Source organism: Fundulus heteroclitus, unplaced genomic scaffold (assembly GCF_011125445.2).
Source record: "Fundulus heteroclitus isolate FHET01 unplaced genomic scaffold, MU-UCD_Fhet_4.1 scaffold_123, whole genome shotgun sequence".
In the NCBI taxonomy this organism is placed as follows: Eukaryota; Metazoa; Chordata; class Actinopteri; order Cyprinodontiformes; family Fundulidae; genus Fundulus; species Fundulus heteroclitus.
The window spans coordinates 307,069-372,115 of NW_023396535.1; the positions used below are offsets into that span (position 1 = coordinate 307,069).

The 65,047-nt window shown below is 41.7% G+C and overlaps 5 protein-coding genes and 3 long non-coding RNA genes across 9 annotated transcripts; 3 read left to right on the forward strand and 5 right to left on the reverse strand.

The window, feature by feature from the left end:
- The first annotated feature begins 11,291 nt into the window (after positions 1–11,291).
- On the forward strand, positions 11,292–11,992 carry LOC105924277 (histone H2A). The gene has a single exon (XM_036128850.1). It carries the CDS (start codon positions 11,316–11,318, stop codon positions 11,700–11,702), a length of 387 nt encoding a protein of 128 aa, XP_035984743.1. The 5' UTR covers positions 11,292–11,315; the 3' UTR covers positions 11,703–11,992.
- Positions 11,993–12,342: 350 nt separating this feature from the next.
- LOC105922639 (histone H4) lies at positions 12,343–12,886 on the forward strand. Its single transcript, XM_012858529.3, has one exon. The coding sequence runs from the start codon at positions 12,498–12,500 to the stop codon at positions 12,807–12,809; it is 312 nt and encodes a 103-aa protein (XP_012713983.1). The 5' UTR covers positions 12,343–12,497; the 3' UTR covers positions 12,810–12,886.
- A 13,921-nt stretch (positions 12,887–26,807) lies between these two features.
- On the reverse strand, positions 26,808–27,639 carry LOC105922638 (histone H1-like). The gene has a single exon (XM_012858528.3). The coding sequence runs from the start codon at positions 27,606–27,608 to the stop codon at positions 27,006–27,008; it is 603 nt and encodes a 200-aa protein (XP_012713982.2). The 5' UTR covers positions 27,609–27,639; the 3' UTR covers positions 26,808–27,005.
- A 1,043-nt stretch (positions 27,640–28,682) lies between these two features.
- On the reverse strand, positions 28,683–30,406 carry LOC105924276 (histone H2B 1/2). The gene has a single exon (XM_012860139.2). It carries the CDS (start codon positions 30,387–30,389, stop codon positions 30,015–30,017), a length of 375 nt encoding a protein of 124 aa, XP_012715593.2. The 5' UTR covers positions 30,390–30,406; the 3' UTR covers positions 28,683–30,014.
- Positions 30,407–34,235: 3,829 nt separating this feature from the next.
- Positions 34,236–34,708, reverse strand: LOC118558332 (histone H2A-like). Its single transcript, XM_036128852.1, has one exon. The coding sequence runs from the start codon at positions 34,686–34,688 to the stop codon at positions 34,302–34,304; it is 387 nt and encodes a 128-aa protein (XP_035984745.1). The 5' UTR covers positions 34,689–34,708; the 3' UTR covers positions 34,236–34,301.
- Positions 34,709–43,768: 9,060 nt separating this feature from the next.
- On the reverse strand, positions 43,769–46,158 carry LOC118558334. Of its 2 annotated transcripts, XR_004928313.1 has the most exons (4): positions 45,912–46,158; positions 45,541–45,771; positions 45,256–45,354; positions 43,769–43,827 (listed from the first exon to the last, which is right to left on the reverse strand). It is a non-coding gene; the product is annotated as an uncharacterized LOC118558334 (long non-coding RNA). The 2 variants fall into 2 exon arrangements; XR_004928312.1 differs by having other exon boundaries at positions 45,541–45,917.
- A 1,290-nt stretch (positions 46,159–47,448) lies between these two features.
- LOC118558335 lies at positions 47,449–59,030 on the forward strand. The gene is made up of 3 exons (XR_004928316.1): positions 47,449–47,461; positions 55,481–55,482; positions 58,953–59,030. It is a non-coding gene; the product is annotated as an uncharacterized LOC118558335 (long non-coding RNA).
- Positions 50,381–52,770, reverse strand: LOC118558333. The gene is made up of 3 exons (XR_004928311.1): positions 52,582–52,770; positions 52,169–52,241; positions 50,381–50,864 (listed from the first exon to the last, which is right to left on the reverse strand). It is a non-coding gene; the product is annotated as an uncharacterized LOC118558333 (long non-coding RNA).
- Positions 59,031–65,047: the final 6,017 nt, after the last annotated feature.

Sequence of the window (65,047 nt, forward strand, 5' to 3'; positions counted from 1 at the left end):
GCAGTCACTCCTGGGGAAGCGTAGAGCCACAGGGAGAGTCGTCTGCATTGTACATGGCTTTGCTGCAATCCCTCATACTGAGCAAGCATGAAGCGACAGTGGGAAGAAAAACCACCCATTAACGGGAAGGAAAAACCTCCGGCAGAACCGGGCTCAGTATGAACGGTCATCTGCCTCGACCGACTGGGGTTACAGAAGACAGAACAGAGACACAACAAGACAGACAAACAAGCACAGAAGCACACATTGATCTAGTAATCTGTTCTACATTAGATGGTAGTAGTGGGTGAGCCGTCTTCTCTGGATGATGTCACAGTTAACAGAACGCCAGACCAGGTGTACCTACTATGAAGAAAAAGAGAGAGAGCAAAAAGTTAAAAGCTGAAATGACGACAGTCATTTCAATGTAATACAATGCAAAACTGGAGAACAGTAGACTGAAGAACAGTAGAAATCAGTAGAGTGAGAAAATTAGACCCTGATGTCCTCCAGCAGCCTAGGCCTATCACAGCACAACTATAGAGATAGCTCAGGGTATGAGCCACTCTAACTATAAGCTTTGTCAAAAAGGAAAGTTTTAACATTAGTCTTAAAAATAGATAGGGTGTCTGCCTCACGGACCAAAACTGGGAGTTGGTTCCACAGGAGAGGAGCCTGATAGCTAAAGGATCTGCCTCCCATTCTACTTTTAGAGACTCTAGGAACCAGCAGCAGACCTGCAGTCTGAGAGCGAAGTGCTCTGTTAGGAACATACGGGGTAATCAGAGCTCTGATATATGGTGGAGCTTGATTATTAAGGGCTTTATACGTTAGAAGGAGAATTTTAAATTCTATTCTTGATTTAACAGGAAGCCAATGAAGGGAAGCTAAAATTGGAGAAATATGATCCCTCTTGTTGATTTTCATCAGAACTCTTGCCGCAGCATTTTGAATCAGCTGAAGACTTCGAACTGCATTTTGTGGACTTCCTGATAGTAAAGAATTACAATAGTCCAGCCTTGAAGTAACAAATGCATGGACTAGTTTTTCAGCATCACTCCTGGACAGAATGTTTCTAATTTTGGCGATATTCCGGAGGTGAAAAAAGGAAACTCTGGAAACCTGTTTAATATGGGATTTAAATGACATGTCTTGGTCGAAAACAACACCAAGATTTTTAACTTTATTACCAGAGGCCAAGTTAATGCCATCCAGATTAAGGGATTGATTAAGAACTTTATTTTTTGAAGACTCTGGCCCAAAGATTACAACTTCTGTCTTGTCAGAATTTAAATGCAGGAAATTTAAAGTCATCCAGCTTTTGATGTCATCAAGACATGACTGCAGTCGAAGTAACTGATTGGATTCATCAGGATTTATGGATAAATATAGCTGAGTGTCATCAGCATAACAGTGGAAATTAATCCCATGCTGTCTGATAATTTTGCCAATCGGAAGCATATATATAGTAAATAGAATTATGAGGGTAGAGATACTCCTCAGAATATTGCCGCTATAGTGAGGTGGTTCTTTTGATATTACCCTCAGCCTACGAGCTGGAAGTTTGTTCAACATGTCTTATTGGAGCCAAATATGTGTATTTTTTGGTTTTTGGTCACTAGACGGGGCTGTCGGCTCCAGTATAAGAACCGACAGGTGACAGGTGTTAAACCCAGGAAGGGCATACAAGTTTTTGATCGCTGTGGCGGAGTCTTTGTTAACAAATGTTGCCGTGTAAGATGGAATAAATGGACAAGAAGAAGAACTTTGGGATTTATTTACACGCGATCAACGGGTACAACGTTAGCCACTCAGCGCGTCATAACTAAGCAGAAATGGATCAACGCTTCACCAGTGCAGTAGTAAACTGGGTAGTATATGTCCAGACCTCTCAACTTTTATCAAACGTTAAGAGTGAGATAATGCTAATTTGGGGCGGGGCTTGTTTGGGGGCGGGGCTAACCGGACCCTGGAAGAGCTGGTGAAGTCAACTCCATCTAATTTTTATCCCACCAGACAATGAAGTAGACATGTATTACTTTTGTTAAAAAGAGAAAGAGACGTATTAATACTTTATTGTTCAGTTAATGGATTAAGACATAAAAAAATACACAATTGTTCCAATAATACTGAATAAAATTAAGTAGTTTTAAGTTATTGACCAAATTATCACACTGTTACACATTCTATGGGTTGTTTATCATTGTAAATCTATAACCTGATTGGTGATTCAGGCTGAGTTTTATCAAATCTTTATGGTCAACAGTTTCCCCTCAGCAGCAACACTGAAGCACACAGAGGTTCCCGCAGCGTCTTTACGCACAATCCAGCTGCTGATGTGTCCCTCCTTTCAGCTCCATGCACTTCTAGACTATTACAGTTTATAACCATTATCATCACCTTTTACAGTGACAGGTTTCTCAGTCAGTCGCCGCGCTGACCAGACGAATCTCTATTGCTCTTGTCAGTGCGCTCTGGTGAGGTGGGCGGATTTTACCCCCGTTGGTGCGCTGCGTGCGAGGGATAAACAGTGGGGAAAATGCATAAATAAAGACTGTAAAGGGCTTCTATAAAGGGAACAGGGGTACTAAGAGGTCTGAGATGAAGCCCCTGATGTTACAAGTTCTTTAAAATGACCCTTAAAAGTGCGCACCTGAATTAAAGCGCGAGGCAGCAGCCCACCGAAGCGCCACTGATTCTATGTTGTTAAAAATGAAAGAGCATGAAACACAGCTAGTAACTCTCCTATTGACTTTAACTGGCACACATTGCTACCGATGTGAGGACATTAAATGTAGTGATTCACGTTTTGAATGGTGAACGGTGATAAAAGCACCTGCTCCCAGGGGAAGGAGGGGGGAGAGGAGCAAGCGCTGAGGCACAGAAATACGGTGCATGTAGTTAAAAAATGCAGAATTAATAAAAACGAAACTTATAAATAATCTTCCTGCTGCTCTGTTAAAAAGAACTGCAGCAGGAATAACTGATGGCCACAAGCTGTGAAAGAAGCCGAAACAGCTCAGCAGAAGGCGGAGTTTTGTAGACCGCAGCCCAGACGGGCTTTGTGATTTTTACGCGTGAGAAATGCCATATGTTGCGTGTGAAGTCAGTGAAATGCGTGAGAGTTGAGAGCCCTGTATATGTCTAATGGATTTAATTTTGTCTGTTGTCTTTCATTCATCCTCCACAGTTCTTATATTTTCTACAAACAGATAATAATTTAAAGGCCACCGGCACTGTAGTCTCGGTGTGCACAAGTTAAAAACCTTGGTAAAAGAATAGACTTGCGCTGCTTTTTCCTACTATGCAACTAAGGAGTGTTTGGCGGTATGGTGCAGCCTTAAATTATGGAAGACAGGCACAACTAATGAAATCAGCACAAAATGGTGGCTGTCATTTCAAAGCCCTATTTCGTGAATGTTCTCCCCAAGAAAAACAACAACCTCAGAACCCATCTCAGCCTGCACAGCCTGATGGATCAGGGTCACTTTGACAGCTTGTCCTGACATTGTCTGGTGAATAGAACGCTCAGCTGATCTCACCGCCTTCACTGTGTCCTCAGAAGGAATCATCAGATCCTTTGTGTTTTAGGGTGAGCAAATTATAGCTCCAGGATAAATGATGCATCTGTCACTAAACACCCACGGCAAACTTCACAGGACAGCTTTTTAAGAAAATAGCGAACAACGAACCCAGAGATTTACACCAGTGCAGTGTCCCCAAGTGCAGCTACGGTCACAAACTAAAGAAGTAATGTTGGCAAAAGGGGGATGGAAGATCTTCAAGTTCTTCTGCTGCTGGAGAAGAGAACATGGTGATAGACGTGTTTAAGGGAAGACAGGAAGAAGATCCAGATGTCAGAGCTCTGTGGATGCCAAGTGTACTTTCAAGTTTTGATATAATGTCTTCCCGATTCTGAAATGAACTCCCGAGTCACTGCAGCTGACTCTTAGAGCTCAGCTGACTCTTAGAGCTCAGCTGCAGTGACCTTCTGCTCATGAAAACACAAACAGAAAACAATAAGCTCAATGGTGCCCTCTTGAGAGAAGATGTGGTACTGCATGCCACACTTTATTTTAATGCATTTTCAAATGTGTGTAGTAGTTTTATTTAGAGGACTTTTCATACACAGCAAAGGCATGGCATGAGGTAAAAACAGAAGATAATAAAAGCCAAACAAGATAAAAATGGGAAAAAGAAAATCCACAAAGAAAGAAGAAATAGTGAGCTGAACGGGCTCATTTAGATCTGAGAGGATCTAGATCAGTGTTTAGTGTTTGATTTTTTTTTTATTATTTTATTGCAACAATATTTAAAATTTAAAGTTATGAATAGGGCTGCATGGTGGAGAAGTTGTTAGCACTGTTGCCTTGCAGCAAAAATGTCCTGAAGTTTAAATCTCAGCATGGGATCCTTCTGCATGGAGTCTCCTCATGCTCTGACTGGTTTCCCTCTGGGTACTCCAGCTTCCTCCCACTGTCCAAAAACATGACTTTTAGGTCAGCTGGTTTGTCTAATTACTCTTAGGTATGAGTGTGTGTGCATCGTTGTTTGTACTCTGTGTCTCTATTTTGCCCTGCGATGGACTGGTGACCTGTCCAAGGTGTGCCCCCTCTCTCACCCAATGGCTGCTGGGAATGGGTGCTTTAAATGAACAACAGAGCTCTGTTGGTCAGCAGAAAAGCTGAAAACAAAAAGCTCTGGGAGGATTAGGAGGTCTGGGTATCTAAATCTGGACCATGAAGGTTCAGGCTAGCATGATGTGAACTTCTCTTTAATAAAGCTGTAACGTTGTGTCTCTGTTTCCAGGCTGGTGGTGATCATGATGCAGTGACCTACAGCACTGTGAGAGCCTGTTCCTCTTCTGCTGCAGCCTCTGATGATCCCAACAGCGTCTACAGTGTTATAACCTCCATCCCCAACTGAAACAACAAACAAGGCCCTACTCCCACTGGTGATAACAGGATAAATCTGAAAAAATATTTTAGCACCAAATTAGCTAAAGGTTTCTGTGTCAAGTGGGAGAGATTAAGCATCGTAATATTGACGGCTTTTATCCTGATGCATCTCAATAACACAGGTAGAAAAAAATTAATTGCATAGGTCCTCTGGACAGGTTCTTCTTTTCGTCCCTTTTCCGAGAGACTTTTAGGCCTTTTGTGTTTGTTTCTGATTTAAACTCATTTTGGGTACTCCTGTGGAGGGTTAATAATTAGCTTAATTGTAGCTAAAGATCGTCAGTTTTCGTAGCAGTGCTTGTAAAAAAAACTTGTAAAGAATAAAACAACCAGATAGATTTTTTGAATATATATATATATATATATATATATATATATATATATATATATATATATATATATATATATATATATATATATATGTATGTATGTGTATATATATATGTATGTATGTGTATATATATATGTATGTATGTATGTATGTGTGTATATATATATATATATATATATATATATATATATATATATATATATATATATATATATATATATAACAGGTCAGAGAATGCTTTTTTATCATTTAATTTTTTATTATATATAGTTTTGTTTACTCTCATCATTTGAAGGTCCCGCTCAATAGTTTTATTTCTTTGAACTTTTGCAAATAAGTTCTTTTTTTTTCTACTTAAACTGTTATTACAAAGTCAAACCACATGGTTAGAGTGGACTGAATGAACTGAAAGCTAAAGTTTTGTTGGGGAAAAAAGGCAAACAATCGTTTTGTCTTTGGTTTATTTTCCCTTGTCATAGCCATGCAATCTAAAGAAAGCCATGTGATTTATATATATTTCAGGTATTGAGAGAGTTAAAAGGTTATAGCAAAGTCAGGTACTCTCTTTACCTGACTCCGCCAGATAGATTTGCTCCGCATATCCATCTGGAAACCTTTGGTTGAAGTAATTTTGGGAAGGGGCGAAAATACTGGTTAGCTAATTGGCCTATGTTGGTGATAGACGGGCCAAATAAACCAATCAGATTCGTCGTCGCTCTGTTACGAGCGACGACGAAAACACAACGACAAGCCAAGCTGCTCTTGCTGCTGCAGGTAAAGGCTCGTTAGCTCAGCAAAGAAATACTCTGTAATTCCGATAAAACTTGCTCCATAGCCACGCTAACGCTAGTTTCATCGGCTGAAGCCGCCATGTTCTTTAGACTGAACTGACGCGCTTCTCGTTGCGTCACACCTCAACCCGCCTCAAAGCCAACGCTGATTGGACGTTCGTTTGGTGAACGGCTCCAAATTTTCTTTAACGGAGAGTAGCCAGACTGATCTGCGAGTGAAACCTTGAAAGCTCGCGAGATCAGGGTGGTCTCACGAGGCTAGTACTCTCTATGAAAAGCAGCGGAAATTTGTTCAGTTAAAGTTCTGTATGTATGGGGCTTAGTTTTTTATTATCTCATGTATAATATGATAATGTTGGCATTTGAGTGTAAATATGAAATTGTTTTACTAGAGGCTCTTGTATATCAACTCACACATATTTATATATAAATAAAATTGAATTGCATTGAAAAATATGTTGAAAATCTTTGTTCATTTATTAGTTTCTATCAAGATGTGCTCTTGAGAGCGACCCATTCTTTCACAGAGATTTGTAGAAACAGTATGTGTGCTTGGTACTTGATTGTATATACCTGTGGCTGTGAAAGTGGTCAGAACACCTGATTTTTGTCCATAATTTCCTCATAATCTTTTATGTGATTATCCTTGTGTGTTGAAAAAAATATTCTAAAAAAGACATTAAAAAAAAGCAGAATAGGTGATCATTACACTTCCTCACAATGCTCTTGACTGAACTATTTCAACATCCATCTATAGTGACTTTGATCAGTCTCTTCTTAGCCACATTCATATGGTTTAAAATTCCGCTGCCTGTCTGCTAACAGGGGGCAAGATGACATTAACATTATCAATGGCGGCTGCAACACTCAATGTGGGGTCTACTCTTTAAATGTCTATATGGTAACAAATAAAATGATAAATGATAGGGCAATGTCAAGATTTTACTGTCTATTAAATACTACAAATAGAATACAGATAACTTAACAGCAACATGAGTGCAACAGCGGCAGGTGGCCTGTGGCTTTTGGATCTAACATTTTGTTTCAATAAATTAAAAATAATCAAAGACTTGTGCAACTGTCATTTTAAGAAATATGCAAAAGCTGTATACATGTTTATCCATAAAACTGCAGACTGTTTACAAGAATGAAAAATAATCAATAAAACCTGCCGACAAGTAAACACTTAAGTTTGTTTGGTGTCTAGTCTAACAGCTGCTGGGAAGAAAATACCAGAATCCACACTCCACTAAATTAGGTTTAATAAAAAAGTGTATTAAAATACTTAATACAGTACCCCATTTTCTTGTGCAAGTATTTATAAGGTTGAGTGTTTGGTAATCTCTTGCTCATATATGACTGGTGTCTGAGTACTTCTGTTTGATATGTGTATTTTATTTTCCTGTGATTATTTTGATTAGAATCATCAAATAATAGAGTAATAACGTACTTGTGTATATTATTATTTTACTTTCTTTCTATAACAATACAGAGATGTAAAATGGAAGAAATCACTCTTTTGTCATTTCTGATGCCGTTTAAATTATTGAACGTTGCTATTTTACTTTGAAGATCTCATCTTCTGGTGAACGGAAGTGATTACGCCAGTGAGAAAACTTGATTACACTATGGTGATTGGACGATGTTGTTTCGGCTGAATTCTGACCAATCAGTGAACAGATGATGCCTATAAAGACGTGTCTCCGGTGAACGGTCGTTGGTTACGTACCGTAACCCAAGATTCTATGAATATAGGCGTAGCCCTTTAAGGCCGTCGCTAGTGGGTTTATCCCTTCGCGCGCGCGAGCACTGAAAACTTTAGTCCACGCCCACCTGCTGTGTGGGCCCCACTCCGGTCAGTATAAATAACGGTCAGACCGGACAATCGGCTCCCAAATAGCTATTTTTCTTCAGCCATTCAGGAACCAGTGAGGCCCAGAACTTAAAGGGCTACGCCTATATTCATAGAATCTTGGGTTACGGTACGTAACCAACGTTCTATTTCATATAGGCTCCGCCCTTTAAGGCCGTCGCTAGTGGGTTTAAAGGCGAAGCAGGATGTGGTCCATGCCTCACTGGGTCCAACTGAACCACAAGCCTAAACCACATGTTCTCACAAGGAACTTCACCTCAGCCTCCAGTGTGCGTAATTACGCACTCAGAAGCGCAATGCGCAGCTGAACCACCGAGAGGAGGAACCTCTCTGTTCAGGACGGAGGCTGAATGACAGACCAGAGTCTGTGAACAGTGATAACGAAGGTTATGAACTGTAACATTAACGCTGCGTAGAACTAGCCAAAGGCTCGCAGAGATAACACTCTTCAGTCATTAAGATGTCATCCTCTCTGTAGTGGTGCACACCACAGCGCAGAGGTCTGGGCAGAGGTTGAAACCAAACCTGCTGCCAATGACGAAGAGGACAAGTTACAAACTGTAACCGTCTAACAATGAACGGAGCAGGCGAACAACCCCTGAGAGGGGCAGGAAACAATTAGCAGCTGAACCATAATGCTGCAACATAAACATGCCTGCTCGTTTTTGTCTTCATCATCTCTGGTAACAGAGAGAGAAGATCAACAGCAAACAGCAGAGGTCGCCAAATGGGACTGGAGAATAAACCTTTCCCACTGAGGTGGGAGGAGGTTGTCCAGGTGAGCGTAATGATCATTCTGTCAGAACTCTGAGAACAGAATGAGTCATGGAGAAAGCTGAGACATCGCGCAGGTAAAACCTGATAAATGAGCACGGAGATGACCAGGAAGCTGCCGTGCAGATGTCTTCCACTGTCATTCCTCCATGCAGTGCTGTGGAGGAGGAGATCCCTCTGGTGGAGTGAGCTCTGAGCTTCTCTGGAGGCTCCAACCCAGAGGAAACATAAGCCTGAGAAATGGCCTCACACAGCCAGTGTGAGAGGCGCTGCGCAGATAAAGGCTGTCCTGCAGAATTGTCTCTGTAATGCACAAACAGGCGCTCTGTGCGGCGCAGTGCAGCCGTGCGCGCCACGTAACACGAGAGCGCGCGCACGGGACAGAGGAGATGGCGCGTGACTTCCTCCTCCGAGCTGTGAGGAGGAGGATAGAAGCCATTCAAAGTTATCACCCTCGATCTGAAAGAGCTTGTAATGCTCTTGGGTGTGAACGCAGGATTAGGACGCAGCACAGCTGAGCTGCCGTCCCCCTGTACGCTGAGACAGGAAGGAGCAACAGAGAGGGCGGACAGATCGCTCACTCTCTTTGCAGACGTCAGCGCTAACAGCAGAGCTGTTTTAAATGACAGCAGTTTCATTGGAGCCTGATCTAAAGGCTCAAAAGGCGCTTTAACCAAAGCGCGCAAAACCAGCGCTAAATCCCACTGAGGAACCAGAGGACGTGACACGGGTCTGTGTCTGCGTACACCTCTCAGGAAGCGCTTAGTCAGAGGATGGTTAAAGACAGTTCTGTCACCAAAACCTTCATGACAAGAGGAAATAGCCGCAGTATAAGTCTTAATTGTGCTGAGGGCTAAATTCCTGTCCATGAGCAGCTGGAGAAACGTCAATATGCAGGCTAGAGGACATGAAATGGGATCCACGCCTTTCTCCGCACACCAGCGCTCAAAAGCTTTCCATTTTGACGCATATAGCGCTGTTGTAGAGGCGGCCCGTGCGCCCTGAATGGTGCGCACGACTTCTTGCGGAAGACCGAGCCTCTCTAAGCGCTCCCGTTCAGCGGCCAGGCCCAGAGACGCTGGCCTATTTCCGGGTAGCTCCTGATCGCTCCTCCTGCCTGGAGGAGCGCATCCTCCCTCCACGGCAGCTGCCACGGGCGGCCTGACAGCAACTGCTGCAGGTTGGGGAACCACGGAGCTCCTGTGCGCTCGGGGGCTATGAGAATCACCCGATGCTGTTCGCCGCGAACCCGGTCCAGGAGCCGCGGTATCAGCGGAACCGGAGGGAAGGCGTAAAGGAGCGTCTGTGGCCACGGATGAGCGAAGGCGTCCACTCCTAGAGGAGGATCCTCCTTCGGGCTCAGGGAGAACCACAGCTGACACTGTGCGTTCTCTCGTGTGGAGAACAGGTCCACTGCTGGCCTGCCGAACCTGCTCCAGATCTGAGAGATCAGGTCGTGGTGGAGGGTCCAGTCTCCGTGACGAGGACCTCCTCTGGACATGATGTCCGCTCCTCTGTTCAGGACACCGGGGATGTAAACTGCTCTGATGGAGAGCAGGTTGGTGCGTGCCCAGCACAGCAGCCGTCTGGCCACGTTCAGCAGCTGAGCTGAGCGCACGCCGCCTTGCCGGTTTATGTACGCCGCTGCGACCCTGTTGTCGGTGTGGATCAGAACATGCTGATCCCGCAGCAGGGGAGCGAAATGCTGAGTCACCTTCAGCACCGTGAGGAGCTCCAGCACGTTTATGTGGAGAGACGTGTGGTCTGGCCACTTGTCTCCCACTACCTGGGACAGACACGTCCCTCCCCAGCCCGACAGCGACGCGTCTGTGAACACCGGGACGTGTGACGTAGGTCTGCTGAGGGGAACTCCCTCTGACAGAGTGGGCGGGTTTCCCCAGTGGGCCAGGTCTGCTGCCACTGACGCAGTTCCGACAGGAGAGCAGCGCTCTGCTCTGGAGAGGCCAGGACCGTCTCCACGATGCCGGTGAACCGTGGAGGGTGAGACAGGAACTGCAGCGTGTAGCCTCTGCTGATCAGCCCGAACCACGGCTTTAACCTGCAGGCCCGCCTCAGGGTTCTGAGGGGCAGCAGGGCCGGGCTGTGAGGAGGTGTTAAAGAACGCGTCCAGCGGGTAGCTGTCCATGGCGGGAAAAGCCTCTTCGGCGGCCGCCGTGAAGCTAGCTACCCTCCTCTGTTTGTCCTCCAGCGGGAGGAGCTCACAGAAGGGGCAGGAGGAACGGGGCGTGAGGGCTCGCCCTGCATGCCGCGGACCGAGGCAGCGCTCGCACACGGCATGGAGGTCGAACCCCATGATGTAGCTGTTCTGGCAGGAGAGGCACAGACGAATGCTGCTGCCTCTGCTGCTGGACATCTTGATCTTGATCAGTGCTCTTCAGTCGCTGAAGAAAAAATGGGAGCCGATTGTCCGGTCTGACCGTTATTTATACTGACCGGAGTGGGGCCCACACAGCAGGTGGGCGTGGACTAAAGTTTTCAGTGCTCGCGCGCGCGAAGGGATAAACCCACTAGCGACGGCCTTAAAGGGCGGAGCCTATATGAAATAGAATGTCATTCTTCTCTCGAAGATAACATTGAAGTGATTAAACATGTCTGGACGTGGAAAGACCGGCGGTAAGGCTAGAGCCAAGGCCAAGACTCGCTCTTCCAGAGCCGGGCTGCAGTTCCCCGTGGGTCGTGTCCACAGGCTGCTGAGGAAAGGCAACTACGCTGAACGCGTCGGTGCCGGAGCCCCGGTGTACCTGGCCGCCGTGCTGGAGTACCTGACGGCTGAGATCCTGGAGCTGGCTGGCAACGCTGCCCGCGACAACAAGAAGACCAGGATCATCCCCCGTCACCTGCAGCTGGCTGTGCGCAACGACGAGGAGCTCAACAAGCTGCTCGGAGGAGTCACCATCGCTCAGGGAGGCGTTCTGCCCAACATCCAGGCTGTGCTGCTGCCCAAGAAGACCGAGAAGCCCGCCAAGGCCAAGTAAACCTGCCTGGAAACAATAAACCCAAAGGCTCTTTTAAGAGCCACCCACATCTACTTAACACGCACGATCCTAATCATATACTATCAGACTGCACGGTGTGCTTCAAGTATTACATTGTCAAATTTGTGTCTCTATACTTCAGAGTGGTCGTTAAATTGACTGTCATCTTGAGGTGTAATCTGTGAAAGACTACACAGAATTTGATGTTGACATTATTATACACAAAGGGATATAAAAGGCGCTAAAATGTAGCGGCTGCTGTGAATATGAAGCACTAGAGAGGTTATTGTCTCATTATTTGACTAATGAAGGACAGCTAGTTTTAGTTTTTAATGTGGAAATTGTTTGTTACAGAGGAGGACTTTAACAGGGAGTAATGCAGGAGGAAATACAAGAAATTCCCCAGAAGAAGGTCTGCATCAAGATCCCTTTCGCAGAGCCAGCTGGTAGGAAGCAGCAACTGCACGTGAATTTAAATAACATGAGAAAAGAGAAAACAGCAACCGTTAAGTTAGTGTTTCTAACGGTTTTATATCGTCTTTTTATTTATATATATATTTTGGACATTTGAACGCTGTAAACACTAAAACGTCACCACGGTAACACGCAGTGACGATCTTTATTTCAAAGACTTTGTCCAATAAGCGGAAATGTGACAGCTCGTTGTTGGCAGCTTGAAGCGGAAGTGGGAAGCCAGTAGTGTCCCTGTCTTCTCTTACGTCCGGCAGACGTGTTTAAGTAAAGACGCTCCCAGCCAGCATCACCAGTGCTCAGTTGAAACACAGTAGCATAACAATGAGTGGACGCGGCAAAGGAGGTAAAGGACTCGGGAAAGGAGGCGCCAAGCGGCACCGTAAAGTCCTCCGTGATAACATCCAGGGAATCACCAAGCCCGCTATCCGCCGCCTGGCTCGCCGCGGCGGAGTCAAGCGTATCTCGGGTCTGATCTACGAGGAGACCCGCGGTGTGCTGAAGGTCTTCCTGGAGAACGTGATCCGGGACGCCGTCACCTACACCGAGCACGCCAAGAGGAAGACGGTCACCGCCATGGATGTGGTGTACGCTCTCAAGAGGCAGGGCCGCACTCTCTACGGCTTCGGAGGCTAAACCTACCAGATGAACGCAACAACCCAAAGGCTCTTTTAAGAGCCACACACACATTTCTATAAGACACGATTCCTCTATAAGTTATTTCCTATATCAGTTATATATGTACATTATGGCCACTTATATATATTTTATATATATATATTTTTTATATATATATATATATATATATATATATTTTGCTTTCAAGGATTATTTCAAGCTCAGAGTGAAACATTGTAACAAAGTTCACATCTAAATACATCGTACAAAATAATAATTTTGACAGTCTGCCTGGAAATGTCCAGTTATGTTACAGTGTATGGGCCTTTTTAATTGTATTTATAAGAATGGAATGGCCTTTGTCATTAAACAGGAGGATGGAGCAAATCAAACTAATACGAGAAGCGATATTAGCATCAAAGAAAAGACCAAAAAGGATTGCTTAATTTATTTTTGTATCAGTATCAATATGATTGGTATATGTATGAATTTAAGAAGACCGTACATTAGTATTCAAGAGCTTACGTTAGAACACCCATAAACTTATTGTGTGTAGGATTTTACTGGACACTATTCTCTTTGCTTCTCTCCTTCCGTTGCATTATTTATTGGGTACCAAATGGCATAACTTGATCTAAATTAGGCTGAACTCAAGGGAGTTTTGATTAAGCAGTATGCTGCATCCAGTAACTTTCTTGTTGTTGGGTTTTTATCTTCATACGTCTGTAGAACACCTTGTGGGCTGGAAAATGATTCCTTTAAAATTGGGCTAGCAGTTGAAGACATTTGTTCTGCAGCACATCTTACAAAGATTCCTTTCAAATTATCTTCTGTTGGAAGCGTTGTTGCATTTAAACGATGCAAAAGATCAATAAGTTCATCTCGGTCCTCATTTAGACTGTCTGCTTTTAAGGCCGTGGTCACAAGATCCCTGCCTGATTGACTGATGAACCGGAGAAGGCTTTTGAACAGCATTTCATCTGAGACTTCGCGCTCACTAAAAACGAGAGCAACTGAAAAAACAGGGGCAAGGCGACAAGGAAAGTAGCCATGATCTTTAAATCCCGTAAGCAGGACCCGGCCTATGGAGTTCCATTCTTCTTTCTGCCGTTTATTAGGCAATGAAGGGACCCTCACTTCCTCCCCTTCTGCCATGACACCTAACTCTTCTCCTTCAAACTGCGTGCTTGGTTGATATATCAAAGAGTCATCAAGTAGACCAGCCATGGGCTCATCATGGACTAGGCCAAAAGTCACCTCAGATGTGTCTGATCGTCTTATTTGATCGTCTTTAGGCATGTCTGCCATTTCTGGATTACTTCCATCAGATTTCTCTCCCCCATATTCTTCAGCATCCAAACTGATCTGGCTTTTAGTGCGCAGGTAAAATCTTAACATCCCTGATCTCAGTACCGAGTTCCCCCACAGTGATGTTTTCATTCAACACAGCTTCCTCCTGGAAGTCCAAAATGTCATGACTGAATCGCTTGTTTGGAGGGATGTGGATAAGGAGGGATAAGGAAAGGTGGATTCACACAAATAAGGAAATATCAACATTAATTAACACTTATCAACTGCAGCACAACAGATATTATCTGTCTGCAATTGTTGATGTTGAGTTCCTTCTTGTCTCTATTTGAGTTTACACCAAGGAAAGATGCTGAATTAGCAAGAATAGCAAAAACTATTCCTTGCAATGCAACATACACAAGTCATGACATTAAAAATGACTTAATACATGTGATGAGTACTTCAGTAAGAGAGCACCTAGTGAAAGAAGTTGGTGAATCGTTCGCGGGGGTAGAAATCTTCAACCATCTGTCTGAAGGTTCCTATCCTCCGGAATCTACCAAAGGGCAAAGACAAACGCTGAGGAAATTTGCCTCTAAATCCAGCATCCATGGTAAGGCTTTGCTGTTTTTAACAGACACAACATTTTCTGTGATAATGATATAACATGTGATTTTTTTTTGTGAAGCTGGAAACCTCTTCTTTGGAGCCTTACCTCACAGGCAGGCAATAAAGACCAAAGAGGAGGCTTGGAACCTTTTCAGGCAGTTCCACTCTTCACCCATGGGAGGACACACTGGAGTTGTGAAAACCCGGTGTAGGTACCAGATTGACTCGGGCTGCCAGATTGACTCGGGGGGCCTGCGCCTATTGATGACGTCACAATACATAATTGTTTTAACGTTTGCACAATTGCGCAAAACATTTTGATTGGTCTGGACAGCTTACTAAAGTAATTATAGCGGGGTGTAGGTTTTATTCGAAAGCGGGATTGCGGTTTGTAAACAGACAATTTTACGAAGAAATTCTCCATGGTCCCTGCGCCTTCCGATGACGTCACCGAATTCGCCATGGGCCTTGCGCCTCCCGATGACGTCACATTATGGCAACGCCACTCAAACAAACTACATTGAGCCCGCGGTCTGCATTTGTAACGAGAATAAATTCAGGAGAATGAAGCTAAAGGGATACAAAAAATAAACTTGTAATATTACAAAAACAAAAATACTACGAATACAAAGTATATTCAGAGATTAAAGTCCCTCTGATACTGTTTAAGTGACTGAGAAACTGCAGATTTGCCACATTTAAGATGGCGGACGCTCTGACGCATCGCAGCATAGGCAGATCCCGCCCAATGACGCGTCTACGTCATATAATGTCTGTGGTTTGCGCGGACACGCAAAACATTGTGATTGGTCCAGACAATTTACTGACGTAATTATAGCGGTATTGTAGGTATTCTTCGAGAGCGGTTTTGCGGTTTATTAACCATGGATCATTTTTACGAAGAAATTCTTCATTATCTTTCAAAAGGGACTTACCACAGCCTAACTACATTCTGTTCAAGTCCTGATACCAGAAAGGCAACCATTCGTAAGACATCAAAACATTATACTGTTAAAAGTAAGTACCAGTGTGACTGACAAATGTGCAAAAATATGAATTAAACTGTGTTTCTAGAGCAGTATCTAAATGAATGTTTTATTTGTTGCGTTAGATGGGCAGTTGTATTACAACTACCAGGGCAAGCTCCGTCTGGTGGTGTTTCAAGCTCAGGTTTGTGAGGTTTTAAGGAGTTGCCATGACAACCTTGGTAGCGGAGGACATCATGGCAGGCGCCGCACAGTAGAGAAGGTGTTAGCTTCCTACCACTGGAAAACCTTACGAGAGGATGTCAAAAAATGGGTAAGATTTTTCTAATTGTTTATTCTTCTGAATGAAAATTAGGCTATGCTATTAGATTTGCCAAGTTCTGTTTAAACTGTGATGCTTTTCATTTATTATAGTCCCTACATTGCTTCAAATATACAGTGTACTTGTGAGGAAATTAACTGCAATTATTTAATCACTTATTTTAAAGGTTGATGAGTGTCCTCGCTGTCAGCACCGTGAAAAAATAAAAACTGTGGCACCCATCCTTCATCCTATCCAAGTCCAGGAAGCATGGACTGTCCTTGGGATAGATCTAATTGGTCCCCTTCCTACCACCGCAAAGGGCAAACAGTAATATTACATTTTTGATAAAGAGAACAGAGAACATGACAGTCATGGATACAAATTATGTTCAAAACAATCTGCTTGTATGTTGCAGGTTCATTCTAACTGCCACAGATCTATTCACCAAGTGGGTGGTGGCAAAATCCCTCTACAACAAAAGTGCCACTGAGGTGTCCAAAAAAATTTTCAATATTTTGCTTGACTTTGGACTGGTAGAGAGGATTATAACCGACCAGGGGCGGGAATTTGTAAATGAGGTACAGTTTTATTTACAAATAATGTATATTTGTAATGAATCATATTGTATCACTCAAAGCTATACAAATGTGTCTACAGGTCAACCGTGGTGTGTTTGAAGCTTTGGGTGTCAAACACTGTATAACATCAGCCTACCATCCCCAGGCCAATGGACAGGATGAGCGCACCAACTGCAATATCAAGACTGCATTAGCCAAATACTGTGGGGAGGATCAAAACGACTGGGACATCCATCTACGGGGAGTAGTAGCAGGTATCAACACATCCAAACAGGTGTGTAAGACAGTGTACCAGCAACATGTCCACGACATATCCATGTATTAATTAAAAAATCAAGAGAGATTGGTCAGAATCACTCAAATGGCACTTTATTCTTGCAAAAATTGAGGACTAAGAGAAAATGCCTGCTGATCCGTATGAAGTTTTCCATCAACACACGGACATAGAAGACTGTAAAATGCTAATGATTGTATTTTTTTTCACAGAGATCTACAAAGTACACACCCTATTGTGCTCTGTTTGGAAGACACCCCCGCACACCAGGTGTGATAAACAACACGACACAAGAAAAAGGGGATGATGACAATCGTGTCGTGGTGATTGAGGAGACAGAAGAAGACCTGGAGGCCAAGGCTGCAGACATTGCAGATCTCCATGCAAAGGTGATGGTGAAAAGGAAATATATGTCTATGGAGTTATGTATTATGTTTTAATTAATCATAACATTATAAGAAACATCATTTAATATTTTCTCAGATTTACCAGAACATTAAAAACGCGCAGGACAGACAAAAGAAGGCGTATGAGACAAAAAAAAGAGGAAACTTGAAATCCTTCCACTTCAAAATTCCTCAAAGCAAATAAAAGAAAGGAAGGCCGAAAAGGAGGGCGACTTGAAGCCAATTGGTCTGGACCATACGTCATTACCTCCATTTCTGAAAAGGGTGTGGCAACGCTGTCCAGCAAAACAGGTGCTCAGCTGAAACAGAACACAAATGTTTCACAGCTGAAGCCTTTCATACGCCCTACATTGAGAGGTATTAGGATTAGCAATTTAAAGACTCGCTGTACTTTCACATGCATAGGTTACCTTCATAATACTTTGTTCTTTTCTTCAGAGTCCAAAGTGCCAGAAGTTTTAATTTCTCAGGGAGATGACTTCCAAGGTACAAATTTAAATACAGTTTGTTCATTTAATTTTGCCATGGAAGTAAGAAACAAAACGTAACTGTACTCAAGATGTCCCTTAGTCTTTAAACTATAAAAAACAATCCCCTGCAAGTGTTTTTTTTATAACCACTTATAGCTGAACAGGAGCCCATTTCTGACCCACTGGTGCCACAGCAGTCAGTACATGACCATGACTACTGGCCTTCTCTGGGATATTTGAATGATTTCAATCCAGTCCAAGCCATGCTGGTAGGTATATATGTGTGTCCTGTAAATTATTTAATGAATGGGTATTGATTATATTTCAATTTGTTTTCTGCTGGTTTTAATTGTATTTCCAATCTATTATTTGTAGCTCAAATATGTACTTGATTTAAACCGGTCTGGAGCAGAGCTTATTGCCAAAGATGGGGATGTCTGCCTGACACGGGAAGACTTCTGGAGCTTGGGTCTTCCCCAATGTATGGAATCCAATGTAGGTATATTAAAGCTGTTGTAATTGATTTCAGATGAATCCACAAAGTCTTTACTATTTTTAACTCTGTTGCAGATTGGAAACGCATGCTTCAAGCTGATTCAAGAAGCTGCCCAAAGATGTGTATGGTTGTCATGTATTAAAACAAACATTATGTAGAATTAATCCCTTATAGTTTCAATTTTTTTCTTCTAATTAGTCTACTCTAAACAGTGAAACGTTACTGTTGTTAATCCAGTTTACCATTATGAATTTGTAATTTTTATCATTGTAGGGAAAAGATGTCCACATTGTAGACATGTACGTTGTTCCAACATGGAAGTCCAAAATGGGGGAGCCAGAGACCGCTCTTCTCGTAAGTTGTTTTATTCCTTTGACCCTCTGTATTACTTTACACACCTCAATATGTCTTGATATACTATTCTGCAAATTCACTTGTTCAAAAGCGTGACCTGTCAAAAGACATAATCATCCCTGCCTGGAGCCAACAGCAAGGAAAAGCAGATCACTATTTGCTCTGCGTGAGTCCATTTCAGATTGTGTGAACTATCAAATTAAAATTTTGCTCAATGTATTCTGTAGCTTTGTCAATTTTTTTCTGCTTAGGATAACTTAAGTTTATTTGAAAATGGTTCACAGGTACTGAAGCCAGCAAAGAAAGAGCTCTTTTTGCTGGAGTCTCTCAAACCAGATGGCTTTGGCGACAGTCATTTCCAAAGCATTTTTAGGTTTTGTAACATCACAATCAGCCCTGTTCTGTGGCTTGTTCAGTATGGGAGTTCTAAAGAATTCATAGTATTCAAAATTTGCAGGTACACAACACATTGGCCAAATGACAAAATTAAATTTCTAACCGTTGCTATCAAGTCTGCCTGACTGAGTATACTATGAATTCCAATACTTGGGTTGTAGAAAAATGAGCTTAAAGCCTCGTTTAAAGGCTGTTTCAAAGTTAAGCCTCGTTCAATGGCTATAAAATTATTTTTCAGTCCTGTTCAGTGGCTGTTTTTCTGACATTAATACATGTAAGAGGTGACTCATTTGCATTTCTAATGATGTTAACAGTGACCTCGCTCATCACATTGCTCCAGGCCATTGGACAACTAAGTTTGGAAAAGACATCGAGGTATACCTCTCCAGTGTATTAGGATTGTATTTTTAAACTTAAATCTGCATTTTTATTTTTATTGTAACATTGGTACATTCTTCTTTGATGTTTGTCCTATTCTTTCAGAGTTTCCCTCACCAGACCACCGGAAACTGTTGTGGCATCTTTATATTAATGGTAAAAAAAAAATCTAGTCTCTATTGAAATGTTTTTTTGTATAATTTTAATCCACCATAACTGAATAGATATTTGATTTTCACAGTATGCCCTCAGCATCAGCACAGGTGCTCCATTCTTGTTTACTGAGGTCAGTATTCTTTCTTCTGACATGTGACCAAGTACAAAAAGGATCTTAAATAAAATTTCCTATACCACTTGTTTGCAATTTCTACAAGGCTAAGTATAAGCTAGAACATGCTTTACCATTTGTTTGAGTAATTAAAATAATTTATTTTAGAGGGACATGGTACACATTCGGAAGTGGTGGTGCATTAGTCTGATGGAACGATTCCAGATTGAAGGGTAAGACAATTGTAAATATAGTTCCCAAAACAACAAAATTACTTCCACATTACTTTAATCTCTTTTATTCTGTCATGAATGTACAGCCATGGGCAGAGGTTTGCACACTGGACTAGCGAGGCTAGAGCATTACTGAAAGGGTCACTGGAGCCAATATACAGGATCCCAAAGTCCAGAAAGAGGAAACATGAGGTGATCTTGGTGACGGTCCCAAGTGCTATTCTTCTGTTTATGATCGACTCATTAAAGAAATCCAGATTATTTCATATAAACATACATATTTCTTCCCTTTCTCCCCTAAAAGGTTGTGTTTCCCAAAGATGACAGATGTTTCATATTGGAGGTAATCTATTAATAACTTTCTTAAACTCCAAGCACATAACACTGCTGAATACAACACTGAATACAACACACCAGATGAATTAAAACATAAGGGAAATACAATATGTTTGTTGTCATTAATTTTCCATGCTCTCATTTCTCCCAATTTATGCCTTGATGATCAGAATGATTATCTTTTAATATATTTTGTTTTGCCTAACTTACATTTTACAGTTGTCAGCATGTCTGCTCTCTGAGATCCTCGGGGAAGTGGTACTCCTGGAAGGAGATCAAGCTTACATGTCACTGCACCACCTTCAGAGACATCATGTCCACTGTAGGTTTCAGGAGACGGGTGCATTTTCAGTGGCTTGACAGTAAGTGCTGTAATTAAGGGTACAGTGGTATCGTTTATGCATATTTTCACCAGCTCTTTGGAAATGTTCACTGTTTGTGTATAATTTGTTTTTTACAGGTGTTGCTAATTGGGGCAGGTTTTCGTTGTCATACAAGGAGGAGTTCTACACCATGTACAGCATTGAGACATGCTGCGAATGCAAAACTCTGTACAAAAAAAACACACCTGGTATATATATTTCAAACTTTATAGTCTTGAATCTATATAGATCCAAACGGTATTGTTGTAATTCGTCATTTAACACAGAGTGTAATTGCCATTGATCAGTGTGCTTTTTGTTTTGTTTCGTTTTTTGGTTGTTATTTCATTTTTTTCTACAGGATATGTTGGGAAAGGAAAAAGGGGAGTGCTGCAAGGTATTCACTCTGAAGACCCTAACCCTGGATACTGCAGTCACTTTTGCAGCCAAATGCAATAGGTAAACATAAGTTAGATACCTGGCCTAGACTCAATTGGCTTACTGAAGTTTATCCAGAAGGATTAAAGTGTAAAATATAAAGGAACTGAGTAATGTTATTTATTAGAAAAGCCTTGTAACTGGGAGATTCTTTAAAGCAATCCCTCTGAGCAGAGGTGGGATGCTGTTGTGCATGTGCAAGTTGCCCACAATACCTTGAACATAAATCAAATTATGGTCATTAATGTTTTACTTTACTTTTCTTGATCATATAGTTATTTAATTAGTATATATATTTTATTATTATTATTATTAATATATAATATATATATATATATATATATATATATATATATATATATATATATATATATATATATATATATATATATATATATATATATATATTATTTTTTTTACAAATGTTGAACAGGGTATGGACATATCAGATACAAGTGTAATGAAGATATTACACCTATGTTTATTGTTCCTCTCCTTCCTAAATCTCCAGGATGTCATCCATGGATCTGCCTGTCCAGAGGAGCAAACACCAGGACACTGTGGGATTTTTTGCCAGCTCTTTTGTTTAAATGTTTGTGTTTACATGAGAATAAAGTTTGAACTGAAAAAAATATATACCCATTTCCTGTAATCTGTAAAAAAAATTAATGTTTTAATGTATTATAGGTATTTGGTCAATTAACGGACAGTGCCAAACGATTACCGTTTATTGGCTAAATAACATAGATTTGTGACAAATAGAGACCGCGGGCGCAATGTAGTTTGTTTGAGTGGAGTTGCCATATCGTGACGAGTGGCGTTGCCATATAGTGACGAGCGGAGTTGCCATATTATGACGTCATCAAAAGGCGCAGGCCCCCGAGTCAATCTGGCAGCCCGAGTCAATCTGGTACCTACATCGGACTTCCACGTGTTCCCGATTTTTTTGGCCTGGTATGACTTCAGACATACAGAAATGGGTATGTTGCCAAATTCTTAGCAACAAGCTAAGCATTTCAGTTTAAAGTTCTTCCAGCATTGAATATGACAGAAACAAGTTAGTTGTAACCATCCGTCCGTCCGTCCGTTGTCTTCCGCTTATCCGGGGTCGGGTCGCGGGGGCAGCAGCTTCAGTAGGGAGGCCCAGACGTCCCTCTCCCCAGCCACTTGGGCCAGCTCCTCAGGAGGAATCCCAAGGCGTTCCCAGGCCAGCCGGGAGACATAGTCCCTCCAGCATGTCCTGGGTCTTCCCCTGGGGACAAAGTGCAGCCCAAAATGCCCCTTATGATGAATACAATTATTGGACCTCGTGTTCCCTCGCCCGGACGCGGGTCACCGGGGCCCCACTCTGGAGCCAGGCCTGGAGGTGGGGCACGTTGGCGAGCGTCTGGTGGCCGGGCTTTTGCCCATGGAGCCCGGCCGGGCTCAGCCCGAAGAGGCGACATGGGTCCCCCTTCCGATGGGCTCACCACCTGTCGGAGGGGCCAAAGGGGTCGGGTGCAATGTGTATAGTTGTAACCACTGCCAAGTTAAACTTTGGTATTGAACATAAAATGGTAATGCTGCTCCCTGCTGTTACCTCAGAAATTGCCTGTTTTTGGTAGATTTTTTCCCCATAAAGAGAATTCCCTGTCAGTGGCAATAAGCTTTAATTTATTATTATTGCTATTTTTTGTTTTACATGTTTAAGTTGAGCTTTACACTAAATATGTGTTACTGATAAGTGCTACAAATGTTACAACACTTTTGTTCATATGGCAGCAGAACATTAAAATAAAAGTGCTCTTTACACTACTTTTGAATTAATTCTTGGAGTTTGTAAATACAATGCGATTAATCATGATTAATCGCGATTAATCAGGGCAATTAATCGCGATTAAATATTTTAATCGTTGCCCAGCCCTAATATATATATATATATATATATATATATATATATATATATATGTATATGTATATTTGTGAAAGGATACACACACACACACACACACACACACATATATCTTTTCAATAGTATTGAACAGAGGCTGTAACAATTCAACTGTAAGGAAACGTGAAACTGTTCTTTCTAGGGCCCTAAGAAAACTCTTAGGGCCCTAGAAAGGCAGGATGACTGGGATCAGTATTTAGATGCCACTTTGTTTTCACTGAGGTCCAAAGTGCACATGACCACAAAGTACTCGCCCTTCTTCCTAATGTATGGAAGAGAGGCTCTGGGTTCTGGCCGGTTGTTCAATTATTTGCATGTTGGATGCATGTTCCTGGTCTTGTCTGCATGTGTCCTCATTTTTCTTCAGAAATGGAGTTGGTTTTTTTTTTCACATGTATAAGGTATTATTATTATTAACATGTATAAGGATTAACAATGTTTGTTTTTATTATAGTACTCAAACTATGGTCCTTAAAAGACTCTGGGCAAATGGAGGCCCAGAGTCTTTCAGTTAGGTTAACGAGCATTTACCTGCAGCAGCAAGAGTAGCTTGGCTTGTGGTTGTGTTTTCGTCGTCGCTCTGTTACGAGCGACAACGAATTTGATTGGTTTATTTGGCCCGTCTATCACCAACATAGGCCAATCAGCTAACCAGTATTTTCGCCCCTTCCCAAAATTACTTCAACGGAAGGTTTCCAGATGGATATGCGAAGCAAATCTATCTGGCGGAGTCAGGTAAGAAGACTACTGCGTCTCCTGCAACATGCTGAACAATGATGGGAATCAGAAAGCCACTTATATGGTAAAAATTGTGCTGTAGAATTTAATAGTTTCTATTCAGTACACTTCTAACTCATTTTACTTTCTTTTTCTTTCTACCTTGCAGATACAGTGTCACTTCTGTCCAAGGTGGACACGCAATGAATGTGCCCCCCACTTTTCTAAGATATTTAATTGTAAAAAGTGTCAGCTAAATTAATTTTATATAGTTATACAGTAGAGTTGGTTTTGTACTGTGAGTTATCTCTAATAAACCAGATAAGTTCCATTGGCATTTGGGTATTTATTTTAAACCATATGACAATAAACTTTGGTTGCACAGAGGCATCACTTTTCAGATCAGCATTAGCTTAACCGTTGTATGACAGTCTGACAGGGTAGCTGCTACGTCAGGGTGTCAAGTAACTACAACTGTTTGTTTATCATATCACGCATAAATAAAGTAATCTAGTAAACTTTGTCTAATTTCTGCTAAAGGTAGCGCATGCGTGTTGACTATGGGTAAACTGGTCTGACGGGGTATGCTGACCTGACAGAACACCGGCCTGAGCCCTGACAGAATTCCAGGTAATCCTAGCGCAGTGTGACACAACAAGACTATCAAAGAGAAGAAAACCGACTGTTGTGGAGGAAATCAGCTCACCTGTAGATCGTAATGATGAAACAAAACTATGCAGGATCTACTATAGTTGCAGTGTGTGGGGAAATGAGACATTCTGGGATGTGGTTTTCCACTCTTTAATGTTTAGTGTACACTTATTTACAATTGACTTTTGAGTTATTTGAATGGACACAAAACTACACTATTGTTTTTGTTTGTTTTCTTTATATTTGGGGACTATATACAATTATCTGCTCTGGCCCTTCTTATACACAGACGCTCTGTATAAGAAGGACCAGAGCCGGCTCCACCTCCTGAGGAGGCTGAAGTCCTTTGGAGTGAGCAGGCCCCTGCTTAAGACCTTCTATAACTCTGTGGTGGCCTCAGCCCTCCTCTACGCTGTCGTCTGCTGGGCCCCTGGTAGCGCAAAGAGGGACAGAAAGAGGCTGAATAAGCTGGTGAGGAAGGCCACTTCAGTCCTGGGCTGCTCTCTGGACTCTGTGGAGGAAGTGGCTGAGAGGAGGGTGTTGTCCAAGTTCACATCCATCATGGACAACACCTTCCACCCCCTGCACCAGACTGTAGAGGAGCTGAGCAGCTCCTTTAGTGCCAGACTAGACATCCTGTCTGTAGAAAGGAGCGCTACCGCAGGTCATTCATCCCTGCTGCCATCAAATTATACAATGATGCAAAATAACTGTAACAATAACTGTAACCACAACCGTAACTATAACAGCATCTGTAAGAACCAACGTGCAATAACTAATGTGCCATTCTATTTGCATTCTGTGCAATAATCCTGAAATAAGTGACTTCTGCTGCTATTAACCCAGAATATATGTCAATACACAGGTATGCAAGTCACAGTGAATGTACATAAGACATCCTCTGCCTTGTTTCTATTTTGTATTTTATTTTCTTATCTACTTTTTGATTCACTGTATATACCAGATGCACCATGTTCTACTTTAGCACCTTCTTCTGATTACTGAGCTGATGCGACATGTGAATTTCTCCAATGTGAGATCAATAAAGCTCATCTTATCTTTTAGACATTCATAAGCTGCCACATTTGCACCCTCTGGTGGTGCCTTAAATTATTTTATTTTTTTAACAAAATACAGATCGATATTGTGTCCAGTTTCTGCATGATTGTAATAAGTATTGTTTCTGCCAGGCCAGCCATTGGGGGAGACAACATTTTCAGAAAACCCTGTCAGGAAACATTTCTTACAACACTAAGAATAAATCAAATGCTGGCTGGTTTCTAAAACAGTATTTGTCATAGAAATTTATGTCACTGTAGGAATGGCCACAAAGCCACTGTTCAGTCAGAAGCAAATCTCTTTAAATTTCTTTCTGCAGCTGTGTCTGACACATGCCTGTAATGAATCTCATACTACTTTTTTTCCTTTTTAAAAGAATCATGTGCTCTTTAGATAAATGTGTGTGGCTCTTAAAAGAGCCGTTGGGGTGTTTGTACTGGGGTAATCTTAAGCCCTCTCTCCGCGGATGCGGCGGGCCAGCTGGATGTCTTTGGGCATGATGGTCACCCTCTTGGCGTGGATGGCGCACAGGTTGGTGTCCTCGAACAGACCCACCAGGTAGGCCTCGCTGGCCTCCTGCAGAGCCATCACGGCAGAGCTCTGGAAGCGCAGGTCCGTCTTGAAGTCCTGAGCGATCTCCCTCACCAGACGCTGGAAGGGCAGCTTGCGGATCAGCAGCTCCGTAGACTTCTGGTAGCGGCGGATCTCTCTCAGAGCAACCGTACCGGGCCTGTAGCGGTGAGGCTTCTTCACTCCGCCGGTAGCCGGGGCGCTCTTACGGGCAGCCTTGGTAGCCAGCTGCTTCCTGGGAGCTTTTCCTCCGGTGGATTTACGAGCGGTCTGCTTGGTTCTGGCCATTGCAGCTCAGGGGCTTTCTCCGCGGTTCTAACTGAACACATGAGACTGTAAGAGGAACAGCGGCTTTATAAAGAGACCGGCGGGTGGGATCGCTTCTGATTGGCTCAGATCGAACACGCGGTGAACCCATTCTCACTCAGCTATTGGTTGGGTTTAAACTTTCAAAATAAAGCGCGAAACAAATGCAATGAAGGGGGGAAATAAATAGCGTTAACGGGTTTCAAAAATGAGTGTATTTAATTTAATGGATCCTTGAGAAATACAAAAATGCCCTTTATGAAATAAAAGAATCCATCAGGAATAGAATCCATACTGAAGAAATTAACCTCTATAATTATAAAGTACGTTTAGTTAATTAGTTTAACTTGAGTTGGAAATATTCAGTCTGTGGGTTTTCAGTTTAAATCCATAAATATAAATATGTACAAAGTGTTTATTTCAGTGGTTTATATCTACACTATGACGTGGTAAAAAAAACATTGACTAAGAAACTAAACTAAAAACGTAAATTTAGTGCATCTTTGACATGTGCTCAGCTATGAACTCTATGTCGCTTTGTGTCAGATTACTGAGAACAACATTGTATTGAAAAGGCGTATATTATTCCATTAAATAGTCTAAATCAATGTAAGCAGTTTAATCTTATCTAGCTGCACATCTAAGGCTGTCGGGGAGAAGATATTTTAACCCAGATTAACTATTAATATCTATGCATTTAAACAGTTAATTCATGAGCTGCTGAGCAGGAATCAGGTCTTAATGGTGGAAGTGGTGGCTCTGAAAAGAGCCTTTGGTGCACTGAGTGCTGCTGGCAGCAGCTTTACTTCTTGGCCTTCTTAGCTGCGGGCTTCTTTGCTGCAGCTTTCTTGGCTGCAGGCTTCTTAGCAGCAGCCTTTGGCTTCTTGGCCGCAGCCGCCTTCTTAGGGCTCTTCTTCACCACCTTCTTGGGGGACTTCTTGGCCGCAGCCTTCTTCGGGGACTTCTTGGCGGCCGGTTTCTTAGCCGCACTTTTCTTGGGGGTGCTGGCCTTCTTGGCGGCAGCGGCGGCGGGCTTCTTGGCCTTAGCCGGAGCCTTCTTCTTCACCACCTTCTTGGCTGGTTTGGCCGCCTTGCTCTCCTTCGCCAGCTTGAACGAGCCCGACGCCCCGGTGCCTTTGGTCTGGCTCAGGGTTCCTGCCGTCGCCAGCTTGGTGACGGCGGTGTTGATGCGCTTGTTGGCCTTCGTCACATCCACGCCTTTGCCGGCCAGCACCTTCTTCAGCGCCGCCAGAGACATGCCCTTGCGCTCCTTGGACTCGGCCACGGCCGCCACGATCAGCTTGGACAGGCTGGGTCCATCCTTCTTGGCCTTGGACGCCGCCTTCTTCTTCGGGGCTTTGGCCGGGGCTTTGGCCGGCGCCGCTGCTGGAGCTTCTTCTGCCATGTTTCTCTCTTAATGTTCCTCTGAACGTGTGCGGCTCAGAGCAGGAGGCGGGACTTATAACACACATGAGAACCGTGAAGAAACAACTCAGCCCGCCGCTCTGCTGCCGCCTCAAATCTGCCCGCATCTGTGTTTTCTTCGCCGCCTTTTAGGCTTTAAATCTTCCTCAGATTTAGGATTTTTACCACAAATGTTACTGTAACGGAAAGGAGACTGTCCTCCCTCCACAATGAGATCAAATTTACTTTCCAGGACTTTCCCTTTTTGTTACAGGAGCGCTCAAAGGTGTCAGAAACGCTGTGCTTTTGTCCATCGAGTGACGACTTTTCCCCACATTTCGTCCAATAAAACATCTAAAATCAATGTGTAAAGAATATAAAATCCATCCTGTCGTTAATAAACAAGATTGCGGATATGATACAAATAAAATGGTTGTGCTCGTGTGATGATTTTAGTTGTAAATGGGGAAAATGTTCACGGGAGTAAACACACGGAAGCTGTCCATGATTCAGCCTGTCGGGACTTTTCTCTCGCATGAATCCGATGGAAAGGAAAAATCTTTTCACATCAAGTATTTCACTCAAATAACAGGACAATTACAACACATTCTAGTTATGTTGTGTACTTAAGCAAAAGGTGGTAATTTTTATTTTTCTGAATATAGATCTAGTTCTTTCTTGATTTCACTGAATACTATTTTCATGAAACCAAAAGTGGAATGAAAATGTTTCGCAATTTGATTTAAACAGTTTCCTATTTCAGTTGTTGAACAACTCAGGGACATGATTTGCATTTTATTCTCTTACCCTAACCCTACATAGTATAGCATCTATTAGGAATTAGATTTTCAATAGAAGTTAAACATCAACTATTTCAGGAATAAACAAATGTGGATTGGGACCAAAAATGTTTTTACTTATGGAGAATTTGAAAGTTAATTAGATGATGTATTTTTGAAAGGTTTTGGCAGCTTCATTTAGCTCATGTTGGCAAATCATCTGCACTAAAGATTATTCTGATTTTTGACACTTCCTTTAAATTTGAAGAACAGATCAGAGGATGAACAGGTCAGTGACACAAACATTTATTAGAAGTTAGCAGAGAAGATGTTCAAAGTGACAAAAGAGTGCAACATCTCTACCTTAACCAAAAAGAAACAATGCTGTTGGAGCAGAAAAAGCGAGTTAGTTGTAGAGAATTGCTGAAAAAGTCAATGCATGAGTGATATGAGTTTTATTTGATGGATAATTAAAGCTGTGTTCTCACACTTCTCTCTTTTAACAGCAAAATGCAAGAAAACCAAGAAGTAGAAAATATCATTTAATCAGGTATTGTTCAACTTTAAGTTATGTGTAACTTTAATCAACTAAAGCAATAATTGTCTAAATTCAACATTTGCAATTAATGATGGGATAGTGCAAAATATTGAAAAAGGTGATATGTTAATATTTCGCCAGAATTTGGCTTCACCTATCCTTCTAAAAAATTCTTGACGGTGTTTAATGTGTGCCAATATCACTTTATAGTAATCATTTAGTAATAATTAGAGCTGAAGTAGCAGTCTGAAAATATGATACAGAATAAATTACTGTTTTCAATCTCTGTAGTTATTTTATAGTTATAGTTCTTAATCTTGCAGATATCTGATTATGGAACACCTTTAAACTATAAGAAATAATGACTGACAGCTCTGCTGTGTTTGTGGCTCTAAATCATCTTATAGGTGATGGGGGGTCCTGATTATTTTTTTTCCTGTTCAAGGACGTTCACTTCAGAGAATGTATCTTCTTCATAATGAAAAGCCACTGGTTGGCATAAAAACTAAATGCAGCACAAAGTTGTTCAGAAGAAAACTCAGTTAGCCAAAACAACTCTGCTCCATGAAAATACCCTGCTACCGAGCTGTTTGTCATAAATGGACTCAGGGTAAAGGCTCAATTCTCTGAAACAGAAAAACCAGAGTAGATTCATCCCATTTACCCCAGAAACAACCCTGATTATTCAAAAAGCCAGTTTTCTGAAACAGGCAACAGTGAGTATGACAGCATGAGCTACTCAGGAACTGTTTTCTAAAGTAAAACACAACCATCCCACTTAGAGAAAAACATTTCAGTCTGGTTTAACTACTGTATTTCCTCATGCTCATTTGATCAGGTGATCACATCTGCTAATTTCTTAGTGAACAATTATTAGGTCTAAATTTGGGTGAAACAATATGAATTTGGTACTTCCAGAAAAGCCTGGATTCAAGAAAAGATCATTTTAAACGTAGCTGCACAGTTCGAAAGAATAAAAAATAAATATAATAAACACATAGTGGACCACGGAATTCCAGGAGTTTTACTCAAAGTTGCATGTGTGTGGCCCTTAAAAGGGCCTTTGTTGTGTTGATAGCAAACAGCTTGTTTACTTGGAGCTAGTGTACTTGGTGACGGCCTTGGTTCCCTCAGACACGGCGTGCTTGGCCAGCTCGCCGGGCAGCAGGAGGCGCACAGCGGTCTGGATCTCCCTGGAGGTGATGGTGGAGCGCTTGTTGTAGTGAGCCAGGCGGGAAGCCTCGGACGCGATGCGCTCGAAGATGTCGTTGACGAACGAGTTCATGATGCTCATGGCCTTGGAGGAGATGCCCGTGTCGGGGTGCACCTGCTTCAGCACCTTGTACACGTAGATGGCGTAGCTCTCCTTCCTGGTCTTTCTCTTCTTCTTGCCCCCTTTGCCGGCCGTCTTGGTCACGGCTTTCTTGGAGCCCTTCTTGGGCGCAGACTTGGCGGGTTCAGGCATCCTGATGACTTGTTCCTGGAAACGGCAACGAATGAGCCAGCAGGGGGAGGGAGACTGGTCTTATAGAGGCTGCATGTAAATCAGACTGTGCTGTCCCCGACCTCTGATTGGCTCAGCTCATGAGAAGCATAACGTCCTTAACCATGAGCGTGAGGATATAATTTTTGTAAATTTTAGATTGATTTTATCTCTTATTGTGTGCAGCCCTGATTGGGGATTAAAGGAAGCAATTCATGTGTAATATTTGATCAAAAATCATTTATACTATCAGCTACTTTGAAATACTGCAGTACTATCATCCATATTGCATAGTAGCTCGCTCTGCAAAAAGACTGTTTAACTTGAACGTTTCATCTTTTTTTTTTTTTACCCGAGCATGCAATATTAATAACGATGCTTTAGAACTAACATTAAATTACCTTGTTTTTGTCATGCTAAATGGTAGACTGAGCACACACACACACACATATATATATATATACATATATATATATATATATATATATATATATATATATATATATATATATATATATATATATATAGAGCACTTTTCCAGTCATACTGACCACTCAAAGCACTGTACACTGGAGCCACATTCCCAAAATCGCACTCACTAACGCACACACATTCATTTACCAATACATAGCTCGGGGTTAGGTGTCTTGCCCAGGGGCACATCGACATGTGACAAGGGGAAGCTGGAATCGAACCCATAACCATCTGATTGCAAGACAACTACTCAACCCATCAAATCTCTATCACTATCGATCGCCATCTCCATTAAATTGTATCTGTCTTTGCCACTTCACGTGATTGGCGTTTGCATGATGCAGTAAAACGTGGTGGTCGGTCCGGACTCCACACAGTAATGGGGGAACGTTAATGTTTGTGGTTTCTATTCGACTCACATCCACAGATGTTTCTGCCGCTGCATTTATTCACAGCGTATGTAGTTATTATACATACTCTCAAAATGAATGTTTTATTCCCCTGCTGCATTAGATGAGCAGTTGTATTACAACAACCAGGGCAGCTTTCACTTGGTGGTGTTTTACACACAGATTTGTGGGGGTAATCCTGGTGTCCTACCAATGGAAAACCTTATGGGAGGATGTCAGAAAATGAGTGGGAGGCTTTGACTTTTTAAGCTATTTGTTCTTCTAAATGAAAATTAGACAGCTCTCATTGTAACTGATCCAATGTGCGTGTATGTTCCTTGTTAGTGTCTTGCTGGCTGCACACCTCTAGTGTTTATGTATCCAGTGAGCTTTGATTTACGCCGTTCATCATAGCTCCACTGCTCTTACCGTATACTTTGAAAATGGCCGAGAGTTGCAAGAAGCAAACTGTCTTACAAGCTTATGAAAAGAAGAGGAAGGCCTCAGAAGGAAGAAGAAACAATTTGGAAGTTGTCCTGTGTATGTACAGTTATTATTAAGTGACTTGGGCTTTCCTTTTCCTTCATTTTCTACTATACCTTTAAGATAAGTCAAATTGTGTTCATTAATTTTTTAATATTTATTCCTTGGTCATACATTTGTTTGTTTGTTGTCTGTTTATTGTCCCTCCCCTTCCTACATCTCTGCCTGTCAATAGCAGCATACACCAGGACCCGCTGTACAGTGGCGGTTCTAGACCAAGTTTACCAGGGGGGCCAAGGTGGGGCCAGTGTTTTTTCACAGGGGCACAGAACAAAAAAGTGAAACAATAAAATGGCAATATTTAACTGTGTAATAATATTAAGTGAGCCACTTGTGGTTTTGGAAGTGCAGTTTTCAAACACCTGATCTAGCAGTTGAAAACTTTGACCCCTAAGCTCAATACGGCTAAAGCTAAACGTGAAACATCTTAATTTCTAAATCCTTCTTAGAGTAAAACTGTATAGGTAAAAAATAAAATTGGTCAAAGTGACCAATCAGTTATGGTTTCTTTGCAAATAATTATGAGAAGTTTAATTAATGTTATGTCTTTAGTACAGGGGCCAGTGCCATTTCTACAGGGGCATGGGCCTTTGTTGACCCCTGCCTAGAACCGCCCCTGCCGCTGTAGTTTCTGTCATATGTACCAGCTCCTAGTATTTGTGCTTTTATGACAAAGTTTGAAATGAGAAAGAGATATGCACATTCTTCTTATCTGTGATAAATTGATTTAATACTGGCAGCTGGTATAGTTCACTTGTAATGAGGTTCTTTAATTATAAAGTGTGGGGTTTGATGTTACATGTTTGGGTATGAGGTCAGGTCACTGACTAATATAGATCGGAAAATTCCTGTTATGTTCCTCAGTAGGGAGATTTAGGTGTGACAGTGGCAAACATAATTATCAGTGATGAGAAAAATAAAGAAAATATAAGTGTAAAGATCACTGTGAATATTGACCAAAGGAAAAGGTTATAGAGGAAAATAGACATTTATATCAATACAGAGATGTATTTTAGACATTTTACAAACCACACATTTATGTAAGCAATAAAATGTTGAGATGCAGAAACGAAGAGACTGACACTTTGACTCACATACATTGACAGTCTTTTCAGAACTCCACAGAATATCCAGATAGGTAAGAGTGATCTTAACTTTGTGCCATGTTACTAGAGTCCACTATCATAAGGATAATTAAGCCCTTGAAGGAAACTAGTATGTTCATCCCATTAAAAAGCGTAAACATTCGACGGTTTTATTTCTAGAATTCACGCTACAGGCAAGTGCAAACACAATTAAGGATTGGACACAATCATTAGGATATAAACTTGTAGAAGAATCGTGTCTTATAGAAATGTGTGTGGCTCTTAAAAGAGCCTTTGGGTTGTTGCGTTCATTTGTTAGGTTTAGCCTCCGAAGCCGTAGAGAGTGCGGCCCTGCCTCTTGAGAGCGTACACCACATCCATGGCGGTGACCGTCTTCCTCTTGGCGTGCTCGGTGTAGGTGACGGCGTCACGGATCACGTTCTCCAGGAAGACCTTCAGCACACCGCGGGTCTCCTCGTAGATCAGACCCGAGATACGCTTGACTCCACCGCGGCGAGCCAGGCGGCGGATAGCGGGCTTGGTGATTCCCTGGATGTTATCACGGAGGACTTTACGGTGCCGCTTGGCGCCTCCTTTCCCGAGTCCTTTTCCTCCTTTGCCGCGTCCACTCATCGTTATGCTGCTGTGTTTCAACTGAATAATGACGATGGCGCTGGGAGCGTCTGTACTTAAACACATCTGTCGGACGTAAGAGAAGACATGGACACTACTGGCTTCCCACTTCCGCCTCAAGCTGCCAACAACGAGCTGTCACATTTCCGCTTATTGGACGAAGTCTTTGAAATAAAGATCGTCACTGAGTGTTACCGTGGTGACGTTTTAGTGTTTATAGCGTTCAAATGTTTATAAAAAATAAATGATTTTTGGTCTGTGAACTAGAAATAAGGTTTCTTTTGTGCAATGATTTCAGGCTTCATTTAGAGAGAAGTGGACTTAGATATTATGAAACAATAGCGTACAGATGGGCAATAACAATAACCTGTTATGGCCTAGTAAGTTGTTATATGGTCTTAAACCTACATGGTAGGTAGGTTTAAAAAAAAAAAAAAAAAAAAAAAAAGAAGTCAGCGTTATTTATTCAGTTTTTGGTGAAATACTCCCTGAGACGTTGTAACATGTCCTGTTCAGCCGCTACATTGTAACGCAGTTTATATCCCTTTGCGTGTAGTGCCAACATTAGTCTGTGTAATTGTTATCAGAGTATTACACCAATTAAAAATTTAGCCACTACCCTTTCAAGTATAAATAGTCGTTTTAAGGAATAATTTGATTATGTAGTTGCAACACACTGTATAAACCGTATATTATTTGGAGTTGTACTCTTAGAGGTTGATGTGGGTGGCTCTTAAAAGAGCCTTTGGGTTAGTGGATTCCAGGCAGGTTTACTTGGCCTTGGCGGGCTTCTCGGTCTTCTTGGGCAGCAGCACAGCCTGGATGTTGGGCAGAACGCCTCCCTGAGCGATGGTGACTCCTCCCAGCAGCTTGTTGAGCTCCTCGTCGTTGCGCACAGCCAGCTGCAGGTGACGGGGGATGATCCTGGTCTTCTTGTTGTCGCGGGCAGCGTTGCCAGCCAGCTCCAGGATCTCAGCCGTCAGGTACTCCAGCACGGCGGCCAGGTACACCGGGGCTCCGGCACCGACGCGCTCAGCGTAGTTGCCTTTCCTCAGCAGCCTGTGGACACGACCCACGGGGAACTGCAGCCCGGCTCTGGAAGAGCGAGTCTTGGCCTTGGCTCTAGCCTTGCCACCGGTCTTTCCACGTCCAGACATGTTTAATTACTTCAATGTTATCTTCGAGAGGAGAATGACAACAGTTCACCGGAGACACGTCTTTATAGGCATCATCTGTTCACTGATTGGTCAGGATTCAGCCGAAACAACATCGTCCAATCACCATAGTGTAATCAAGTTTTCTCACTGGTGTAATCACTTCCGTTCACCAGAAGATGAGATCTTCAAAGTAAAATAGCAACGTTCAATAATTTAAACGGCATTACAAATTAAAAAGCTATTGCTTCCATTTAACATCTCTTTATTGTTATAGAAAGAAGGTAAAATAATAATATACATAAATACGTTATTATTCTATTATTTGATTATTCTAATCAAAATAATCACAGCAAAATAAAATACACACATCCAACAGAAGTACTCAGACACCAGTCATATATGAGCAAGGGATTACCCAACTAACACTCACCTTTATAAATACCTGCACAAGAAAATGGGGTGCTGTATTAAGTATTTTAATACACTTTTTTATGTAAACCAAATTTAGTGTGCAATAACCTGTGTGCAATAATCCTGTTAAATAACCTGTGCAATTAAATAAGACACTTCAGCTGTTATAGTTATATCACTACCTCACTGTTGTTCTTTACCTGGTACCACTTTAATGTACAACATCAAATCCATATGTATATAAGTCATCTTAAATCTCTGGTTTATTTCCCTTTTTATTTTTATTTTTTCCCCGATCCACTGTATATATGTGGACACACTGTATATACCTCTTGCACCTTTTCCTCCTTTTGGCTCCTTCTTTTGAATTTTGAGCCGATGTGACACGTGAATTTCTCCACTGTGAGATCAATAAAGTCTATCTTATCTTATCTTATCTTAGCTTAGTGGAGTTTGAACTCTATTATTTTCCTACCAGCAGCTGTTAGACTTTATAACCATCACTTCTCCCAACAAACTTAAGTTTACATATCTGATGGTTCTGTTCATTCTAGTTAACATTTACTTGCATTACTGTAATTAAGGACAGCTTTTTTTGTACTTTACATTTTAAGTAATTAATAAAAGCTGAACCTTTACTTGATTGTGATTTAAATGTTTTTTTTTTTTTTCAGTTTAATTTTAAATCACATCCACTACTAAAATTAAAAGAAGAAACAAACAAACACTGAAAGCAACAGCAGTGATCCATCAGATTGGTTCTTGGTCAGAGTTGTCAAATCCCAACATGGAGGATGTTAGAGGGGCGAGCCAAAACACATCAACTACAGCAGAAGATGACCACCAAGAAAAAGAACAAAACCCATGGGACAAGTTTAATATTAGGTGCAAAAGAGGCAACAGTTTTATAATACAACTCAGTTTGCATAAAGCAATAGACTTTTCTGCATTTAAAAACATTGAACCGCCGCAAAAATTTGGAGGCAAGCAAAGAAGATTTTAGCCTAGTAAAAAAGTGCTTATTTTTTTTTTTTTCTTGGACGGTGGTGCATGACGTCTTCATCTTCACCATCGCCGTTTTTATCAGGGATCTGGCAAAACACTCAACAAAAATTTCATAAATTGATGGAAATATAACAAAGATATGCAACGTCAGATGCATCATTAAATCGATACAACAATGTCTTTAATACTAAAGTATAAAGTTCCCAACAAAGGATGCAACACTGGTTTTTGAAGTCACATCATGTTATAGCTAACATAGTTTATTTCAAGGGAAATTAAGATATAATATAAAATATTTCTTTAACTGGATTCTTGAATAAATCAAATTTTACTCTATGAAGAAAACAGCAGCACAATTGTTTAACTACGATCAATGTTTGCTTCATTTATTGTGGAATAAAACCTGAAAATACAGAAAAGAACATTTTATAAGTTTTACAATCTTAAAGAAATCTAAATCTGTAGGTCAGACCTCAAAGTCAGAAATCTGTTTTAATATCAGCCAATAGAAATAGGTCGGTGAGTCTCGCAACCCACCCCTTTGTCTGAAAGCTTTAAAAACATGAACAACATCTATAATATATAGTCTAACAATAAAATGTCTTCATACAAATATTTTTTTATTAGCAGTATAAAATAAAAACAAGTCTTTAAAATGAGGATGGGTGTACAGCTGTTTGTTACATTGTTTCAGTGAACTTTTCTCATCTCTCTGTGGCAGAAAGGATGAAACTTTCTTTCTGACTCATTTTAATAACATACTTAAAACAATCAAAATTAAATGTAACTGAAAAGGGAAACAGAAAAAGTTTTAATTGAACCAATATTCTGTCTACTAAAATATCAATCAATAGAGACTAAAGTTTTGTTTGTATAAAACATGGTAATACACAATCATTACCTACAATAACAACAGTATGAGTTGATATATTAGAGCCTCTAGTAAAAAAATTGTAATTTTTACACTCAAATGCCTGTACCGATCCGTTGTGGTGAAGAGAGAGCTGAGCCAAAAGGCCAAGCTCTCGATTTACTGGTCGATCTACGTTCCTACCCTCATCTATGGTCACGAGCTTTGGGTCGTGACCGAAAGAACGAGATCCCGGATACAAGCGGCTGAAAGGAGTTTTCTCGGTAGTGTGTCTGGGCTCTCCCTTAGAGATAGGGTGAGGAGCTCAGTCATCCGGGGAGGACTCAGAGTAGAGCCGCTGCTCCTCCACGTCGAGAGGAGCCAGTTGAGGTGGCTCGGGCATCTGGTCAGGATGCCTCCTGGACGCCTCCCTGGTGAGGTGTTCCGGGCACGTCCCACCGGGAGGAGGCCCAGGGGAAGAGCCAGGACACGCTGGAGGGACTATGTCTCCCGGCTGGCCTGGGAACGCCTTGGGATTCCTCCTGAGGAGCTGGCCCAAGTGGCTGGGGAGAGGGACGTCTGGGCCTCCCTACTGAAGCTGCTACCCCCGCGACCCGACCCCGGATAAGAGGAAGAGGATGGATGGATGGATGGACACTCAAATGCAAACATTATCATATTATACATGAGATAATAAAAAACATACATACAGAACTTTAACCTGAACAAATTTCCGCTCCTTTTCTTAGAGTACCTGACTTTGCTATAACCTTTTAACTCTCTCATTACCTGAAATATATATATAGATCACATGGCTTTATTTAGATTGCATGGCTGTGACAAGGGAAAATAAACAAAAGACAAAACGAGTGATTGCCTTTTTCCCCCAAAAAAACTTTAGCTTTCAGTTCATTCATTCAAATTTATTTACAGATGATAAAAGATAATAAAAAATAAAATGATAAAAAAACATTCTCTGACCTGTTTTCTATATATATATATATATATATATATATATATATATATATATATATATATATATATATACATACATACATACATACATACATACATACATACATACATACACATATATATATATATATATATATATATATATATATATATATATATATATATATATTCAAAAATATATCTGGTTGTTTTATTCTTTCATTTTTTTTTTTTTTTTTTTACAAGCACTGCAACTAAAACTGATGATCTTTAGCTACAATTAAGCTAATTATTAATAATAATTTTACTTTATTTTGTTACACAACCCACAAAACGAGTTTAAATGAGAAACAAAAGCAAAAGGCCTAAAGTCTCCCTGAAAAGGGACAAAAAGAAGAACCCGTCCAGAGGACCTATCCAATTTCTTTTTTTTTCTACCTGGGTTATTGAGATGCATCAGGATAAAAGCTGTCAATATTACAATGTTTCATCTCTCCCACTTGACACATAAACTTTTAGCTAATTGGGTGATAAAATATTTTTCCAGATTAATCCTGCGATCACCAGTGGGAGTAGGGCCTGGTTTGTTGTTTCAGTTGGGGATGGAGGTTATAACACTGTAGACGCTGTTGGGATCATCAGAGGCTGCAGCAGAAGAGGAACAGGCTCTCACAGTGCTGTAGGTCACTGCAGCATGATCACCACCAGCCTGGAAACAGAGACACAACGTTACAGCTTTATTAAAGAGAAGTTCACATCATGCTAGCCTGAACCTCCATGGTCCAGATTTAGATACCCAGACCTCCTAATCCTCCCAGATCTTTTTGTTTTCAGCTTTTCCACTGACCAACAGAGCTCTGATGTTCATGTAAAGCACCCATTCCCAGCAGCCATTGGGTGAGAGAGGGGGCACACCTTGGACAGGTCACCAGTCCATCACAGGGCAACATAGAGACACAGAGTACAAACAACGATGCACACACACTCATACCTAAGAGTAATTAGACAAACCAGCTGACCTAAAAGTCATGTTTTTGGACAGTGGGAGGAAGCTGGAGTACCCTGGGGGAAACCAGTCAGTGCATGAGGAGACTCCCAACTCCATGCAGAAAGACCCTGTTCAGGTATTGACCTGTTCTCGGCCTCCCCTGGTTCTTTTATCTGATAAAGTGGTGTTTGCATTGTAGACTTCTGTAGTAATAAAATTACTCTTTATACCGTAACTATATTTTGCCATATTTAATCTAAAAGGCAGAGGAATGTTTTACAGACACATCAGCGCTGACGGGCTCTTGATCGAACATGATGCAACGGCAATGAATGTGGCAAGAGCCCCGACTGATCATTTCTTAAGCCTATAAAGAAGTCTAGGTACACGCCCATGCAAGGACTGTACGCTTCCTAACATGTCATCAGTAAAATAATGTGTCACCACTTGGGTGCTATCTGATGACCTTGTGTCCCAGCCTGTCTAGGTGTGCATGCCACTCCCAGGACCGACGTTCCATTCATTCATCCCTTTTCTACATTCTACTCATACACCGCATTTCTAACAACCCCATGCTTAGATTTAAACTCACGACATTCTTGCTGCAAGGCAACAGTGCTACCAACTGCTCCTACATGCAGCCCTATTCAAAACTTTGATTTTTTTTATTATTTTATTGCAACAATATTTAAAATTTAAATACTAAACACTGATCTAGATCCTCTCAGATCTTAGATCTACAGTAGATGAGATCTGAGCCCGTTCCGCTCACTATTTCTCCTTTTTTGTGGATTTTGTCTTGTTTGGCTTTTATTATCTTCTTTTTTTACCTCATCTCATGCCTTTGCTGTGTATGAAAAGTCCTCTAAATAAAACTACTACACACATTTGAAAATGCATTAATATAAACAAAGTGTGGCATGCAGTACCACATCTTCTCTAAAGAGGGCACCATTGAGCTCATTGTTTTCTGTTTGTGTTTTCATGAGTAGAAGGTCACTGCAGCTGAGCTCTGAAAGTCAGCTACAGTGACCCGGGAGTTCATTTCAGAATCGGGAAGAAATTATATCAAAACTTGAAAATCTTAAATCTGTACTTTTAGAGGTAATTTTTTTTAAAGCACGTTTAAAATAACTCATTCCTTTCCTAAGTTAAAGGGACATAGCAAGCAAAGTACACTTGGCATCCACAGAGCTCTGACATCTGGATCTTCTTCCTGTCTTCCCTTAAACATGTCTATCACCATGTTCTCTTCTCCAGGAGCAGAAGAACTTGAAGATCTTCCATCCCCCTTTTGCCAACATTACTTCTGTAGTTTGTGACCATAGCTGCACACGACCAACCTGCTTTGGTGGTCTTGGGGACAATGCACTGGTGTAAATCTCTGGGTTCGTTGTTCGCTATTTTCTTAAAAAGCTGTCCTGTGAAGTTTGCCGTGGGTGTTTAGTGACTGATGCATCATTTATCCTGGAGCTATCATTTGCTCACCCTAAAACACAAAGGATCTGATGATTCCTTCTGAGGACACAGTGAAGGCGCTGAGATCAGCTGAGCGTTTTATTCACCAGACAATGTCAGGACAAGCTGTCAAAGTGACCCTGATCCATCAGGCTGTGCAGGCTGAGATGGGTTTTGAGGTTGTCTTTTTTCTTGGGGAGAACATTCACGAAATACGGCTTTGAATTGACAGCCACCATTTGGTGCTGATTTCATTAGTTATGCCTGTCTTCCATAAACTAAGGCTGCACCATACCGCCAAACACTCCTAAGTTGCATAGTAGCAACATATGGAAAGAGCTGCGCAAGATTATTTAACTTGCGCTCACCCAGACTACAATGATTATCTACTGTCTGAAAGAAAATACGAACTGTGGAGGAATTAAAACAAGGACGAATGACAGATAACACAGAGAAGATTCAACCCATTAGGCATGTTGAACAAAACTCCAGGTTTATCCAGGTACAGTGAGGAAGTAGATGGATAAACAATGGTAAGAAAGCTGTTTCCTGGAAAAGGTTTCATAAATTGATTTTTGCACTCTAATAAACACGTCAACATTGTGATGTTTTCACTTAGATTAATCAAATACTGCAATAATAGCAGTTCAATGAGCAAAATGTCTTGATTATTTTCCATCTCTGTTTCTTTTTTACATGACATTAATATATTTAGTGTCTTACCAGAGCTTTGCTATTTGTGTTGTTTCCATGACTGATGGTGGCGTAGGAAACATGGTCTTCCAGATCAACCTGGACAGAAGAAAGACTTAAGTTATAAAAAAGCCCACTGTCTTTTATTTAATTACAAAATGTTTAACTTATTCTCCTAAAATGTTAAAAAAATATTATTCTTCCAATTTGTGAAGTGTTCTGTTTGTCTTGTTGAACCAAAACTTTTAAACAGCTACTAGCTCTCTTGTAACAAATCATGATTTTTATTCCATCAGACGTTAAAGTTTCCCGTCTGGAGTTTCATTTACAAGAACAATTATCCAGAGCGTGGTTAATAATCACACTGAGTCCTGATTAGATCAGGGATCAGGCTGTGTTGTCTTGAGATTTTACTTCAGTTGTTGAGAAAATAACAACATCTGAACAGAAACTATGGCACAGACACACAAGATCAAATTCACGTAAACTGAACTCACAGCATTTTCATCAGCCTGTGGTTTCTTTCCTGAAAAAAACAAAACAAAAACAAGAGTCTGGTTTGTTTCAAACACATAATCCAGAAAGACAAGAAATATGTGTTTTTAGTTTTATCAGTCAGCGCTCTCACCCTTAGCTCTCCATCTGATGATCACCATGGCAACAATCAAGATAATGACTGAAACCACAGCTACTGCAATAATTGGAGCTGAAATGGAGTCCTTTCCTAATTTGAATGTGGTTTGTAGAAAATAAAGGCAGTTAAGCTTCTTTTAGATGTCCTACAAACTACAATTTTGTCAAATAAAAAACGTGTCGGCCCATTTAGCAATGTTTAAGAAGATGCTAGAAAACTCCTCACCTTCATTCATTGAAGAATTAGTACTTTGAGCAGTTGTTGCTTTCCCTGTAGTGGTTGAGTGTCCTGAGAAAAATCATCATTAACAATATATGATATTACTTTATTGATAAATATAATCACCTTTCCCCCCTAAGATTACAATAAATTACTGATAAATTAAGATTTTATTTAGCAGAGCAGAATTTTGGCACACAATTTGTACATAATCTTAGTTATCTGGTTTATTTTTAATAATTATTTGGTCAAACTTCAAAGTGCAACAAGTCTGTTTTTCAGTTCTATCTTGCAGAGCGAGTCATTACTCTCGTATTCATACAGCATCACTTTGTAGCACAGATAAACGAGTGTTTAAATCAGATTCAAAAACAAATCAGATGTTTGTTTTTTGTTTTTTTGGTGGGGGGCTTTTTTGTGGTACAAGTGCCCCTTTTATCAAAACTTTAAAGTTTTGGAAATAACTGTTTTCTACTGTTCCGTGTAGTGGGGTGTAGTATGCTTGGAGCAGGAGCACAATGCTGCCCTCTAGAGTCTAGGAGAACAGTGCTACTTGGGCCTCTGGGCCACCTGCCCACCCAAGAAATCTGGATTTAAACATAAGGCCTGTTTACACTACACTTTTTTAACCGAGCCGAGACCAGTCCGAGCTCGGTAACCGAGATAACTCTTGTGTGTAAATGGTCAGCAGACTGAACCAGACCGCGCTAACGATAACCGGACCGCACTAACTGCAGACCAGTTCATCAGTAGGTCTCGGACTGGTTTTTTTTATCCCGGTTCCCTGAGAACGAGGAGCGCATGAGCAGACCGCGTCATGCCCTTACAGTCAGCTGACTGTCAGCGGGTTTCCCGGCGTGTCTGGCTGCACGTCCCGATTCACACTCCATTCAGACAAATTTCAGACATTCATAATAATACTAGCTTCCTTACCGTGCCACACGGTTTCCAGTGATGACTCTGCTTATGAACCTCGGCGTCTGTTGTTGTTTCCTGCGTCTGTAAATCCTTATTAGACGTTCATTTGTCTTATCCACGTCCCAAAAGCCGACTCTGTCTAACCATAACATCCTGAATGTTACGGGTGCCGCCAATTTGATTTGCTCCGTCCCGCCTTCAATCCCAGAGAGCGGTAGTACCGCAGATCGCCACTAGGAGGCGAGGAGCAACCAAGGAACCATAACCGAGATAACTCTTGTGTGTAAACGGCTGCTTTTATCTCAGTTAACTGGACCAAGCTCGGACCGGTCTCGGCATGGCTTGGTTTTTAGGTGTAGTGTAAACGGGCCTATAGATTTTCAAGAAACCACAACTAATATTCAGGGATTCCATTCCAGCAACTCCTTTCAAAACATATTTGTGCTCCTGAGACTAGAAACTGCACCAAAAACCCAATTAATATGGAGGCGGTTTGGTTGCCATGATGCAGGCAAGCTGATATGAATATTTAATAAATTTTTACCACTGCTGCAGTCATTAAAATAGTGCATAGCCGTATTTAAATTGTACAACTACCCTATTATAAAGCAATAGCAGCAGCTAGGTATTGTTTACAATGAAATGCAGGTTTATCTTGTTCACATACAAAAAAGCAACAGTTTATGAAAACTCAACATCAATGTAAGCGTTTCAACATTAGTTAAATAATACAGTTATTGGTGCAGTGTAAGTAAAAAAAAGTAGTTCAGGTTAATTTCAATCAGTCTTTTGGCAGAACAACAATGATGTATGAAACTATAGATAGAAAAAAAGTTGACAGATGAGGCAAAATCACAGCTGCTAAAACCTTAGGACGTTTTAAAAAAAAAAGTCATTTAGTTTTAAATAATAATCATATAAAACTCATAAGAAGATTCTGTAAACTCCTCACCTTTATTTGATAAAGCTTCCTTCCCAGATGTTGTTCTTCTAGTAGTGGTTGGGTGACCTGGAAGAAGATTTACAGTACATAAGCAGGATTTTCTTTAGGATTTTCAGGTATTGGGTCAGACAGCAGGTGTGGCTGCCCACCCCAGACCAGCCCCTCTGCTCGAATCTCACTCCTCACTTTGTGGATCCTTTCCCCATTTGCTAAGTCATCAATCCTGTGACATTTAGACTGAATGTCCTCAGTTCTATTAAAGTTCATCCCACTTTTAATCCAAGTCATCCAAAACTATCCTCTAGCAGTTCTCTGGTTCCTCCTTCTCCTCAACATCCTTATCCTAAATTATTGGATGGAAGCCTTGTCTACTCCATCCAGCGACTGTTGGCTGTTTGTCACCTTGGGTGTGGACATCATGGACTGGAAGAGGTATAGTCTGGAGGAGACTGTTGGATACTGAGGACTTTCATCAGCACCACACTGATGCTCCTGGACTGTCTGATGCCAACCATACAGGAGGAGATACTTTCACCTCTTTTCTTGTAGTTTGGTTGGCTTTTATTTTTTTTTCATCTCAGGTATCTTCCTGATGCAGCCTGATGAGTTACCCCTGGTTTATCCATCACCTGTCTCCTACTGAAGCTGTCAGTTTTCTCCCCTCTGTTAGTCTCTACTTCTCTCTGCATTCCAGACCTTTCTCATATGACTTAGTAATTTTCTGTCAGGTGCACAGATCTGTGTGGCGGTTTAGTGGTGCATTCTTGCTTTTCTCCAGCAGGATGTGACCAGCTGTAAGATCATCTAGTGGAGCATGAGTCCAGTTTGCTTTCTCTTCCACAGTCAGCGACCAGAGCCCCCAGTTTCCACAGCCTCTATTTCTACACTCATTCAGTAAAACCTTTAAACTGCGTACCTGCCTCCAGGTTTGTGTTCCTGTTCAGAGCCACCATGGAAAAACGGATCATGACATTTTCTGGATTTTGACTTTTTCCTCATTTTCACTACCCTTCTGGATTGTGGGATTGATTCTGTATGATTATGGATTCTACTCTGTGTGCTTGTCAGCCTTTGAAAAAGCAACAACAGCAGCAGGTTTTAGCTTTATAATGAAATGCAGGTTTAGTTTGTTCACACAGAAAATGTTTCAACATTAGATGAATAATAAAGTTATTAGTGCAGTAGAAGATAAAAAAGTAGTTTAGGTTCATTTTAAATCAGTAAGTCTAGATACAATGAAAACGATGATGTATGAAACTATGGATCCATACAAGTTCTAAGGTTTGAATTATAAGTGAATTACTAGCAGACCTTGTTCAATGTTATCCTCATTTTGCATAGATTGGTTTTAACGAGCATTTTGAGTTTAGTCTCTGAAGAAACTGAGAAACTGATTTTGAGGAAGTGACATTGAAATGCAAAAACTGGAAGATAAAAATGTTCAACATACAACAGAACACATAAATATATTTAAGAAATTAATAAAATCACTACCTTGTACGGTTGGTGGAACATTGACAGGATTCCGTTTAGTTGTCGTTGACTTGTTGTTTCCAGGTGTTTTAGTTGATTTACCTTCTCCTCCTGTATTTTCTATAAATGAGAAGAAAGTCGCAGTCAGAAAATTTTCATGTTTGTGTTTATTAAAGTTTCCAAAATTTTAAACAGTCACATTTGGTGTTATTAGTAACTATATCATTGTCCAAATCATGACACTAATCAGTTTCATGTGATGTCAGTAATCTTCTACAGTTCATCATATTCTAACCTGTTTCTCACCTGAGGACTGAAAACTGAAGGTAAACTCTTCATTAGTAGAACTATGAGTCACTTTACACTGAGATAACTTATTCCCTGATAAAAAAGGGGAAGTAGCAGAGCAGCCAGTCTCTGCTGGAGTTTGGTTGTCGTCCAAATCTTGATAAACCCACTTCACTTTGTATCTACAGGGGTCAGAGGTCACCACAGAGCAGCTTAATGTCACGTTCTGATTCTCCTTCTGTTTAGTCACTGATGAAGACAGAAATAGTAAAACAACACAGAATTAGATAAATTACCTCCATCACTGTAACAGTTTTCCTTTATTGCTGAAACTAAATGGTCTGACATGATGATATGTTAGTATTTATTTAACTAATATTGATACTCACTGTGAAGAACAGACAGAACTACAGCAGACTGATGAGATGGAGTTTCTTTGTCTCCTCGTTTCCATTGTTGACAGTCATAACGTCCAACATCTTCCTCTCTGACCTTCTTTATAACCAGAGAACATTTTGCTGCTAGTTTCAGTCTGTCTGCTGTAGAGTTGTTATTCTGATTAATCTGACCCAGAGTAAACAGCTCTACTGCTGCTCTGTTTCCTGAACCAGAGAAGGTCCATGTAGTACCGTTACACTTCTGACCTTTGATCACTGTTGAACATGACAATGTGACTTCATCTCCAGCTCTCGTTAAAACTGATGTTTCATCTGCAGTGACTGTTAGAAGATAAAACAGAACCATAAATATTAAATCTGAACACAGTGAATAAAACAGATCTATAATGTTCTAACTCTATAGAAATGTTTTCTGTCTTCCTACCTGTGAGCTGCAGGATCATTAATAAAAACCCTTGAATCCATGCGAGCTGAGCCATTGTGCGTCTGTTGCTCTCACCCTCAGAACTGTCTGACTGCCTCCTGAACACAGATGCAGCTTCTACTTCCTGAGACTCACCACTTCCTCTCACTGACTGATGATCTGCTCATTGCTTTATTTGGTCACATCAATTAGTTGCTTCAACTCAGAATTCAGGACTAAACATAGTATTTCCAATAATGCATCAGTTTCCAAGATCCATAATAAGAGCAACAAGATGATTTGACAAGTAAATATTAACATTAGGAGACCATTTTGTTCAGTCTCATTATCTGACATTATAGACAGTAACATGCAAGAAGTCTTCAAAAGAGGAAGAGCAGTGTGAGAAGATTTTCACTTTAGATTAAATGTTAAAAATTGCACTTCTTCATTTTTTAGGGTGTTTTAGAAACCTGGAGAATTAAGAAGAATCCAGGAGACCTGATTAGAGCTGATGACAGGAAATATAGTATGTTAGATTTCAAGCACATTTGTTTTCAAGAACCTGCTGGTTTTTGTTAAACTATTAAAGTTTAACATCTAAAGTGTTTTTCTGTGAACTAATGAGGAAGTGTTTGATGAGAATGTGGTGAATAGCAACAGCGCTCTGGAGGTTTTAACCCACAATGAACAGAGAAATACTCGTGGTTAGCACATTGATGGTGACATTTATACACCTATCAACTCAGTTTATTTTAAAGCTGCAGCTGCAAAGTCACACATTTACAGAACAAAAACTCATTGTCTATTATTTATGGGTATTATACTTCTTAGACACCAAATGGGAAAAACTGAGAATATATTTAAGAACAAGGAAAGCTTTAAATAAAGATTAAACATACAGACTGAAAGCAGTAAATTAAATAAGGACAATGGTCAGAAAAACAGATACAGATACAACACACACACTACCAGTCAGAATATTGGACTCATACTTTTCATTCAGTGGCTTTTTCTCATTTTCATTGGGGGGGGGGGGGGGGGGGGGGGGGGGCTGGACTCTGTTTTTTAGAGAGAAAATCTGCTCTGCTGCTTTTTTGCTCAGAACACTCTCTGACTTGTTTGTGGGCCTGTTTAAGTCTTAAGTGAACGGAGATAGCCAACCTACTTAGACATTTTCTGGCAATATGTCCAAAGACTCGACATTTAAAACAAATAGACTGGCCCTCCTGTATATGAGGGCCGTGGTTTGACCCTTGGTTTGGGTTCCAGTGAAGTCAGCTGGGCACGTTTACACGGTTCAGCTATACAGCAGTTGAGAACTCAGTCAATGTGTTCCTTCACTCAGCTACCTGCTCCCCCTGCTGGCAAGGGCGGATTACGGACCGGGCCAGTGGGGCCGGCGCCCAGGGGCCCTCTGCTGCCAGGGGCCCCGGGGGGGCCCGAGACCAAAACTGTTTCAACATATACGATACAATACATTATTTCATAGGGCGTCTGATGAAAACAAGGAGGGAGTGGGGACCCCTGACATTTGGCTACCAAGAGCCCTTTGAGGGTTTGGTGTGGGGGGTACTTCCTACCAGGGCCCTCTGACTAACCACAGGCCCTTAGGGTGCTTTTAGCGGGCTCCACAGCTGCTCCTGCTAGTCAGCCATGGGCCCTGATGAAAGCACCCTCACCCTGGAACGTTGGTAAGAGTGGATGTGGTTGTGGAAGGGCCCTTGCCCTGCTTTTGGGCCCCTTATAAAAATGGATGAGGGGTGAGGGTGGAGGATATTTTCAGCAGGCCCTATGACTACCAGGGCCCCTAGCCCTGCTTTTGCCTTATGACAATGGATGGTGTGGTGGGCCTCTGACTGATTTTGAGGGCCCCTACCAGGGGCCTCTGACTTACCACATGCCCCGGGTAAGGATGCTTTTAGCGGGCCCCACATGGATCCCAGCTAGTATGCTTAAAAGAGGTGGACTCTAGCTTGATCCACATGTAGTGTCATCGCTAATGGCGTACCGCAAGGAGCTATTTTTAGAACGTGACGTCATATCACGTGGTACAGGGAGGGCAAATATGCGTTTTCCTCCACTCTTTTGCTGTATGTTACCCTTGGTTTTACTCAGTAAAACTACCGCTTGACACATTGTTGGTATGGAACGTGCAACAGCGATTCGAGGTACGCTGATAGGCCGCATGTGAAGGATGTTAAAGCCGCAAGTGGCGTCAATCGGCCATCGCAGCCAAGCGCCGCTCTGGCCTATTGGCCACCGCCGCAGTGGGGGGCGGTGACCAGCTGACCGCCGGCCGCCCCCCACCGCAGATGCTGTTACGCATTTTCCCCGCCCGTCCACCGGGCGATTCCCACAAATGTGTTCGGCAGCGCTCCCCCATGATTCACAAAAAATCTGGTGCAGACCGGTCGATGTAGCGAGGAGATACAGCCGTTGGATAATGATAATGCATTTGGCCACCAGACCGGACTAAATTGTTCGGCGGGCCGGACAATTTATACCGATTCCTGGACGGTGACTACAAACAGAAAGAAACGGCCATGAACGCCGAGCAGGAGAAAAACATCGACTTACCTTTCTATCAACTCTGCCCGTTTTCCAGTCTTTCTAAGCCCTCGACACTCAAGCCATCGTTTGAGCTGAACGTTGGTATGTTGTTCCACAGTTCTACCAGTAAAATGGGCGCCTGGACATCCTCTTGTGATAGTTTAACAGCTGAAAAATCGGTCATATCGTTGTATCTGTTGCATGTGTAATGGCTGGTTGCTACGTGCGCTCTGACACTGTTTGACCTACTTTAGTGGCAACTTGCAAGGGGCGTTGCTCATGAGATGGTGACGTCACGTGCGCGGTACGCCATTGTAACTACACGGATCTCATGACATGTTTATTTAACTTATTCAATGTTTTTTTCCTTATTTCCTCACAATTTGCACCTAACATGTTTCATAAGCCTGCTGTAAAACACTCACACTTAATATGTATTTACAATGATAAAACGTAATTTAATACTGCAATTAACACAGCATTTTTAATTTAGCCAACTCAATACCTTCCCTCATCTCTGTCTTCCTCTCCATGCCTCTGTCACACACATGCACACAGCATGCATTTTTTGTAGTAGATAGTGGCTGCCCCTCCCCCACTCTCTCACTCAGTCTAAACCTTAGCAGGTTGTTAATTTCATTGAACATATTGACAGCGTTTCTGATTGCGCTTAGTTTCAACAATTTAATTCTCTTTGCATTTTTGAATTTACATCATTTGAGATCGTGTGCATATAGCTGCACCTAGTATTTCTGCTAGGTTTCATTGAACTCTGGCAATTTATTCACAATTCACAATAGCATGGTTTGTAAACTTTTTTTTTTTTTTTGGGGGGGGCTGGGCAAATTCTTTGCCCAGGGGCCCAGACTACCCTTAATCCGTCCCTGCCTGCTGGGTATCAGCCTATTGCACCTCTTGTAAACCAGAAGGGGTCAATGTGTGGAGCTGTTTTGTCACTGACCACTGAGCTTCTAATGCTTCTGACTGAACCGTATGATTTAATACACCTTTAGCAAAATAAGATCAGTTTTCCTGAATTTCCCAACAGAAAGCTTCATTCCTCCCCTTCAGCAAATTGGAGCATGGTTTCTCTCTGACCAGTTTTCTTAACTCAGTATCAGGATGCCATTCCTTAATCCTTCAATAAACTGTTTTACAACAGAACTCAGCATCTGAGACAGTGGATGGGAGTATTCATGGATAACTTCTCCACCTTCCTGTTTACAGTTGTAGAACAGCTAAAAGCTGTGTGACACTGCATCCCTCACCAAAAGCTTTTCTCTGGTAGGAGAATAAATCACTAAGTCCAGCTGGTTGCCCCCCCCCCCCCCCCCCCCCATACATAACATTACTTCCTCAAGTGCTTGTTCACGCAACAATGAAAGAATAAAATTACAAAGTTCCTCAGTTGTCTGTCCAAAAAAACTTTAATAGTCCTCTTCAATAAATTCTTCAACAGACCATAATCTTTTCTCACTCCCCAGTAAAAATCCAAACTTGAGCTTCACCTGGAACAGAAACGTACGAACAAGTCAGGGCATGGCTGGTCTTTTCTCTTTGACCCGTGGTTTCCTCATTTAGCCTTAGAAGGTCATCTCTCTACCTAGTAAGCTCTTGAAGGTGACTTCTTATAACATTATCTGGGGCCCTAATTGGCTCTGGTGGCTCTACTGGGACCTCACTGGACGAATCACCTCCAGAATTATCCCCAGCACCTGGAACAATTGACTTTATGTAATAGCACGTTTAATTCAGTCCACCGTTGAGTCCAACATGAAGCTTGAGTTCAGTTTTCCTATAACAAGGACACTGCAGAAAAAGTCTGTCGTTTGCAGCACCAGTAAATCTTGCTTGCAGGACACAGATGGGTTGATCTGGATGACTTCTGTTCCAAGTCCTCAACAGTCACTGCACCCCCAGGATCACCAGCTTCACGTGTCCTCTCTCATGGATGGATGGTCTCTGTAGTCGTCACCACTGCTGTATTCCTTTAAGTAAATAAAATGTCACTATTATGCAAACTGTGATTTAAACTAAACATATTATTTGCTGCACTCCTCACTCCTGCTACAAATATTGTGTTTTCTGCAACAGATCTGACTTCCCCCCCCACACACACACACACACCACTCAGAACCTGCAGCTTCAGAGGCCTAACCCCAGGAAGCCACCTGGGGTTAGGCCTACACAACCAGCCTCCCAAGATACTTCACCTGTCCCTAAATATGTGCGTCGTGAAAATGTTATAAATTAAAGAGTATAAGTTGTACAATGTTTACAACAATTAAAGTAATTGCCTCAAATCCTGTCACAATTAGGTGTTAATCTGTGGAACACGTCATCCTGGTGATCATCAGAGACAGGGATGTGATGGTAGAAAACCCAGATAAAATGTTGTATGGACTTTTATCTAAGATTTAAAATCGCTTATGGGCATTGTTGTTATTTATTGAAAAGGTCCTTACGCATAGTTATGTGTCACTAGCATAAGCATGACTCGTACAATGGTTTTGAATGCTTATAATCAATTGGTATACGATTAAAGTCTGATATGGAGTGCAATTGAAGATCTGAGAAAAAAGTAGATTGGCTTCAATTAACCACATTACCATCTGCGTCACCAGTTTCCCCTGCCTCCAAAATGAGTGTACGACTGGGTCAGAGATGCCATGAGGACAGCGTATTTTCCCATTAAGTATTCTTTTTAAATATCACAACTTTTGCGTGAAAAGTCTCATACACAACTTTCAGGCCCCATTTTTAATGAGACCCCAACTTGGTTTTGCTCCTGTCAACTAGTATTCCCAAATAATTTGGGCCCTAATGGATTTTTCTTTATGGCAAGCAAAACCTAAGCCATTTTTAAGACATGGCTTTGAGAGAATAACACATGCCTTTATCCTATTTTAACTAACTTCTCTTGACTACTGTAATGCACATTATGTTGCCTTGCAGCAAGAAGTTCCTGGGTTCCAGTCTGACCCTGGGTCTTTCTGCATGTTCTCCCTGTGCATGCGTGGGTTCTCTCTGGGTACTCAGGCTTCCTCCCACAGTCTAAAAACACAAATGTTAGATTAATTGGCCTCACTAAATTCTCCTTGGGTGTGAGTGTGTGTGTGAATGGCTGTTTGTCCTGTCTGTATCTGTGTTGCCCTGCAATAGACTGTCCAGGATGTACCCCGCCTCTCGCCCATTGACCGCTGGAGATAGGCTCCAGCACCCCTTGCGACCCCACAAGGGATAAATTTGTCGGAAAAAGAATGAATGATTAAACAATCTCACTGCTTATTACCTCTCAGATCCACTCTAGACTTATGTTCCTTCATGGGCCCTTAGATGAGCTGACCAGCTGCTTTTAGTTGTCCCTGAAACAAGGCGGAAATTTAGAGATCAAGCTTTTAGAAAGAGCTAAAAATTAAATCCATTTCAAATGCAGTTAGTGGAAGTCATTAAACCACTATTTAACATCTTTAAGTAAGTCATTTTTTAGTTAGTTTAATTAATTAGTCCTTAGAGGATTTTGAAAATACAAATAGTGACATTAAAATCTCAAAGCTTACATCAACAGGCGTGAGGAGATGAACAGAATATACCAATTTTCTTCTGCACATTAATGTATATTTAGTTTGGGTTTTATACCAAGCATTTTAAAATACCAAAAGTTAAGTAATTATCTTGATTGGACTGATTATTGATCTGCCTTACGTTTATTTCTCTCCCAAATGTTGACGCTCACAACAATTATTGAAAGTGTTGCTAACCCCACAGAAACCATGACGATACGCCACAAACCTGTAAAAAGAAACAAGAAACAATTTATTGCAGTTTCAGATTTAAATGATGATATTACTTTAGTTTTTACTTAAGTTTTTCTTTTTTATTCATCAGCAGTCCGATTTAACAAAGCTAAACTTTACACTTTTATTCAGCATAGAAATAAGATAGAACTGATTGCAAGAACAAATCATGAAAGGGACTCTGGAAGTTCACATCAAAACATCACATCAGCACATGTGGGTGTGTGTGTTTGGAGCAGGGTTGTTATGATTCAGCTATTTGGTTGGTTAAGCAAGATTTAAATACTGTTTCTAAACAAAGAGAAAACTATCACAACGGTGATGGTTTCTTTTAACTTCTACTCTAAAGAGTGTTGCAGCTGGTGCTGCTGCTTTACTCTGACCAGAAGATCAGTCAGTCACTGGTCAGCTGATTTCCTGCTCCATCTCTTCTGCAAACACTTTCCTTTTAACATGTATCTTCAATAGAAGCGACATGACTTCATTTCCCACCACCTGCACAGGAATACAGATTTCCAGGGAGGACTGCAGGAAAACTCAAAAGAAGCAGGACTTACTGATATATGAATTGTAATATCAGAAAAATATTAATTCAGTTAAATTAAATTCCAAAATACCTTTTAATCACTAGGGGAGTTTTTTTGTTGTTGTAACTCATATTATGCAGGTTTCTACAATGCAGGATGCAGGCATGCAGGATTCTGATGCCTGGGGGAAGGAATGCTCTCTTGTGGGTCTGAAGGAGCATCTGAATGAAGACACTCTGTTGTTGTATGACGATCTCATGAAGATGATCAGATTTTTGAATAAGGTATACATAGTAATTTTCAATAAATTAAAATATTCACTTCTTATGTCTGGTATAAATTGTGTGATTTGGGGCACTCGCAGACGAGAGACGAGAACTGAAGGAAAATCATGAGAAATCTTTGGTTGTGGCTCTAAGTCTGTGGTCTTACATCACACTGTGACACAGATTCATGGACAACTATTGTTAGTCTTGCAACCAAAGATAACCTGAGATTAATGTCTGACACTGTCAGATATTTGCCGTGAATATCTCTCAGTGTGACGGCTGTTAAAACCTACGTCTGTAAGTGACATCAGTCAAGGTAGATTACAAGAGCTTTTACTGGTTCTGAACAGTGTTGCCCTGTTAAGTCGAAGTGAAAAAGTAGTTTAGGTTAATTTTAATCAGAGTCTTTAGGCCAAAGAATCCAAAACCACACTGATGTGGGAAACTGACAAAAAAAAACTTTGAATTTGTTTTTCCAGAGAGATTATCTTAGGCAAGACAACAGCTGAAAAGTGCTCAGGAAGGTTTTTAGAAAAAAGTTGTTTAGTTTTAAATAATATTTATATAAATACATAAGAAAGATAATGCAAACTCCTGAACTCCTGACACTATGCTCCCAGATTATGTGATTTGAATATTTTTTGTTCCTGTACTGGTTGGGTTACATGAAAGAAGATTCTTAACAATATATAATATTACATATTAATATGCAGTACATTACCTTTTTTCTGTTTTTTCGTTTTGTCAGATATTAGGTTGGACATCAGGTGTATCTGCATAAACAGGGAACTTGCCCCTCAGCTCTGAATCTCATAATCCCACTCCTTCCTTTGTGGGTCCTTTCCCCATTTGCTAATTCATCACTCCTGTGGCATTTAGACTGAAACTCCTCTGATCTATGAAGGTTTATCCGACTTGTCTTCCAAGTGATCCAAAACCATTCCCCGTACTAGTTTGCGGGTCCCTCCTTCTCCTCACCCTCATTAACCTAAATTATTGGATGGAAGCCTTGTCTACTCCATCCAGCAACTGTTGGCTGTTTGCCACTGTGGGTGTGGACATCATGGACTAGGAGGGGTATAGTCTGGAGGAGAGGTCTTGGGTTACTTCTGGTGACATGTTGGACATTGAGGACTTTCATCAGCACCACCCTGATGCTCCTGGACTGTCTGGTGCAAACCATACTGGAGGAGATACTATCACCTCTTTCCTTGTAGTTTGGTTGGCTTTTATTTTTATTCATCTCAGGTATCTTCCTGATGCAGCCTGATGAGTTACCCTTGGTTTATCCATCACCTGTCTCCTACTCAAGCTTTCATGTTTCCCTCTGTTAGTTTGTCTCTACTTCTCTCTACATTTTAGCCCTTTCTCATATGACTTAGTCATTTTCTGTCGGGTGCACAGATCTGTGTGAGGGTTTAGTGGTGCATTCTTGCTCTTCTCCAGCAGGGTGTGATGGGCAGTATGATCATCTCCAATCAAGCGGAGCATTTAAGGGAGCAGGAGTTTGATGGAAGGCATCAGAGCATTAGTTCACCCAGAGCGGTAACCTGATCAAACCTTTGTTCCTGTGGCCTTGCCACTCACTCATCCATGTTTCTCCCCTTTCAGAGATTACCAGCTCTGTCCTGGACTCTCATCTGTCTTCTATTCTGTCTCTGTCTCCCTGAAAGAATCCTAGCAGCTTTCCCTGACCATGACCTTCAGAACCTTCCTGATACTCATATCTCCAGCACTGGTACAGCTAAAGATGCCTCCAGTGTTCTGCCACATTACTGTCTACCTGTGCAAACCTCCAACAGGTCCAACTCTCTCTGCGTTGCTTCAGTCCGCCAGACCATACCATTCAGCCATTCCATAAGTCAGCCTCTGAGACATGGTGATCACCAGGGCCACAATCAAGATAATGACTGAAACCACAGCTACGGCAATAACTGGAGCTGAAAAGGAGTCCTTCTTTCCTAATTTTAATGTGGTTTGTAGAAAATAAAGGTAGTTAAGCTTCTTTTAGATGTCCTACAAACTACAATTTTGTCAAAAAAAGTATGGGCCATTTATCAATATTTAAGAAGTTGCTAGAAAACTCCTCACCTTCATTCATTGAAGAATTAGTACTTTGAGCAGTTGTTGCTTTCCCTGCAGTGGTTGAGTGTCCTGAGAAAAAAACATCATTAACAATATATTATATAACATTATTGAAAAATATAACACCTTTCCCCCCCTAAGATTTCAATAAATTACTGATGAATGAAGATTTTATTTAGCAGAGCAGAAATTGGGCCCACAATTAGTACATAATCTCAGTTATCTGATTAATTTTAAATAATTATTTGTTCAAACTGAAAAGTGCAACAAGTCTATTTTTCGGTTCTTTCATGCAGAGTGTGTTATTACACTCGTATTGCTACAGCACAACCTTGTAGCACACGTACATTAATGTTTAAATCAGATTCAGAAAGAAATCTGATTTTTTTTTGGTGGGGGGGGGGGCATTTTTGTGGCACAAGTGGCCCTTTTATTGAAAGTAGGTTGACAGGAAGAGGACTAAGAGAAAAGGGGAAGACATGAAGGACAGTAAGCCAGAGTCAGACCTGGGTCAGCTGTATTGAGGAAAAAAAGCCTGATATATGTTTGATGCATCTGCAAGATTCGCTTGTGATGTGATTTTGGCTACCACGCCCCTCCACGGCCAAAGGTTTACGTTCTGAGCACCAAGGAAAATTCCTACCTGAGCAGTTCTGTGTGGAAAAACATGGTAAGCAGGTATTTCTTTGGCAGAGCTTTGTAAATACAGACATTTTTATGATTCGGCCCATAAAGCTCACCATGGTCAAATTGTTAATAATTCCTGGACAGAACTCAACGTCAATCTTGGAAGAAAGAAAGAGGCTTTAATATGTTGGAAATAACTGTTTTCTACTGTTACGTGTAGTGGGGTGTAGTATGCTTGGAGCAGGAGCACAATGCTGCCCTCTAGAGTCTAGGAGAACAGTGCTACTTGGGCCTCTGGGCCACCTGCCCACCCAAGAAATCTGAATTTAAACATAGATTTTCAAGAAACCACAACTAATAGTCAGGGATTCCATTCCAGCAACTCTGTTTAAAACATATTTGGGCTCCTGAGTCTAGAAACTGCACCAAAAACCCAATTAATATGGAGGCGGTTTGGTTGCTATGATGCACGGCAAGCTGATATGAATGTTTAATAAATTTTTGGCACTGCTGCAGTCATTAAAATAGTACATGGCTATATTTAAATTTCATCAGCACCACCCTGATGCTCCTGGACTGTCTGGTGCCAACCATACAGGGGGAGATACTATCAGCTCTTTCCTTGTAGTTTGGTTGGCTTTTATCTTTATTCATCTCAGGTATCTTCCTGATGCAGCCTGATAAGTTCACTGTAAAAACGGATCTAAAAATAAGCAAAATGTTCTTAAACACAATGTTTTTGTCCTTGATCTGAGCAGGTAAATATGATCATTTGCCAATGGAATAAGTATTTTGACCCCTAAATTAAGATAATTAGACACCATGCACTTGAAATAATATGATGGAGATAAATTGTTCCTATTTTAAGTGCACAAATCTTATTCTATCGGCAGATCATCTTATTTACCTGATCAAATCAAGGACAGCTTTGTAGCACAGATAAATTAGTGTTTAAATCAGATTAAAAAAGAAATCCGATTTTGTGTGTGTGTGTGGGGGGGGGGGGGGGGGGCAGTTTTGTGGCACAAGTGGCCCTTTTATCAAAACTTTAAATTTTTGGAAATAACTTTTCTACTGTTCCATGTAGTGGGGTGTAGTATCACTGAGCTATATAATACACTGGAGTGCTAATCACCGTCTGTTTGAACGAGTCGCTTTGAAGCCACCAGCCGCCATATTGGTACTCCCTATTTCCCCTCAGTAACTAGGGAATATGTGCGCTACAGCATCGAATAACGAGGATTTTCTCATGTTCAGGCGGGGCTTAAGACTTTTAAAATGTCAAATGCCATATACTTTTATGTTATGTTCTAAAAATATCAAGTACTGAGAAAGTCATGTGCTGAAATATTTTGCATTTTATTCATTTAAATATATATGTTTAACATTTATAAATATATAAATAACAATATACAAAAACATATATTTACATATGTGTATACATATATATATATATATATATATATATATATATATATATATATATATATATATATATATACATATACACATACTTATATATACATATATATATATTTAATATGAATAACATGTAAAATATTTCAGCACCTAATTTCCTAATAGTTGATAGTGTTAGTACATCCACTGACTGTAGAATTACCTGTGAAACGTTTTCACACAGCCAGAAAACTGCTTGTTGTTGCAACCAAATCCTATGGGATTCTGTGAGAGTAGGGAGTAGCAAGATGGTGGCCAGTGACTTCAGTTTTTCGGCAAAATCTGCACTCCTGTGTTTTATATAGCTCAGTGTGTAGTATGCTTGGAGCAGGAGCACAATGCTGCCCTCTAGAGTCTAGGAGAACAGTGCTGCTTGGGCCTCTGGGCCACCTGCCCACACAAGAAATTTCAATTTAAACATAGATTTTCAAGAAACCACAACTAATAGTCAGGGATTCCATTCCAGCAACTCTGTTCAAAACATATTTGGGCTCCTGAGACTAGAAACTGCACCAAAAACCCAATTAATATGGAGGCGGTTTGGTTAAATGGTAAATGGACTGAACTTATATAGCGCTGCAACACTTTATGAAAACTCAACATCAATGTAAGCGTTTAAACATTAGTTAAATAATACTGTTATTGGTACAGTGTAAGTAAAAAAAGTAGCTTAGGTTGATTTCAATCAGTCTTTTGGAAGAACAACAATGATGTGTAAAACTATAGATGGAAAAAAAGTTATTTTTTCAGACAGATGAAGCAAAATCACAGCTGCTAAAACCTTAGGAAAGTTTAAAAAAAGTCATTTAGTTTTGACTAATATTCATATAAAACTCATAAGAAGACTCTGTAAACTCCTCACCTTTATTTGTTGAAGCTTCCTTCCCAGATGTTGTTCTTCTAGTAGTGGTTGGGTGACCTGGAAGACAATTTTTAACAATATATAATATTACATATTATTATACGGTACCTAATCGGGATTTTCTTTAGTATTTTGAGGTATTGGGTCAGACAGCAGGTGTGGATGCCCACCCAGGACCTGCCCCTCTGCTCGAATCTCACTCCACACTTTGTGGGTCCTTTCCCCATTTGCTAAGTCATCAGTCCTGTGGCGCTTAGACTGAAACTCCTCTGTTCTATTAAAGTTTATCCCACTTTTCATCCAAGTCATCCAAACCCACTCTCTAGCAGTTCTCTGGTCCCTCCTCCTTCTCACCATCACCCTACTATATTATTGCATGGAAGCCTTGTCTACTCCATCCAGCGACTGTTGGCTGTTTGTCACCGTGGGTGTCGACATCATGGACTGGGAGGCAGTGGTGGAGAAAGTACTCATACAATGTACTTAAGTAAAAGTACAAATACACAGACAAAAATTTACTCAAGTAAAAGTCAAAGTACCACATTATTATTTTACTTAAGTAAAAGTAAGAAAGTACAAGCTTTTAAAACTACTTAAGTATTAAAAGTAAAAGTACTTGCCAACCATAATACCTAACGGCTTATATAATGTCATTAAGTGTACCTATCGTATTTAGTTTTAATAAATCAGTAATGTACCATTTTAATGAGCAATGCTGCAGATAAAGCATGTTTTTATTGTGTTTACCCCCTGTGACAGTTTAGATTTAGATGTTTTATTCTATGCATCAGAATTCCAGGGATCGATATTGATAGCGTTTAGCAACTTAACTTACCTCAATATGTTGTGATGGAGCGCCGCTAAGCACCCATCCCAGACTCAACGTGTCCGCGCTCCCTCTGGCTCAGGGGAGCGCGGTGCCGGGAGCGCACTTGGCGCCGAGCTCCCACACACTCACCTCTCGCCTCCGCTGGCTACGTGATTTCCTTGGACCCTTTTTGCCCCCCTCAAACAGGTCACTGTCCAATTTGGAAAAAGGTTCAGGCTCCGGCTGCTGCTTTGTACTGGGTGCCACCCCTGCTCGGAACTGAGCCCGGGTTAACACAGGACCAGCCAAACCCCTGTCACAGCCACTCTCCTCGGCCCCCGCCTCCCGCAATAAATCCAGGAGTACAGGTAAATCCCAGCCCAAGATAGCAGCTACCGGTAACTTCTCCACCACCCCCACAGTAAGTAAGTATGGTTGGTCATCCACCATCACCGTCATGTCTGCTGTGGGGTAAGAATGTCTGTCCCCGTGTACACAACAAATGTCCTCCTGCTTACTGTAATCCAACAAGCCCGTTGGCACAAAGTCCCTCCGTACAAGAGTCATGAAGCTCCCTGAGTCCACCAGAGCAGTCACAGGTTCCCCATTAATGCACACCTCCTTGAACCACTGTTTTCTCCCTACCCCTTGCATGTCCTCAGCCCGTGGGGTGTAACAAGCCCCGGTAAGCTTAGCCTTTCTGATTGGGCACAGGGCAGCTTTATGTCCTGACTGCTGACAATAAAAACAGATGAGCTCCTTACCGGGACCACGTTGGCTGGGTGGGGTGGCTCTCACCTGTAATCCAAGCTACCTGGAGGCTGAGGCTGGAGGATTGTTTGAGCTCAGGAGCTCTGAGCTGCAGTGGGCTATGTTGACTGGGGGTCCGCACTAAGCTCAGTATAGGTATGGTGTTCCTGGGGGAGCCTGGGACCACCAGGTCGTCTAGGGAGGACAGAAACCTCCCGTGGAGCAGAAGGGCAAAAGCTCGCTTGATCTTGATTTTCAGTATGAATACAGACCGTGAAAGCGGGGCCTCACGATCCTTCTGACTTTTTGGGTTTTAAGCGGAGGTTCGAGAGGGGCCTGAAGTCAAGGGAGCCAGACTCTCAGGGGCTGGACAAAGACTGGTGGGAGGTACCAGGGGACATTGGGGCTGTGCAGAGACAGGATGAGACCCTGAAACCAGTGTTTACCAAAGTGCTTGGGGGGCTGGACAGCGCCAAGGGGAACAGAAATAATTATGTTATCGATGACAACGATGTTTTGTATTTAGTGTCAGACTGTGTCAAGCGCCTCGTTGTTCCCTCGTCTTGCCGCCAAAGGATCATGCACTTGGCTCACACCGTGCCTTGGGCTGGTCATCTGGGTCGCAACAAAACATACATGCGCATTGCTTCCCGTTTCTATTGGCCCTCCATGTACTCTGATGTTCAAACTTACTGCAAAACCTGTCCCACCTGTCAAAAAACCTGCTTTGTCCGCCAATCTGACCGTGCTTGCCTCCAACCGCTACCTGTCATCTCCACCCCATTCCGGCGCATAGCCATGGACATTGTTGGCCCGCTCGTGCGAAGTAGTGGGGGCTACCAGTACATCCTGGTGATCTCAGACTACGCAACACGGTTTCCTGAGGCGTTTCCCTTGCGCACCGTCACTGCCCCTGCTGTGCTGCGTTGTCTTGTGCAACTTTTTTCCAGGGTCGGTGTTCCGGATGAGATCGTGACCGACCAGGGGACCGTGTTTTACAGGGTTGCGGTGACTGCAGTGCTGCTTACCTGGACGATGTAGTAATCTTCAGCGACACTTGGGAGCAGCACTTGCAGCATCTGGAGAGGGTCCTTGGCAAGATCGAGCAGGCGGGACTGACGCTGAATCCTGCCAAGTGTCAGTGGGCCAAGGAGGAGGCGCAATACCTTGGCTATCGGCTGGGTCGAGGTGAGGTCCGTCCGCAGGTGGACAAGGTGCAGGCAATCCGCAGCTGCCCACGGCCTCGCACGAAGAAGGAGGTGAGGTCCTTCTTGGGCTTGGCCGGCTGGTATCGGAGGTTCGTGCCACAGTTTGCCACCATAGCCGCTCCACTGACCGCACTGACGGAGAAGGCTCAGCGGAACCCCGTCGTCTGGAGTGAGGACTGTGAGACCGCCTTCCAGACCCTCAAGACCTGTCTCTGCTCGTCGCCGGTGCTGCGGAGTCCGGACTTCAACCAGCGGTTCTTGGTCCAGACCGACGCCTCCGCAGTGGGTCTCGGGGCCGTCCTGGCACAGGGAGACCCCGGAGAAGAACGCCCGGTGCTGTACCTAACACCCGGTGGCTGCTGCCACGAGAGACCAGGTACTCCACTGTGGAGAAGGAGGGCCTGGCCATCAAGTGGGCTTTGGAGAGCCTGAGATATTATCTTCTGGGGAGGGAGTTCGACCTGGAGACCGACCATCGTGCCCTGATATGGATGAACTCCATGAAGGATCACAACAGTCGACTCACCCGCTGGTATCTCGCTCTCCAACCCTTCCGATGCCAAATCCGCCATCGGGCGGGGAAAACTAATGTTGTGGCAGATTATCTCTCCAGGTTGCCGCACGTCGTCAACCTCGGGGAGGAGGCGGATAATGTAATGGAGCGCCGCTAAGCACCCATCCCAGACTCAACGTGTCCGCGCTCCCTCTGGCTCAGGGGAGCGCGGTGCCGGGAGCGCACTTGGCGCCGAGCTCCCACACACTCACCTCTCGCCTCCGCTTCATTCCAGCTGTTCCTGGTCCAGGGACCAAACCGGACCACTTCCGCGTCATGCTGGAAATAGCGCAGAGTAGCGCGCTTCGCCAGTCACGTGACAAAGGACTTAACCATTTTGGGTGTTAGTATTGTATTTTTATATTGTTTATGTTTCTGACGTTTTGTAGATTTGTATGGAGTCATTTTGTATGGAGTCATTTTTGTCTAATTTTTTTTTGAGTTTCTATGCAGAAAACTGTTTTGAGTCTTGTTATATTTTCCTTTTTTTTTTTGTTTTGTCCTTAAAACCCCTTAATTTGTATTTTGGTTTACCCGGGGGAGGGGCTAAAGGGGTATTTAAAGGGGAGCTGAGCTCACTAGAGGGTTATGCTGGATCCCATGGTAGTGTTGGCTGTCTGAGTAAGTTTGTCCTGTAAGTAGTCTTGTGAATACTTGTTTTTGTGGGTTTTTTTTTTCTCAACTGAAAATCTCAACATTGTTTAATTTTTTCACCTGGGACTAATAAAAGAAAAGCACGAAGGCTATTTTTTTGACTGAGCCATCATTTTTTTGTTTATTTTTGGAATGAACCCGTGACATATGTTTTTTCAAATTTGATGGTGAATTTTTGAAAGATAGAATTTTATGCTTTCGGGGAAGGCAAAGGCGGCATTGGAATCTCCAGGAAGCGTTTTTTGACCCAGTTATTTGAAAGAAATCTTTTAAATAAGGCCATGGGTGGGGCAGGTCTTCTGGAGGATGACTATCCTTGGACTCCATTCTGGGAGTTAATGATTCTGCAGGTCCTGCGTACTGTCCTGCTCTTCTTGAGGAATGGCCTAATGGTTATTTCCCGCTTTGGATTGGTTCAGCGGACTGATTCTGCTCTCGCCATTGGATACTTTCAAGCTAACGAACAAATCAAAAAAAACGAAATGCGTCTTGGGATGTAACGAGTAATGAAACGCTGTATAGAAATGTAGTGAAGTAGAAAGTACAGATACTTACTGTTAAATGTAGTGGAGTAAAAGTAGAAAGTATCCATTATTAAATCTACTTAAGTAAAGTACAGATACACGGAAATTGTACTTAAGTACAGTAACGAAGTACTTGTACTTCGTTACTTCCCACCACTGCTGGGAGGGGTATAGTCTGGAGGAGAGGTTCTTGGGTTACTTCTGGTCACATGTTGGACATTGAGGACTTTCATCAGCACCACCCTGATGCTCCTGGACTGTCTGGTGCAAACCAGAAAGGAGGAGATACTGTCACCTCTTTCCTTGTAGTTTGGTTGGCTTTTATTTTTATTCACATCAGGTATCTTCCTGATGTAGCCTGATAAGTTACCCCTGGTTTAACAATCACCTGTCTCCTACTCAAGCTCTCAGGTTTCTCTCCTCTCTGTTAGTATTTCTCTACTTCTGTCAGCATTCCAGCCCTTTCTCATATAACTTAGTACTTTTCTGTCAGGTGCACAGGTCTGTGTGAGGGTTTAGCGGTGCATTCTTGCTTTTCTCCAGCAGGATGTGACCAGCAGTAAGATCATCAAGTGGAGCATTTAAGGAAGCAGGAGTCTGATGGAGGGCAATAGAGCATTAGTTAATCCAGAGCGGTAACCTGACTGAACCTTTGTTCCTTCTGCCTTGCCACTCAGGGACTCATCCATGTTTTTTCCCCTTTCAGAGATTACCAGCTCAGTCCTGGACTCCCATCTAGCTTCTACTCTGTCTCTGCCTCCCTGAAATAATCCTAGCAGCTTTCCCTGACCATGACCTGAAGAGCCTTCCCTGGTGCTCATATCTCCAGCGCTGGTACAGCTAAAGACCCCTCCGGTGCTCTGCCACACTACCGTCTGCCTGTGCTATTGATCCATACAAGTTCTAAGGTTTGAATTATAAGTAAATTACTAGCAGACATTGTTCAATGTTATCCTCATTTTGCATTAATTGGTTTTAACGAGCATTTTGAGTTTAGTCTCTGAAGACTGGAAGATAAAAATGTTCAACATACAACAGAACACATATATTTAAGACATTAATAAAATCACTACCTTGTACGGTTGGTGGAACATTGTCAGGTTTCTGTTTAGTTGTCGTTGACTTTTTGTTTCCAGGTGTTTTAGTTTGTTGAACTTTTCTTCCTGATTTTTCTATAAATGAGAAGAAAGACTCACAGTCAGAAAATGTTCATGTTTGTGTCTATTAAAAGTTTCCCAAAATGTTAAACATTTCTGTTTGGTAATTTTAATAACTATGCAAATTGTCCAAATCATTGAAGCTAGTCAGAGTTTCATGTGATGTCAGTCATCTTCTACAGTTCATCATCTTCTAACCTGTTTCTCACCTGAGGACTGAAAACTGAAGGTAAACTCTTCATTAGTAGAACTATGAGTCACTTTACACTGAGGTGACTCAGACCCTGATAATAAAGGGGAAGTAGCAGAGCAGCCAGTCGCTGCTGGAGTTTGGCTGTTGTCCACATCTTGATAAACCCACTTCACTTTGTATCTACAGAGGTCAGAGGTCACCACAGAGCAGCTTAATGTCACATTCTGATTCTCCTTCTGTTCTGTCACTGATGAAGACAGAAATAGTAAAACAACACAGAATTAGATAAATTACCTCCATCACTGTAACAGTTTTCCTTTATTGCTGAAACTAAATGGTCTGACATGATGATATGTTAGTATTTATTTAACTAATATTGATACTCACTGTGAAGAACAGACAGAACTACAGTGGAGACATGAACCAGGAGGTGTGTACGATGATCTTCTCGTTTCCATTGTTGACAGTCATAACGTCCAACATCTTCCTCTCTGACCTTCTTTATAACCAGAGAACATTTTGCTGGTAGTTTCAGTCTGTCTGCTTTAATGTTGTTATTCTGATTAATCTGACCCAGATGAAACAGCTCTACTGTTTCTCTGTTTCCTGAACCAGAGAAGGTCCATGTAGTACCGTTACACTTCTGTTGACCTTTGATCACTGTTGAACATGACAATGTGACTTCATCTCCAGCTCTCG

Coding starts and splice junctions, on each gene's coding strand:
- LOC105924277 (XM_036128850.1), top strand. CDS start 11,316: ATGTCTGGACGTGGAAAGACCGGCGGTAAGGCTAGAGCCAAGGCCAAG.
- LOC105922639 (XM_012858529.3), top strand. CDS start 12,498: ATGAGTGGACGCGGCAAAGGAGGTAAAGGACTCGGGAAAGGAGGCGCC.
- LOC105922638 (XM_012858528.3), bottom strand. CDS start 27,608: ATGGCAGAAGAAGCTCCAGCAGCGGCGCCGGCCAAAGCCCCGGCCAAA.
- LOC105924276 (XM_012860139.2), bottom strand. CDS start 30,389: ATGCCTGAACCCGCCAAGTCTGCGCCCAAGAAGGGCTCCAAGAAAGCC.
- LOC118558332 (XM_036128852.1), bottom strand. CDS start 34,688: ATGTCTGGACGTGGAAAGACCGGTGGCAAGGCTAGAGCCAAGGCCAAG.